The sequence below is a fragment of the Cnephaeus nilssonii genome (genome assembly GCF_951640355.1).
Source record: "Cnephaeus nilssonii genome assembly, chromosome: 5".
Taxonomy (NCBI): Eukaryota; Metazoa; Chordata; class Mammalia; order Chiroptera; family Vespertilionidae; genus Cnephaeus; species Cnephaeus nilssonii.
The window spans coordinates 10,260,221-10,331,765 of record NC_137076.1 but is presented as its reverse complement, the minus strand read 5'-3'; the positions used below and the strand labels follow the sequence as shown (position 1 = coordinate 10,331,765).

The following is a 71,545-nucleotide window of genomic DNA, read 5'->3' as shown; positions in this document are numbered from 1 at the left end:
TTTGGTTACTATTTGCATAGAATATCTTTTCCTGCCAGGGGAGGGGAGGGGAGGGGAGCAGGGGATGGGTAGAGGTAGGCAAAAGTGGCGGGGGGAGGGTGGAATGGAGGACATCTGTAATAGTGTCAACAATAAAAAATAAAAAAGAAGATATTCTTTTCCCACTCTTTTGTTTTCAAACTTTTTGGATCTAAAATGAGTCCCTTTTAGACCTGGAGAGTATCATGCTAAGTGAAATAAGTCAATCAGAGAAAGACAAGTATCACATGATCTCATTCATATATGGAATCTAAGTAATAAAATAAACTGATGAATGGAGTCTATCCGGAGACTTGGAAGCATGGAACAGAGTGCGGAATCTTGGAGGAAATGCAGGGGAGGATGGGTGAGTGGGAAGTAATCAACCAAAGACCTTGTATGCATATATGCATAACCCATGGACAAAGACAATAGGGTGCTGAAGGCCTGGGGTGGGGGTTAGGGGTGAGCTGAAGGGGGTCAATGGGGGAAAAAAGGGAACATATGTAATACTTTCAACAATAAAGAATTATAGCCCTAACCGGTTTGGCTCAGTGGATAGAGCGTCAGCCTGCAGACTGAAAGGTCCTAGGTTCGATTCTGGTCAATGGCATGTACCTTGGTTGTGGGCACATCCCCAGTAGGAGGTGTATAGGAGGCAGCTGATCGATGTCTCTTTCTCATCGATGTTTCTAATTCTCTATCCCTCTCCTTTCCTCTCTGTAAAAAAATCAATATTTTTTTAAAAACAATAAAGAATTGTTAATAAATAAAATGAGTCCCTTTTAGACAGCATATAGTTGTCACATTTTTTACCCATTCTGTCAGTATCCACTTTAAACTGATTTGGAGAGTTAATCCTTTTACATTTAAAGTAATTATGATAAGGAAAAACTTCTTACTACTTGTTTTAAAGGAACGTCTTATACCTTTATTGTTCCTCAATTTGTCCACTACCACCTTCGTGTTTGTTTGTTTTTAAAATGTTTTTATTGATTTTAGAGAGAGGAAGGGAGAAGGATAGAGAGATAGAAACATCGATGAGAGAGAAACATCTATGGGCTGCCTCCTGCACATCCCCTACTAGGGATTGAGCTCGCAACCCGGGCATGTGCCCTGACTGGGAATCGAACCAGCAACCTCTTGGTTCATGGGTTGATGTTCAACTGCTGAGCCACACTGGCTGGGCCATTTAATTTTTTAGTGTACCATTTGATCCCCTTATTGTTTCCTTTTCTGTATATTTTTAGTTATTTTCTTACTGGTTACCTGGGGATTACAGTTAATATCTTCAATTTGTAACAATCTAGTTTGAATTAATACCTACTTAACTTCAATAGTATATAAACTCTGCTCATATACAGTTTCATTCCTTCTCTTTTGTGTTATTATCACAAATTACATCTTTATATGTTGTATTCCCATTAAAATAGCTTTATAATTATTGTTCCATGCCTTGTCTTTTAAATCATATAGGAAAAAAAGAGGAGTTACAATACAACAATACTGTCTTTTATACTTACTTAGTTACCTTTACCAGTGTTCTTTATTTCTTCATATGGCTTTGAGTTGCTATCTAGTATCCTTACATTTCTCCTAAAAGAAGAAAGACACCTTTTGGCATTTCTTGTATGGCAGGTCTACTAGCCACAAACTCTCTTAACTTTTGTTTATCTGGGAATATCTAAGCTTCATTTTTGCACGTCTGTTTTACCAGATACAGAACTCCTGGTTGACTTTTTTTCTTTTAGCACTTTAAATATCATTCACTGTTTGCTGGCCTCCACGATATCTGATAAAAAAAAAAAATTGGCTGTTAATCTTTTTGGAGATCTCTTGTATGTGATGAGTTATTTCTCTCTTGCTGCTTTTAAGATTCTCTTTGTCTTTATCTTACAATCTGATTATAATGTTTCTTTGAGTTATCCTGCTTAGAGTCTGTTGAGCTTCTTGGATGTATAGACCCATGACTGTTATCTAGGAAGTTTTCAGCCATTATTTTTTCAAATAGTCTTACTCTTTGCCTCTTATTCCTCTGGGACTCCCATTACCTGTATGTTTTACACTTGATAGTATCCCAAAGGAGTCTCATGTTCTGCCATGTATCTTCATTGTTTTTCTTTTGACTTCTCAAATTGGATAATTTTAATTGACTTTACTGCAAGGTAAGCATATTTGAAATTGGCTAGTGTGAATAATTTTAGCAGGCTCTGGGGCACAGGTGCTGTCCCTAATTGCCTGAAACCTGGCCCTGGAGTGATTAGGGCAGGGGGATATTGCCTCCTGGAGTGTGAGAGCCTAATAAAGTAGGTGGTTGGATGTCAGTTCTAGAGTGTGAGCTCTGGATTGGTTGTTTGAAAAGCCCACTCCCAGGAGAATCATTTGCTATCTTTAGGAATTAACTAGCCTTGTGAGGGGCAGTCAGGCCCAGATCAGCAAGGCCTCAAGATGTCAAAAACATAAAATACTGAAAATAAAAAACATAGGAGAAACCAAGATGGCGGCATAGGTGAACACCTATACTGCTGCCTCGCACAACAATTTCAAAACTACAACTAAAAGACAAAGCAGACATCATCCAGAACCACCGGAAAGCCGGCTGAGTGGAAATTCTACCACTAGAAAGAAAAAGAAAAGGACACTGAGATGCAGGAGCGGCAGAGGGCATAGAGGTGTGTGCAGCCATAGCCGCGGGGCACTGAGACCCAGGGGAACTGCGGAAGACAGAGGTGCGGAGATGCGCGAGTGGAGAGGGCTCGGGCAGTTGAACGTGTGGCTGCCTTTCTCCTTCCGGAGGAAAACAAAGCCTCCCGACTACACGTACTCCAGTTCCGGGTGAGACTTTGGGTACCCACACTCATTCTGGGAGAAACTGGACTGTCTGGCAGTGGGCAAAACTCAAGAGCAGCTTTCTCTCAGAGGTGCGTGCAGCCATTGCTGCAGGACACTGAGACCCAAGCCTCTTAGGGCGGGGCTGATGGAAAACCAAGGCTGCCTGCTCCGCCCTGAGACCCCGCCCCATCCAAACTGAGCACAGAAGCTCTCCCAGTGTAGACACAGCTGATCCTCATAGCCAATTGGCCTGGAGGTCAACTCCGCCCAGTGATACCAACAATAATCAAGGCTTAACTACAACAAGACTGTGCAGCCCATAAAGGGGTGCACCAAGAGTGTCCACCTCAGGTAACTGGGGAGGCTGAGCCACTGGGCCCAAAGGACACCTTGCACACAAAGCCACTCCATCAACTCAGAGAAGCAGCTAAAATGCAGAGACAAAGAGGCAGATCACAACTGAAAGAAATGGAAGAAAGCAGAAGACTGGACATAGAGTTCAAAACCACATTTACAAGGTTATTCAACAATCTTCTAAAAACCTCTGAGGAGCTTAGTGAGACCTTTAAAGATCTTAATGAGAATGCCAAAAAAAATGGAAAAGGACCAGTCAGAAATTAAGCATACACTGTCTGAAATAAAGAATATACAGAAATTCAACAGTAGATCAAATGACGCCAAGAATCAAACCAAAGATTTGAAACATGAGGAAACAAAAACACCCAACCAGAAAAAGAAAAAGAAAAAAGAATAAAAAAAATATGAAGATAGTATAAGGAGCCTATGGGACAACTTTAAGCATACCAACATCCGAATTATTGGGGTGCCAGAAGAAGAGAGAGAGCAAAATATTGAAAACCTATTAGAAGAAATAATGACAGAAAACTTTCCCTACCTGGTGAAAGAAATAGACTTACAAGTCCAGGAAGCGCACAGAACCCCAAACAAAAGGAATCCAAAGAGGACCACACCAAGACACAACCTAATTAAAATGCCAAGAGCAAAAGACAAAGAGAGAATCTTGAAAGCAGCAAGAGAAAAACAGTTATTTACCTACAAGGGAGTACCCATACGACTGTCAGCTGATTTCTCAACAGAAACTATGCAGGCCAGAAGGGAGTGGCAAGAAATATTCAAAGTGATGAACAGCAAGAACCTACAACCAAGATTACTCTACCCAGCAAAGCTATCATTTAGAATTGAAGGTCAGATAAAGAGCTTCACAGACAAGAAAAAACTAAAGGAGTTCATCAACACCAAACCAGTATTATATGAAATGCTGAAAGGTATTCTTTAAGAAGAGGAAGAAGAAGAAAAAGGTAAAGATAAAAATTATGAACAACAAATACATGTCTATCAACAAGTGAATCTAAAAATCAAGTGAATAAAAAATCTGATGAACAGAATAAACTGGTGAATATAATAGAATCAGGGGCATAGAAAGGGAGTGGACTGACAATTCTCAGGTGGAAGGGGGTGTGAGGGGTTCGGGAAGAGATTGGACAAAAATCTTACACCTATGGATGAAGGCAGTGGCGGGGGGTAAGGGCATAGGGTGGGGTGGGGAATCAGGTGGAGGGGAGCTATGGGGGGAAAAGGAGGAACATATGTAATAATCTGAACAATAAAGATTTATTAAGAAAAAAAAAGACTGAATCCCCCCCCCAAAAAAAAAAAAAGAAAAGAAAAAACATGATTGAGCAGCTGAGTCAAGATGGACCAACGTCAGAGTGATGGTCATGGTCTTCGAGGTAGCAAGAAAGATGACAGGACAAGAAAAACAAACATGAACCTCCTTCCCTGGCTGGTGTGGCTCAGTTGGTTGGAGCATTGTCCTGTATACCAAAAAGTTGTAGATTTGATCCCCAGTTGGGGCACATATGGAAATCAACCAATTGATGTCCTCTCTCACATTGATGTTTCTGTCTCTCTCTCTCTGTCTCTCTCTCTCTCCTTTCCCCTCTCTCTAAAATCAATAAGCATATATTTCAGTGAAGATTAAAAAAATAATAACCTCCCGTACCAACTAGTAGGGTAAAAGAAGGAAACAAAGGGACCAGATGCTGCCAGCAAACTGCCACTGGTGATACCGCACATTCAGTGCTGGTTAAAATTATTTCAGTAGAATTAAACACTATCTTCTCATGGAGGAAGAATTCATTAGAAATCAAGAACAAAGGAAGTATTTAGAAGAAAAGCAAGAGGAGGAAAGAGCAAAGATAGGTGATCTGAGGGGGACCCCAATGTCAGTTGGAACCTTAGAAGAAATCATTGATGACAATCACACAATACTGTCTACATCTGTGGGCTCAGAACACTACGTTAACATTCTTCCATTTGTAGACAAGGATCTGCTGAAACCGGGCTGCTCTGTCCTGTTTAACCACCAGTGCCTGCCATGATAGGGGTGCTGATGGATCACACAGATCCCTTGGTTAGTGGTGAAGGTGGAAAAGGCCCTTATGATGACATTTGGTTGGACAACCAAATCCAGGAAATTAAGAAATCTGGAGTTTCCTTTCACTCACCCTGAATATTATGAAGACTTGGGTTTAAAGCCCCCTTCGGGGGTCATTCTCTATGGTCCACCTGGCACGGGCAAAACCTTATTAGCCAAAGCAGTAGCAAACCAAATCTCAGCCACTTTCTTGAGTGTGGTTGGCTCTGAACTTATTCAGAAGTACGTAGGCAATGGGCCTAAACTCATTTCGAAATTGTTTCGAGCTGCTGAATGCATCATCCACCGTGTTTATTGATGAAATTGATGCCATTGGGACAAAAAGCTATGACTCAAATTCTAGTGGTGAGAGAAAAATTCAGCGTACAGTGTTGGAATAGTTGGAACTGTTGGAGAGTTGGGTGGACTTGATTTAAGGGGAGATGTAAAAGTTTTCATGGCCATAAACCAAATAGAAACTTTTGATCCAGCACTTATCAGACCTGGCCATGTTGACAGGAAGATCGAGTTCCCCTGCCCAGTTGAAAGAACAATAAGCGCATCTTTGCCCTAACCCATTTGGCTCAGTTGATAGAGCGTTTGCCTGCGGACTGAAAGGTCCCAGGTTCGATTCCGGTCAAGGGCATGTACCTTGGTTGTGGGCATATCCCCAGTAGGAGGTGTGCAGGAGGAAGCTGATGGGTGTTTCTCTCATCAATGTTTCTAACTCTCTATCCCTCTCCCTTCCTTTCTGTAAAAAATCAATTAAAATATTTTATTTTAAAAAAAGAAGTGCATCTTTTAGATTTGGACAGGCAGAATGATGCTGGCTGGTGACGTAACACTGGACAACTTGATCATGGCTAAAGATAACTTCTCTGGTGCTGACATCAAGGCAATCTGTACAAAAGCTGGTTGATGGCCTTGAAAGACATAGAATAAAAGTAACAAATGAAGACTTCAAAAAAATCTAAAGAAAATGTTCTGTATAAAAAACAAGAAGGCATCCCTGAGGGGCTATATCTCTAACAAACCGCAGTTGCCTTCAAGGAAACGGTTGGGAGTGCTTTGACCCCTTGGAGGTTGGAGAATAAGGTTGGGGAAGTTGCCCAGAGGAAGCTACATTACTGTTGAGCATTAGCAAAATGTCCTGTATACTATGTGCCTTTCTCAGCATGATGTGTAGAATGCCCATCATGCAGTGCTCTCTTCCCATTAAAGTGTGCTCTTTCTAAAAAAAAATAAAAAATACAAAGACACAAACATGATTAATATGCTTATCAGCACTCTTCTCTCACCATGTATCTCTTTTCCCTGTTTTAACAGCCACCCCTTTTGGCAATGGATAAATGCCAAGAACAGCTCTCAAGTCTCCCCTACCCCAAGAAACCCAGCATCTCTGATCCCTTCTTGCCTTACTCCCCGTCTCCTCTTTCCCTGTCACCTCCCACTCCTGAACTCCTGCACTGGCTCCAGATTGAAACCTAATAGCTGCCCGTCACCCTCAGTCTCCCTAGCCATTCCTTCCATTAGGCTCTCTCCTCCACTGCTTCAGAGACACAGCCCCTTTGTGCCCTGTTCCCCCTACACACACACTTTTCATCATTTGTGAGACAAGGACATTTTGTCAAGGTTCTGTTCCTGATCCCTTTCGCTGGGATCAGGCAGGGACCATACGAAACCTCCTTTGGTATTTTAGCTACCAGTGAAAGGTTTGGAGATGCTTCATATATTGTGTCCATTTGACAGTGAATTTCTGCAACAAAAAAACTCATTTTCCCTTTAACGTTGGCTATAAAAATCAAAGATATCTTCTCTTGGGGGAGAGGGGTAATTGGCCCAGGGCGTGTTGAATGTGGGAAGCTTCAAAGTCATCTATGTGAAGCAACAATTGGGGCTTTTTGGTCTTTATAAGCATAACTTTAAAAAATTGCTTCTCTTTCTAAGCCTAGGAAGTCTGGGTCCACTCAAGTCCGGCCCCCAACCTTTTTTGTACATTGAGTTCTCCCCACCTAGTGGGAGACAGACAGCACCACTGTGCACCATAGCTCATGCCAAGAGAGGCAAATGCCATCCTGACCACCCAGCAGCTCTCCCTGACTCGGAGTTTCAGAGCCTGTATGAATTCCCTGCATTTGCTGTAACAAATTACCACAACTTTAGTAGCTTAAAACATCACAAACTTATTATCTTACAGTCCCGGAGGGCAGAAGTCCTATAATTGAGGCACTGGCAGTGCTATCTTCCTTCTGGAGGCTCTAAGGGGCAATCCATGTCCATGCTTTTTCCGGCTTCTAGAGGCCATCAGCATGCCTTGGCTCACAGCCTTTTTCTCCATCTTCAAAGTCAGAAGTGTAACATCTTCTAACTTCTTTCTCTGATTCTGCTTCCATCCTCACATCTCCTCTAACCTGAACCCTCCTGCCTCCATCTCATAAAGACCCTGAACCCACCTAGATAATCCAGGAAAATCTCCCCATCTCCACTGCCTTAATTTAACCACACCTGCAAGGTCATATTCCCAAGTTCTGGGGATCAGACATGGACATCTTGTGTCGGGGGACATGCATTATTCAGCCTGCCACAGCATCAATGGGGCCACATTCCTAATATGGGACCCATGGACCACCCTTTGGGAGAAGCAATGTGTGGGCTTGGTTCTGGAAGATGGCAGGTGGGGCTTTGGGTTAGGGCAGTGGTCGGCAAACTGCGGCTTGTGAGCCGCAGTTTGCCGACCACTGGGTTAGGGGACAGAAAATGAATACCTGAATGGATGTGACCTGAAGGCTATTAACCTCAGCACAAGGACAGCACAAGGGAGAGCCTGCTCTTTCCAGGCTCGGTTCTGCAAAGTGGGGGTTCTCCCATGGGTCACTTTCGCCCCCAGGGGACACCTGGCAAAGTGTGAACATGTATTTGGCTGTCATAGCTGGGGAGGGGTGGCCAGAGATGCTGCTAAATAACCTACAATGCATAATATTGTCCTCACCACAAAGAATCCTCCTGCCCAAAGGTCAGTGGCATTGAGAGTGAGAAGTCCTGCTTAGTCACTTTCTGGCTGTCTCTCCAGATCCAGAGGGACTTCCCCACTTCTTCATGGAGGGTTTCTGCTCAGTAACCTTTAGCCTTTCTGCCCCCATCCTGCCTTTCTTGGCAAAAGCTGTTTCTAGTGACCCTTGGCCTGCCTTTGTGGAGGTTGATAGCTCCTACCTCTGGAGTGTGAAGGCTGGGCCTGACATGGGCTCCATGAAGATGGATCTAAGAACAGTGTTTCCTCCCCACCACCCCTGCTCTGGGTCTGACCTGCTCTGACCTCTGGGTCCCTGCACTGGGCAGGTGAGTGAGGCAGATGGTATGCTGACACCTGTTGAGACTGTGCCATTCACTGGGTGGGGAATAAATTTGGCGAACTCAAATCCATTGGGCAGCAGGTGACAGGGCCCCTGACAGCAGGAGGACGTGATTGGGTTGGGGCATTCCCTTTCAGCTCATTCCCACAGTGCTCCTGTCAGTGGTGTCTCTGGAGTTAGACATGTTCTCCTTGGGCCAGGGCAGGAGTGGGGTGCCCACCTCACCCACAATGGAAGGTACCCTAGCCTGGGTGGCCTGACCCAGTGTGTGTAGGGGGGAACAGGGTAGGCTCTGCCAGGATGTGATAAATCCCGGCTAGTGTCTTACTGCTGTTGGTCCCTGCAAGAAGGTTCTGCTGCTTGTCCACTTGGTCAGCAAACTATTGACGCCTATAGGCTGGGGATGCAAAGATGGACAGGACCCAGCTGTCCCCTCTAGGAACTCTCTGCGATTGGGGAAAGCAGGGCTCATGCTGGCTGACTGCTTAACCAAGAACCAGGCCCTGTATTGGGTGTGCCTCATCTCTCAGTGGGAGCAGAACAGCTACATTTCTGGAGGAAGGGATGGGGGTAAGGGACGGAAAGAGGGCAGCAGGGATATGGGTAGGGAAAGCCCTGATACAACAACTCAGAGGGGAGGAGGAAGGTGAGCATGTGTCCACTGGGACTTCCCTGGGCGTAAGCCCAGGAAAAACCCTGCTCCTGGGAGTGGGAGGGCTGGTCTGGGGAGATGGCCTATCCCCACTACTCCAGGCTCCTGAGTTTCTCCCTCACTGCCCCTGTGCTGGTGTAGCTGCCTGGCCAGCCTCTGTGCATTTCCATGTAGCCCCTCACTAAGTCCAAGCCCTTGGTGTATGGTACTGTCCTCCTGTTGGGGTCCAATGTCAGCCCTAGCTGCCAGAGAACGGGGTGTCCAAACCTCAGAATCCTGGCTCCTTGACCTGTGGAAGACCAGGCAGTACCCTCAGGTGACCAGGGTCACCTGAGCTCCTCTACCCACCCCTGCTGACACCCAGGGGGCTGTAGCGGAATCACATGTTCCCCCCGTGTTATGTATGGGCTGCACTGTGTCCTCCCTAAATTTGTATGTTGAAGTCCTAAACTCCAGGACCTCAGAACATGACTGTATTTAGAAATTGGGCCTTTAAGAGGTAGTCAACTTAAAATTAGGTCATTAGGGTGGGCCCTGATCCAACCTGACCGGTGTTCTTATAAAAAGGGGAAATTAGGACACAGACACAGGGAAGATCATGTGAGGACACAGAAAAGATGGCCATTACATGCCAAGGAAGGAGGCCACAGAAGGAACCAACCCGCCAACATCTTGATCTTGGACTTCTCACCTCCAACTAAATTTCTGTTGTCCATAAGCCACCCAGTCTATGTTTTGCTACGGCAGCCCTAGTGAATTCATACACCCAGGATACAACTGAGTAAGACGGCAGCACATCTGGAAGTGGGAAGGTACAAAGATGAAGGCAAACCTTTCTCCACAGCCTTCGTATTTTCTCTCCCCCATGTGGATCTGAAGCCATCACTTTATCTGCACTACTGAGGCATCCCCTTGCCTCAAACTCAAGCATCTTAAGCCACTGGGCCATGGTTAGGTGGGGGAGTGGAAGTAACACCCACAGATGCCACCACAGACAAAAGACTCCCACCTGGCTGTGCCTTCCTTCCGAGTGGTCCATGTAAACCCCCCTCCCTCTCCCACCAACCACTCTTCTCTCCCAGGCCCCCACCACCTCTTATCAGAATCCTGCTTAGTCCTTTCTCCTGCCCATTGGCCCTGGGGCTGGGCCTCCCTCAGTGCTGGCTGGCCCATCTCTTCAATTTCTCTGTCCCCCCCACACCCTCCACACCCATCCAGCCAAAGGTGGAAGACCCTCAGAGGATAGGTACAACTCTGTACCTGCACTTATCTCTTAAATCATGAGAACTTTAGCATCAAGGTTCCATGCATGAGTTCTGAGCTCCATTGATCCTGGCCCTTGGCCCCCTTCTGCTCCTCTTCCAGGAGTGTGTGACCTTGGGCCCACTTGATGCTTCTATAAAATGAGGCTAATAGAACCCAACTCACAGGCTCATCATGAAGATTAAACTGCATCCCCAGAGCTCAGCCTAGGGAGCTACTCTTACTGTATGTGGTTGGGGGCCTCCTACTGTCATTTTTAATGCATGAACAATTCACCAAGCCAGCTTCATCGCTGGGTGTTTAGACTGTTGCCAACCCAAGGGTACCTCATTAAAAACTGTAAGAAATGTCTTACTTTGGATAGACCTTCCCTGGGTGGTGCAGGATAATTTTCAGTGGTATAACCACAAGGTCAGACTATGAGCCCTCTCATATGCTGGCAAGTATCTTCCATAGGGTCTTTCAGATTAACATGACCACCACCCCTGAGGAAAGCTGATGTTGGGGTCCTGGCAGCACTACAATAATCTTCACCTTGACCAGCCCCTGCCCATGGCCCCACTGTTACAACTCTGTGCAGACACTGATGTTTGTGGACTCTCTTCCCCATCCTGTGAAGTGTCTATTTCTGATCTTTGCCCCTTTGGTTCTCATCAATTTGTGTGAGCTTTTAGTAGACTGATAACACCTGACCTGTTCATCTCAGGACACTCACGGAACATGACCAGAGTTTAGTATGCCTGGAGGCTCTGAGTAATGCTGCTGAGTGTGATTTTGGATCTTCGGTCTGGGAGGCTGGGAGATGTGAGGGTTTTGTAATACACAGGGAGTTATGGGAGTTGCCAGGATCAGGCAGAAGCTGGGAATGGGAACACCCATCCTCGGTGCTCCTGTCCTAGCACATGGGGGGCAAGTGAGAGGCACCTCACAGGGAGAGCTGGCAAATCTGTGGGTCTCTGGCCTGTTTCCCATGGGATGCTGGACCAGGTGCAAGGATGGAGAATTGTCACAGCAAATTGACCACCTGCCTTCAATAAGCATGAAGCCTCTATCTCATTTATAAAGAAAAAATTGGGGGGGGGGGGGACAGTGATCAGCTATACTCAGTGAAAGAAGCCAGAAACAAAGGGCCACATATTGTATGATCCCACTTATATAAAGTAATCAGAAGAAGCATATCCATGGAGTCAGAAAGATTCGCAATTCCCAGGGGCAAGCAGGTGACTACTTATGGGCACGGGGTTTATTTTAGGGGTGATGAGAATGTTCTGGAATGATACTGGAATGATACTAAATGTACTAGAAACCACTGAATTTCTGCTTTAAATTTTTTTGTTGTTGTTAGTTAATCCTCACCTGAGAACATTTTTTCCTTTGCTTTTCAGAGAGAGTGGAAAGGAGGGGTGAGGAGAGAGAGAAACATTGATGTGAGAAAGACGTCAATGTTGCCTCTGGCACATGCCCCGACTGGTGTTGGAGAGTGAACCTGCAGCCCAGGTACGTGCCCTTGACCAGGAATTGAACCCAAGACCCTTCAGTCCACAGGCTGACACTCTAACCACTGGGCAACCAGTTAGGGCTGAATTTCTGCTTTTAAAAAATTTTTAAGTATTGCAAAAAGCCCAACAAATACATGTAAAATATTTAGAGATAAAGCAGAAAAGAGAATGTGTATGGCATGAAAAAGAACAGTTGGATAAAAAAACAAATCTTTAAAAAAAAAAGTGATACTAGCTACTATGAGTCACTGGTAGGAATGAGGAGGGTGACAAAGTGACAGACAACACCTGGAAGGGAAAGTGGTCACCACCCATATTGCTCTGGGACAACAGGAGCAACCAGGTCACTCGGTGACCCTGGGAATCAGAGCTGTGAAGCCTCTTCTAATCTTTGACCCTATGGGAGATAAAATGCCCACTGCTGTCCTAGCCAGAAAGATATCGGAATCAAAGGGTAATGGGTCAGATCCAGGAGGATAATTCTGGAAAAGGAAACTTGCTAAACTCGTTCAGGCCAGTGCTCCATGTTATCTCACGAGGTGGTGTTCAGGAAGCCGTGATTCTAAGACAAGAAACAGAGCTCTCCCTGCTCTCCGGGGCATTAACCAGAGAACTTTCTTTATGGGCCTATTGATACAACGGTAGTCCTGATGTGTTAGATGTTCTGCTCAGTGCCCGCTTTACTCATGTTCCCAAGGCGGTAGTGCCACATGCCTTTTGCAAACAAGCAAAACTTCGCAGAGGTTCAGGAACGTTATTAGCACAGCAGTTCCTGAAGGCGGCCTTGCACTGCTGTGCCCCTCCAGGGCCAGGCTTTCTGGGTCAGAAATAGGAACCATACGTGACCCCTGCCCTGAAGGAGCCACTATTTTTATAGCTCCAATTCTGACCTAATCAGGGGCATGAATTCTAAACTGTTGCTAACCTGAAAAGAAAGTCAGCTGCGTAAGAAAAAATAAAGTTTCCTGGTTTTCTATATGACTGACATACTTGGCACTTGAGGTGGAATCAGACTGAAGTAGGGTCCCCCAAAATTTCGAGTGCCAGAAGATTCTTTTGGCTTGTTTGGGCCTGCCCAGCTTCTATTCTCAGAATGAGGGTTCCACTTTGATGTCTCAGTTCTGTTAGGGATTTAAACTAAGGTGACCAGAGGTCCCGCTTTTGGCGGGACAGTCCCGATTTTTAACAATTTGTCCCGCGTCCCGCGGCGTTTTAAAAAAGTCCCGATTTTTGGAAAGAATGCACGACAAGCTAGGGAACGGCGGGAGAACGGGAAGGGAATATACGGTTTTCGGCGGCCATGTGGCTATTTAGCCAGGATATGAGTTTTATATTATTTTTGTCAATTTTATAATGTTAAACTTTAATAATAACAAATAATTGTTGAGAACTGATTATCGAGAACTGCTTATCAAAGTTCGCATTGTTGATCAGTTGTTAGAATTCGACCACCATTGTTTGGACTTAATGAACAATGGCATTTTTGGGGATTGGCAACGACGAAAACATTTTGTAACTGTCTCTCAGACGGTACACATCGTACTGCGTGCTAGTAAGCTAGTTAAACAAGTGATGTCATTACAAATCAGCTATTCAGATAATTTAGGTAAGTAATTTATTTATTTATTTCATAATACATAAATTTTCTTCAATTTAGCAGACAGTACTCGTATTATTTATATTTTATAGTGGCGGCAAAAAGTCTAGCGCCGGCCTTAAAAGTGACACTTACGACTTACGTTACGGCAAATTCAGAGGAAAAATAATACAAGTTAGTATTGTTATCATTTAGAAAGAAATATAGGATTAAAATAATTTTTAAAATATAGTTACTTTATAACAATCAAATTAATTTAATTTATAAACTAACAATAAAATATGTTCATGTAATTATGTACCTACTTACTGTGTTTTTAAGCAATATGTATATAATAATTTATAATATAATTTTAAATTATTTTTTTTAGATTTTTAACATAATGAGTAAGAAAAGAGGATGCAAATTCAACGATGATCTAAGAAGTGAATTTCCTTTTATTAAAAAAACCAAAAGCGATTACAATATAGACCAAATTTTTAATCAAGAACACCCCCCCCCCCGGGCCGAAACCAGTTTGGCTCAGTGGATAGAGCGTCGACCTGCGGACTGAAGGGTCCCAGGTTCGATTCCAGTCACGGACATGTACCTTGGTTGCGGGCACATCCCCAGTAGGGGGTGTGCAAGAGGCAGCTGATCGATGTTTCTCTCATTGATGTTTCTAACTCTCTATCCCTCTCTCTTCCTCTCTGTAAAAAATCAATAAAATATATTTTTTTTAAAAAAAGCACCCCCCCTCCCCCCGGTCAATGGTGTCCCGCTTTACCAATGTTAAAATCTGGTCACCTTAATTTAAACCCATTTCTTATGTCCACAAAATAAACCCCACCCACATATGAAGCCCCATAAATGGTTCAGATATCATGGCTTTCCACCATATCAGAGGGTCAAAAGTCAGAAACTGGTCTTACTAGACTAAAGTCAAGGTGTCAGCAGGACTACAGTCCTTCTGGAGGTTCTAGGAGAGAATGTTTCCTTGCCTTTTCAAGCTTCTGGACACTGCCTGCCATCTGTGGCTGGTGGCCCTTTCCTCCATCGTCAACCCAGCAATGGCATCACTGACCTCTGCTTCCATTGTCACATCTTCTCTGACTCTGACCTTCCTGCCTTTGTCTTATAAAAGCCCTCGTGATAACACTGGCCTCATGCAGGTAATCCAGGATAATCTCCCCATCTCGATACTTAATGTAATCTGATCTGCAAAGTCCTTTTGCTAAGTAAGGTAACATAATCACAGGTTCCTAGAGATTGGGACATGGACATCTTTGGGGTACTGCTATTCTGCCTACCACAGGAGGACCAGCATACACTTTTTGAAAAGGGCTAGTCAGTGTGGAGCTGCCCTCTTAAACTGGTCCCCACAAGCTGTAACTTCCATGGGCGCAGATACCACAACTGGCATGGTCACTATTGTATCCACAGGGCTGAACACCTGTACTGGGTGTGTTGTGGGCAATTAAAAAGGATTGATGGCCTAAAAGGAACAACAAGCACTCCTAGTGCTCACATCTTAGTTTCTAACACCACTGTCTAATAAAAGGAACCAGTCTCACAGAAATGGCTGATTCTAAGGCTGGGGGAGGAAATACATGAGACGAGCCTGGTATCTTATAGTACCAGAGAAAAGGAAGTGCTCCAAAGAAAACAAAATGAAAAAAGCCAAAATACATTGATGGGGGGTGTCAAAGGGCCACAGGAGCCAACTAGAAGAGATCCCCATGGCTAATGTCCGAACAATTTGAGCAATAAAAGAAATAAAGTAGTATTAAGTTAAAACCCAGAATATAAAATATGCAGGAGGCCATACAGATATAATTAAATGATTGGATAGACTTATAAATGGGGGAGAAAAGAGAAATCTCCCATGCAGAATTCTAAATAATTTATGTAGTTATCCACCCTTAAGGAGGAGGAATATAACTCTCTGCTCTTCAAATGTGGGCACATAGTGACTTCCTTCCAAAGTATGGGGGGTGAGGGAGAAGTTAGAAACATCGATGTTTCTTACTCTCTATCCCTCTCCCTTCCTCTCAATGAAGCCTGACAGATACTCCACCAGCCAGGTGTTCAAGGCCAACATCAACAAGCATAGATAATGTGCCCTTGACAGGATGTGATGGGATGACCACTTTACCTCTGTGGTCTTCCTCCCCCAAACCCATCATCCCAGTCTTATCATGAGGAAAACATCAGACAAATTCCAATAGAGGGACATCCTACAAAATATCTGACCAGTTCTCAAAACCGCCAAGGTCATCAAAAACAGAAAGTCTGAGAATCTGCCACAACCAAGAGAAGCCTAAAGAGACAGGACAGCCCTAGCCGGTCCAGTCAAGGGCATAGACCTTGGTTGCAGGCTCCTCCCCAGCACGGGCCCTGGTTGGGGCTCGTGCAGGAGGCAACCAATCAATGTGTTTCTCTCACATCAATGTTTTTCTCTGTCTCTCTCTTCCACCCTTCCTAAAAATCAATGGGAAAATATCCTCGGGTGACGGGGGGGGGGGGGGGGGGGGGGGCGGGGGGGGGGGAGGGGGGAGAGGGAGAGAGAGAGAGAGAGAGAGAGAGAGAGAGAGAGAGAGAGAATAAGAGAATAGAATTTAGCCCTAACCGGTTTGGCTCAGTGGATAGAGTGTCGGACTGCAGGCTCAAGGGTCCCAGGTTCGATTCCGGTCAAGGGCATGTACCTTGGTTGCGGGCACATCCCCAGTGGGGAGTGTGCAGGAGGCAACTGAATCGATGTTTCTCTCTCATCGATGTTTCTAACTCTCTATTCCTCTCCCTTCCTCTCTGTAAAAAATCAATAAAATATATATTTTTTTAAAAAGAGAATAGAATTTAAAAGTTCTCATCACATGAGTGGATAAAAAAGCTGTGGTACATTTACACCATGGAATACTATGCAGCTGTAAAAAACTATATTACCCTTTGAGACAGCATGAAGGGACCTAGAGAGTATTATGCTAAGTGAAATAAGTTAGTCAGAGAAAGACAAGTATCACATGATCTCACTTATATGTGAAATCTAATGAACAAAATAAACTGACAAACAAAATAGATCCAAAATCATGGAAGCATGCAACAGACTAAGGATTCTCAGAGGGAAGGGGCAGGAAGAAGAGATCAACCAAAGAACTTATATGCATACTAGAGGCCCGGTGCATGAATTCGTGCACGGGTGGGGTCCGGCCGGTAGATCGGGGAAATTGGGGAGGGCGGGCCAGGGGGAGGGGATGCAAGGGGCGAGACGGCTGGGAAGAGGGGCCTCGGGCTGTTGGCCAACCCCACTCCCAATCCCAATCGGGGTGATAAACTCCTTTCGCTTTTTCTTGTCTGTGAAGCTCTTTATCTGGCCTTCAATTCTAAATGAGCTTTGCTGGGTAGAGAAGGGAGTGGCAAGAAATATTCAAAGTGCCGAAGAGCAAGGACCTGCAACCAGAGTGACCTTCCTTTTGAAAGGATGCAGCTGCTCCAGAGGCAAGGGTTCGATCTCCATGAAAACGGGGTCAGTCTTTGCATCGGGCGAGTGGAATCGCTGAGGCCTATTTGAGAGTCGCCAAGGCTGGGAGAGTGATCTCAGAGCAGTTAAAAACACATTTGTGAAGGGATGTTATGGGTTCTCTCTCACCAAAAAGCCCACAAGTATCTGTTCTACACCAACAGGGTTGCTTTAACACTGAAGCCTCCATCTGCAAGCCCACCCACCTTCAGGAGCTGGCGGGAGGTTGAAAGTGGATGCGTGGTGCCAGGCGACCTGGCAGGTGTCAGCGGCTTGGCCGTCTTAGCCCCAGGCGCGCGGGGAAACGAGCTCTGACATCACCATCGCACGGAGGATTTGACAGCAGCAGCAGCAGCTTCAGAGCTTGTTGCTATTTTGTCTTATTTTTTATCTCCTCTTCCCTTTAAACCTCTCCAGGTTGCATGCGTTCGAGAGAGGAGCAGCCTTTGCAGCCTCCTCAGCGGAGAGCACGCCTTCGATCTGGGTTCACACGCAGCCGGACAGAGTCCTGTTTACAAACACGTGTGGGTCTTGCAGTATTTGTGCTATTACTGATAAAGAGATTTTTAGATTCTGGCATGTAAATATGTTTCCTGCTTATCCACGAGGGCAGGAGGCCGAGCACAGCCACAGGTACAGCCACTGTTCTTCACTCCTTCCCAGGCCTCCGTCCAAGGGTGGCGATGCAGGTGCTTCACACACAGAGGGGCCCGGGGAGCAGGGTCGGGCAGCAAACGCAGAACACACCATCCATCCGCGGCCCTGCTTTTCCCAGGCCTTCTGTCTCAGTCCCGATCTTCCCATTCTGGGTCTGTAGCGTCTTCCTCTTAAGGCGGATTCAGGCGTCTGCAGGACATGATGTTTATCACACGCTGTTTCTCTGTGTGGGTGGTCAGGACGGGGGTCCTGAATCAGGCTTCCTCAGCATCGTGGTGGTGGTGGTGGGGACAGCATGAAGGTGCGAACACAACCCATGTGGATTCCTCGCTGAGCACCTTCTGTATACCTTCTGTATACCTGGCGGGCATCTCCCCTCAGAAGGGGTGCCGACAGCTCAGTCACATGCTCCCTGTGTCCGCGATCAGCAGGTTGGGGGGGGCCTGATCGGGGGTGGGGCCAGCCAGCAGGAGGGGCCGCAGGAGGTTAGTGGGGGCCGATCGGGGCCGGATCAGGCTAGGTGGCTGCCGCAGTGTGCGTCATAGCCACCAGTGGTTCCGGTCGTTCTGGTCATTCTGCCTTAACGGTCACTGGGCTTTTATATATATAGACTAGAGGCCTGGTGCACAAAATTCCTGCACTGGGAGGGGGTCCCCAGTCTGGCCTGCGTCCTCTAACAGTCCGGGACCCCTCACTCCTTACCACCCTCCTGTTCGCTGCTCCTTAGCACTGCTGTGGGAGCAGGAAAGGCTCCTGCCACCGCCGCTGCGCTCGCCAGCCGAGAGCCCGCTTCTGGTTGAGCAGCGCTCCCCCTGTGGGAGCACACTGACTACCAGGGTGCAGCTCCTGCGTTGAGTGTCTGCCCCCTGGTGGTTATTGTGCATCACAGTGACCGGTCATTCTACTCGTTCTGCTGTAACAGTCGCTTAGGCTTTTATTATATAGACTAGAGGCCCAGCGCACCAAATCGTGCGGATAGGGTCCCTAAGGCCTAGCCTCTTGCAATCAGGGCCATCTTCTGCCCATTCACCAGTCCCCAGGCCAAACGCTGCCTCTGCCGCAGGACTGTCAGGCTGTTGGGATCACCAGCTCACCCCCGGCTACTCAGGGGCTCAGGCCTGTGGGAAAGCAGGTGCCGACGACTTCACCTCCATGCGCATGCGCCAGGCCGGCCACTGATGGAACGCACTGCCCGCTTGGGGCTGCTCACGTGGGCGCCGCTGCTGCTGCTGCGGCTTGAGGTGCTGACGGAAGCTGCGGGGCGCACCCGTGACCTACCCGCCCCAGTGTGGCAGCGTGTTCCATCAGCGGCCGGCCCAGGGCACACGCATGGAGGTGAAGTCGCCAGCGCCTGCTTTCCCACAGGCCTGAGCCCCCAAGCAGCCGGGGATGAGCTGGTGATCCCAACGGCCTGACAGCCAGCCTGGTCCTCTTGCCACCCACCCCGATTCCCCCATTCACCATCGCTGATCCATCGGAGCCTGTGGGCCAGGGGCAGGGACCAAGAGGTCAGCCATTCAGCCCGCTTGCCTGTCCCCAGTCCCACCCCACTCGCGGGCAGAGGGTGGAAAGGGACCGAGAGGTGCTCAATGCACCTCATGATGACTGGTTGTTTGGTCGTCACAGACACTGGCTTTTTATATATATACTAGAGGCCCGTTGCACAAAGATTCGTGCAATAGGCCTTCCTTCCCCTGGCTGCCGGCACTGGTTTTCCTCTGGCACCCAGGACCCAGGCCTTTGCTCCGGCCGCAGCGAAGAAGCCAAGCCTCTTCAGTCTTCAGTCTTCGGTCTTCAGTCTTCAGCCTTCAGTCTTCGCTCCACGCCTGTGTATGCAAATTAACCCGCCATCTTTGTTGGGTTGGTTTGCATACTCACTCCCAATTGGCTGGTGGGGTGTCGCGGATGTGTGGTCAAATTGCATACTTCTCTTTTATTAGTGTAGATATATGCATAACACATGAAACAGACAATAGTAGGGTAAAGGCCTGGGGAGGGGATGGAAATGGGAAAGAACGGGGGGGGGGGGAGGGGTCAATGGGGAAAAAATGGGACATCTGTAATACTTTAAATAATAAAGATAAAAATTTTAAAAATTCTCATCACAAGAACAAAAAAATTATAACTAGGTGTGGTGATGGATGTTAGTTAAACTCATTGTGGTGACTATTTTGCAATATATACATATATTAAATCATTATGTTGCACAGCTAAAACTAATATAATGTTATACCAGTATGTCAAGTATTTTTTAAAAAAAGAGAAAGATTGGAAGAGAAAAAGAACATTATGTAAAAACAAAGGAAATTAAATTAACCATGAACTTTGGTTGATAATGCTGTATCAATTTTGGTTCGTTAGTTATAACAAATGTATCATACTACTGAAAGATGTAACTAATAGGGGAAACTGGGTGTGGGGAAAATGGTAGCTCTGTACCTTCTTTGCAATATTTCCGTAAATCTAAAACTGTTCTAAAAGATAGTCTATTAATGCCAACAATAAAGTATAGATGACTAAATGAAGGACTTCATTCTTCATGGTGACAATGATCATTGCTCCCTTCTCACACAGATGCATCAAGAATTACACAGGAGAACCTGCAAAAGCATTTAGCACACAGTACATGCTCAATTCAGAGCACTTGCCACCATTCTCGTAAAGCTATGTCATCTGCTATGGAAGCCACTGGCCCTATTGTGATTATGTAAACTTCAATTAAGTAAAAATTAAATATATTAAAAATTCAGTTCTTTAGTGTAACCAGCTACATGTCAAGTGCCCTAAAACCACATGGAGCTAGTAGCTACTAATTTCGTGCTGATAAAACGCATGCCCATCAGCACAGAAAGTTCTACTGGACCAACAATGCACTAAACAATGAATACTGTAATTCTTTGTTCAGTCTTTTCAACTCCTTCCAGTCCTTGTGCAAATGCCATCTTCTCAACCATCCTGACCACTATCTTTCAAATTGCTACCCCCACATTTCCCCTGCCCTTTCCCAATTTATTTTCTTTTTACCACTTTTCACCACTTGATGTGGAAACCCCTTGATTTCTTTTCTGCCTCGCCTATACAGCACTGCAAGGTCAAACGCAGTAGCACTGGCAACATGTGGCTGTTGAGCCCTTGAAATGTAGCCAATCCAACTGTAGATGGGCTGTGAGTGTTCAAAGAATGTGTGAAGAAAAAAAAAAAAGATCTCGCCTTAACCGGTTTGGCTCACTGGATAGAGCGTTGGCCTGCGGACTGAAAGGTCCCAGGTTCGATTCCGGTCAAGGGCATGTACCTTGGTTGCAGGCACATCCCCAGTAGGAGGTGTGCAGGAGGCAGCTGATCGATGTTTCTCTCTCATCGATGTTTCTAACTCTCTCTCCCTCTCACTTCCTCTCTGTAAAAAATCAATAAAACACATTTAAAAAAAATGATCTCATAACCATTTTCTTTAATCCTTACCTGAGAATATTTTTCCCATTAATTTTTAGAGAGAGGAGAAGGGAAGGAGAGAAAGGGAAGGAGAGAAAGAAATATCAATGGGAGAGAAGACACACATTGATTGGTGGCCTCCTGCATGCGCCTCGACTGAGGCTGGGGATCGAACCTGCAACCCAGGTACGTGCCCTTGACCGGGAATCGAACCCGAGATCCTTTGGTGGGTAGGCTGACGCTCTAACCACTGAACCACAGTGGCCAGGGCATCATAACTTTTTATATTGGTTACACGTCAAAATAACATTTTGGACATAAATTGGGTTAAATAAAACACATTATTAAAATTAACATCACTTGTTTCATTTTACTTTTTCCCTTTAACATGGCTACTAGAAAATTTAAATTATGCATGTGGCCAACACTTGTAGCTTTGCTTACATTTATTTCTACTGGACAGCGCTGGTCTAAAATGTGAGCCCAGTAAGGGTAGATATTTTTGTCTGTTCGCTGCTCATTCAATGCCTGGCACAAAGTAGATGCTCAATAACATTTTAATGAATGAATGTTGGGCTGAGCTTTGGGAACCCAAGAGCTATAATAGTCAACACTGTTGAAATGCTGACACGTCCCCTGTCCCGCCTTCACACCACACCAGATAAGGAAACTGAGGCCCAACGAGATGACGTCAGGCCCTGTCCAATCGCACGTAGAGCGGAAACGTCGGGGCCAGGATTCGAACCCGGGTTCTGTCCCCATAGCCCAGACGCGCGGACCGTTCCTACCTCATAGGGCGGTGGACGCCGGGGACAGGACAGACAGCGGTGGGAACACAACATGCGCTCCACAAGGTGCGTGGCTCTTCCACCACCGCCTTCCGTTGGCCTCCGCGGTCCGGACACCATCTGGACCTTACCGCAGCCATCGCTGGCCACCCGGGTCTCACCTGCCATCTACCCCTTCGTAGGCAGCGCCAGACGGAAATCCCTCCTCCACCGCGCGCCCCAGGGCGCCGCGACAGCCACGCTGGCCAATGAGAAGCGCGCCGTGGCGAACGCCGGCCAATGGGTGCGCGCGCCGAGGGGGCGTGTCCGGGCCGCGGGCCGGAGCGAGTCGTGCGCGCCGAGGAGGAGCTGCCGCCGCCTCCGTCGCCGTAGCCGCTGCTGCTGCCGCCGCCACCGCTAGCGAGGCCGAGCGGAGCCGTTAGCGCCGCGCCGCCGCCCCTCGCCCACCTCGGAGCAGCCCTGGGCCCGCCCGCCCGTGTCCAGGTGAGGCTGGGGCCTTCGGTGGTGCTGGACTGGGTAGGCCGCGGCAGGCCAGAGCTCGCCTCGCCGGGCCGCGGGCGTCCGCGGGCCTGCACCGGCCGAGGCCCAGGCCGCGCAGAGCCGGTCGGAGACGCGCGCGTCCGCGGCTGGCGGGCGGGTGCTGGCCGGTGAGGGCGCGGGCGACAGGCCCCGGACCGGATTCCTCGGCCGCCTCGAGGAGCGGGCGAGGGGGACCCAGCGTGGGCACGCGCCTGCCGGGCGGGCTCCACGACTCGGGCCTGGGCAGTCTTGGAAGCCGGGGATCCGGGGGCAGGAGATCGAAGCCAGAGGCGCGGTAGTGGGGTAAGCGCCTTCGGCACCCAGAGGTTACGGCCCACGGGCTCGGTCCCCTGGAAATCCCGCAGATTCTTTTGTGGTCGTTGTCAGGTGACCGCGGCTAACCTGAGGTCCTTTGAGAAGTGTGCAACCCCTTCGGTACGAATGGGAGTCCTAGAAAAGTATATGTTTTTTGAACGCCATCCCTAACAAGGCTCTTTAGGGGGCGGGGGACATTTGAATTTGTAAAGTCTGTGTGTGTGTGTGTGTGTGTGTGTGTGTGTGTGTGTTGAAAAGACAAACTGCAGGCAGTTGAACAATGGGGGATGGATACTCTTCCTTTCTTTTTTGGAGTCCTCTGCTGCTAGGCTCATTAAAACGGGTTTTAAAACCTACTGTGTGCAGAGCAGGTGAGGAAGAACTTCTGCTTGCGCTGCCTCTGGGGGGAGAGTAGAACCCCTTTACCCAAAGTGTTCATGTGGGATCCAGATGGCCAGTGCTCCAGAAGTGGGAAGATGGGGAGGATGATTACACCGGAGAAGGGTTTCTCAGCCTTGGCATTACTGACATTTTGGGTCTGATCATTCTTAGGTTTTGGCTGTCCTGTGCATTGTAGAATGTTGAATAGCATTCCTGGCCTCTACCCACTATATGCGGACCCCTCTCCCCCGCCCCCGCCCCCCCCCCCCCGAATATAAAAAAATGTCTTCACATTGCCAAAAGTCTGTCTTTCTGTCTGTCTCTCTCACACATACACACACATTCACTCAGTCACGTGTGAGAGCCTCCACTGGACTAAATAATCTTCCACTAAAGGTTCCTCCAGTCCTATCTCTGACACCTTGAGAACTAAGGCCCCAAAGACCTTCAACAAACTCATCTGTGGGGGGGCCTTAGATTTTCTTATCCGTAAACTAGGATTGACAGCAATATTGCTGTGCAGATTTAAGAGTGTGGGAAGTCCCTAGCATTGTGAATGGCCGGCACTGAATAAATGATGTTATAAAGTGTCAACAGTTTTTATTAAGGATTTATTTTATGCTTGACACTTAACAGACATTTATCTCTAGCCCTTGTGGTAGGTACTGTTACAGTGTTCGTTTTATTTTATTTATTTATTTGTTTGTTTGTTGTTGTTGTTTTAAAATATATTTTATTGATTTTTTACAGAGAGGAAGGGAGAAGGATAGAGAGTTAGAAACATCTATCAGCTGCCTCCTGCACAACCCCACTGGGGATGTGCCCGCAACCAAGGTACATGCCCTTGAACGGAATCGAACCCGGGTCCTTTCAGTCCACAGGCCAACGCTCTATCCACTGAGCCAAACCGGTTTCGGCTGTTTGTTTGTTTTATTATTATTTTTTTAGTCCTCGCCTGAGGATATTTTTCCATTGATTTTTACAGAGTGGAAGAGAGAGGGAAAGACAGAGAAATATCTATGTGAGAGAAACACACTGATTGGTTGCCTCCCGAACGTGCCCCAATTAGGGCCCCGGCAGGGGAGGAGCCTGCAACCGAGGTACATGCCCTTGACGGGAATAGAATCCGGGACCCTTTGATCCACAGGCCGATGTTCTATCCATTGAGCCAAACTGGCTAGGGCTACAGTGTTAATTTTAGGGACAAAGAAACTGAGGCTTGGATGGGTAACTTGATATGACCAGCATCATACCATAAAGTGGCTTGTGCAGGATTTGAACTCAGACCCTCTTACTCAGAGTCCTTATTGCTCTTTTTTTAAAAAATATATATTTTATTGACTTTTTACAGAGAGAAAGGGAGAGAGAGTTAGAAACATCAACGAGAGAGAAACATCAACCAGCTGCCTCCTGCACACCCCCTACTGGGGATGTTCCCGCAACCAAGGTACATGCCCTTGACCGGAATCGAACCTGGGACCCTTGAGTTCGCAGGCCGACGCTCTATCCACTGAGCCAAACCAGTTAGGGTTAGTCCTTATTGCTCTTAACCATAGGGTTCTACTGCTCTTATCATCACAAAAGTCCAGGAGACCCCAGAGGAATTCCATTCAGTTGCCATTGAGCATCTCTGTATACAAAGCCCTATGCTGGTATCCATTATAAAACTCTGCAACTTCAAGTTCCTGAAATATATGAACATCTCAAAATGTGGACATAAATGTTTATGTTGAAACACTGGTTTTGAGGGGGCAGAATTTCAGTTTGGATGTGTTGAATCTGAAGTCATGAGGCAGCAAAAGGAGAATTATGAAAAAGCATCTTTCTAATGCTTGCTTTGTTGCTTCCCTTACTCCCTGCCTCCCATTTTGTTTGTTTGTTTGTTAATCCTCACCCAAGGATATTTTTTCCATTGATTTTTAGAGAGTGGAAGGAGGGAGAGAGAAAAACAGAAACATCGATGTGAAAGAGACACATGGATTAGTTGCCTCCAGCACGTGTCCCAACTGGGACCAGGGATCGAACCTGCAACCCAGGTATATGCCCTTGATTGGGAATCAAACCCGAGACCCTTTGGCACTCAGATTGATGCTCTAACCACTGAGCCATGCCGGCCAGGGCTGCCTCCCATTTTTTATCCTTTTTCCTCACTCTAGCAAGAGTTGTCATAAACAGCCCTAGTCGGTTTGGCTCAGTGGATAGAGCATCGGCCTATGGACCAAAGGGTCCTGGGTTCAATTCTGGTCAAGGGCACATACCTGTTGCAGGCTTCTCCCCGGCCCAGGCCCTGGTCAGGGCTTGTGCAGGAGACAACCAATCGATGTGTTTTTCTTTCCCTTTCTCTTCCACTCTCTCTAAAAATCAATGGAAAAATATCCTTGGGTGAGGATTTTTTTTAAACACAGATCTGATCATGTCACTCCTAATTTAAAGTCTTTGGGCAGATAAAAAAACAAATTAATTTTTTAAACCTCTTTAGGTGGCTTAAAAGCTCAAGTTTGGGATTCCAGATCTTGCATATTCTAACCCTTCCTTTGTGATTTCACCTGCACAAACTCCAACCCTCTCTCTGCCTGTTGCCCCCACTGCCTGGAATGCTGTTCTCTTGCTGTGTGGCCCAGACCAGAGCTCATTCACCACTTGAAGCCTCTGACTGCCTGCCAGAATCAACTGTTCCTCGTTTGTGTCCTCCCCATCCATTCAATATATTGAATCAAATTACAGTAAATGGTGAATGGTGAGAGGTGCAGTTGCTGTCTTCTCCCCTAGGTGGCAGTATGAGGCAGCCAGGCCGACCTCTGGCTTTGGGTCAGGGAAAGATGGGAGGAAGCCAGCCTAGGAAGGGAATTGAGGCTTGCTTCCCTCCTTTAACCAACCCTCCCTGCTGTGTCCCAGGCCCTGAGCAAAGGCTCTGGGGAAGCAGTGGTGGTTATATCCTATGCATAGATCGTTTTGGCCCACTCTGGTTAGTGCATTGATGGTTGTAAATGGTTGCTGTGAAAGCACCAAAAAGGACACTGTAACCAATGACGGTGCTTCCTGAAGGAGGTAAATTTGTGCTGGGGAGGAATTATCCAGGTAAATATCCTGGGGAAGGTCTTTGCAGGATGCAGGAACAGTACTGGCAAGGGTACAGAGGTGGAAACATTTAGGCTTGTTCAGGGAACTACATGGGGTCTGGTACTTCAGGGGCAAGAAAGGTGAAGTGAGTAGTGGCCAAAGAACTCATGTGGCTGGTTTGCAGAGGGTTTGGGTGTTGTCCTGTAGGCCACACCAGGGTGGCTCTTAGGCAGTTTTAGTCTGCAAAGTGAAGGAGTCAGATCTGTACAGAAGAGGAAGAGTTGGAGGGAGATAATGCTGAAGGTCAAACCAGTTAGAAAGTGATTCCTTTCTTTCAATAAGGAAAATTGGGAATATGACCCTGGAATGTAGTAATAGGGGAAAAGAGGGGGTGGGTTTGAGATGTAGTTAAGAGCTAAAAGATACAGAACTCAGTGGGTATTTAGATGTGGGACATGAGCAAGAGATGAATGGTTCCCGGTCTCTGCCTGAGTGACCGGCAGATGAAGAGAGGAAAATAGAGAAAGTGAGAGTAGCTGTTTAGAATGTGGACATCAAAGGGAAAGCACATCACTCAGGTAGAATGCGTGTGCATGGGTGTACAGTGAAACAAAGGTGGCAGAAAGCAGTGTCCATGTTCCTACGTGTTGGAGGGATTCACTTATATGATCATTGCCCATCCCCACTCAACCTAGAGAGCCTCCATGTACTGGTATATTGGCCAACTTCATGATCACACTTTTATAAAGCATAACTGTCTATCCAATGTCACAGGGAATGGGGAGAAGTGGAAGAATTGGCCTCCTCAAGAAACTTACAACCTGCCCTAGCCGGTTTGGCTCAGTGGTTAGAGCGTCAGCCTGTGGACTGAAGGGTCCAGGTTCAATTCCAGTCAAGGGCACATGCCCAGGTTGTGGGTTCAATCCCCAGAAGGGTGTGTGTGCAGGAGGCAGCCAATCAATAATTCTCTCTCATCGATGTTCCTATCTCTCCTCCCTCACTCTGAAATAAATAAAAATATATTTAAACACACACACACACACACACACACACACACACACACACACACACAACAAAAACTTAACCTGAGCTAGGGAAAGTAGAGTGTGTGCGATTCAACAACGAAAAGTTGAAGCAGCAGGTCAGACAGTATTGAGAGACTGTGGAAAGAAATGATTGCCCGTTTTTTGCTTTTAGGTTTTGATGAAAGCATAAACTGTGTCTTGTGATTAGAGAGGTGTAGGCAGGAGTTTCCACGTGCAGCCAGAGGCCCGAGTGAATAAGAAAGGAGAGCACAAGGAGGTTCAGAAGCCCAAGTGGACTGGTTTGGGCAGGCAGAGGTTCAGAAGGTGAGCTTGGAGATAAATCTGGAAAAACATGCCAAGGTCTGGTGATAGAGGCACAGTCAAAAGGTGATCTTGGAATATTGCTTTTCTAGGTAAGAGATAAGGATGGATTGACTGATCAAGAGGCTTTTGCAGTACTGAAGTTGCCTGGTAATGGCCTGAACTTGAAGGTTAGCATTGCACCTGATCTGCTTATGTCCCAGGCGTCTCAGCCTGGCAGATACAGATTTGCCATGACAGCGGGAGCCACCCCAGCCAAGCGACTTTCCCCTCTATGAGCTGTGGGAAGGGGAGAGTAAGAAAACATGTACTGTGTCCACTTGAGCCTTCATCTCTCACACCAGTTTTAATTGGGTCAGGAGATACAGTCAGGGTTTTTTGGTGTGTTTTTTTCCTTTTCTGGCACCAGAGACTTGTACCCTGAAGAACTCCGAATTTTACATCTGGAATAATTGATTCCAGGCCTTTCCACATGATATATGAAGTCTCAAGATTGAGCCTGCAGATACATTTGATTGTTCTAGTTTTCTTCTTTCTCAAGTAACTTAGAAAGTCTGCTCTGTAACCATAAAATGAGACAGATTCTAAGGGATACCCAATGGAAACCAGTCTTGCTGCTTTATGTATGTACTACCTATGTGTGTATATATATATATATATATATATATATATTTTTTTTTTTTTTTTTTAATTTCTTTATTGATTAAGGTGTCACATATTTGTCCTCATCCCCCCATTCCCCTCCCACACCCCTCCCCATGGATGCCCCAACCCCCTGTTGAACTTAACCATTGGTTAGGCTCATATGCGTGCACACAAGACCTTTGGTTGATCTCTCCCTCCTCCTACCTATGTATATTTTAATGTCATTTCTATACCTATCTCTCCCTTATACATGCAGTAGGTATACTACTGATGTGAACAACATTGCTGAAGTCACACAGACAACCAAGACTGTTTAAAATATTCAGTGGGGCTGAAAACCCTCAGATCATCCCAAGAGGACTTCTTGATACATTCAGTTTATGGAAGTGTTTTTAAATCAGCAGAAGTCATTTTGATAAACTCAAAATTTGTCTTTTTGTTCCTTGCAATTGACTTTGATGCTGTGGGATAGGACGGTACTTATTGATAATCCTAAAAAAGATACTGAATGTGTTAACAAGCTGTCAGGACAATTGCCAGTTGCCCTTTAATATAAAAGAATACACCAGCCCTAACCGGTTTGGTTCAGTGGATAGAGCGTCGGCCTGCGGACTGAAAGGTCCCAGGTTCGATTCTGGTCAAAGGCATGTACCTTGGTTGCAGGCACATCCCCAGTAGGGGGTGTGCAGGAGGCAGCTGATCGATGTTTCTCTCCCATCGATGTTTCTGATTCTCTATTCCTCTCCTTTCCTCTCTGTGGGAAGTCAATAAAATATATTTTAAAAAATAAAAGAATGCACCAAATATACATGATTCCTGGGCGAGTTGAGACCCAGTGTCTGTCCCACCTCTGCTACTGTGTGTACCTGTGTGATGCACCTATAGTTTGCTAAGTACCCTGGGTTTGCCTGGCTATCCTTAGATGATAATGATGTGGTCCTGGCCACCAAGGCTTCCACCAATGATATAGGTGAAAAAACAAATAATTATGAGTCAGAGTGATTCATGCAGTATTCCCCCTGTGTAGTCAACTCTTCCTCTGCTTTCCGCCTCTGGCAACCACTGATCTAACACTCTGGTTTTGCCTTTTCCAGAATGAAATCATGTACGTATCTCAAAATCATTTTCCCACTCAGCAAAATGTTTTTGAGATACATACAAGTTGTGTGAATTAGTAGTACCTTTTTATTGCTGAGCAGTATTCCATTGTGTGGTAGTTTATCCACTAACAGCTTAAAGGACATTTGGGTTCCAGTTTTTGGTGGTTATGAGTAAAGCTGCTATAAACATTTGTGTATACATTTTTATATGAACAGTAGACACCCAATGCACGAATTCATGCACGGGTGGGGTCTGGCCAGCCCGGCCCCAATTGGGGCAGATCAGGGCCAGGCCTGTCAGGAGGAGGAGATGGCGGGAGGTTGGCTGGCGGGCCCCACCCCCAATTGGAGTCGGGGGGGTAATTTGGGGGAGGGGGGCCATGGGGAGGGGCTGTGGGTGGTGGGCTGGCCAGTCCTGCCCCTGATTGGAGTGGGGGGGCCGATCGGGGGCGGCGCTGGCTAGGGGGAGGGGCCGCAGGCTGATAGGGTGATGGGGGCCCATTGAGGGTGGGGCCAGACGGGGGGAGGGGCTGCAGGAGGTTGGTTGGCTGGCCCCGCACCCTATTAGGGTAGGGAGGACAATCAGGGGTGGGGCCGGCCAGGGAGGGACCGTGGGAGGTTGGCCAGCAGCCCCAACCCTCGATCCTGCCGGTTCGCTGGCTGCAGTGGGCATCATAGCGACTGACTGGTCGTTCTGGTCATTCCGGCATTCTGGTCGCTGGCTTTTTATATATAGACTAGAGGCCTGGTGCACGAATTCGTGCACGGGGGGAGGTCCCTCAGCCCAGCCTGCACCCTCTCCAATCTGGGACCCCTCGAGGGATGTCCAACTGCCCGGGTTCGGGCCTAAACGGGCAGTCGGACATCCCTGTCACAATCCAGGACTGCTGACTCCCAACTGCTCGCCTGCCTGCCAGCCTGATCACCCCCTAACCACTCCCCTGCCAGCCTGATTGATGCCTAACTGCCCTCCCCTGCAGGCCTGGTCACTCCTAACTGCCCTCCCCTGCCAGCCTGGTCACCCCTAACTGCTCTCCCCTACAGGCTTGATCACCCCCAACTGCCCTCCCTTGCAGGCCTGATCCCTCCCAACTGCCCTCCCCTGCTGGCCATCTTGTGGCAGCCATCTTGTGTCCACATGGGGGCAGCCATCTTTGATCACATGGGGGCAGCCATCTTGTGTATTGGAGTGACAGTCAATTTGCATATTACTCTTTTATTAGATAGGATAGGATGACTTTCATTTCTTTTGTATGAAAACTAGGAATAGGAACTGCTAGTCTGTTTTCCAAAGTGGCTGTAGCATTTTTACATGTCTACCAGCAATGTATGAAAGTTTTGGTTTCTCCACATCCTCACCAGAACTTGATATTATCTGTTTTGTTGTTGTTTGCTTGCTTTTGTGTGTGTGTGTTTTGTTAAAATACTAGTGACCCGTCGCGCGAAATTGTGCAAGACCTGGGCGCGCACACACACACACACACACACACACACACACACACCCTGCGCCATGGGACTGCCATGAGTCCCAGAGTCCCACCCCGCGTGGCCGGTGGGCCACGGGACAGCCCCAAGTCCTGGAGTGCTGCCCAATGCCCCGCCTCCAGGCCAAGCAGAGCAGTGTGCACATGGGGCCTTGGAAACCCCAGCAGCCACTTGTGACGGCGTTATGGCGGGAGGTTTAATTTGCATATCACCTCTTTATTATATAGGATAGTTGACATACAATATTATATTAGTTTCAGGGATAGTTTGCTTTTGTTTTATTTTGTTTTAGCCTTTCTAAATGGGTAATAGTATCTCGATTCTCACCCTAAATGGGGAGAGGTTTTAATTTGCATTAATTAATGACATTGAGCATCTTTTCACATGTTTATTTGCCATCCATATATCTTCTTTGATGCAGTGTCTGTTCACATCTTTTGCCATTTTTTAAATTGGGTTGTTATTGTTAACCTTTTGCACTCGGATGTTGAGTGTGACTCGACATGGTTAGCATCAGTAGCAGCTCTTTTTATACTCTTTGAATGTATCAATAATTTGAAATACAAAAAAATCCAAATAAATAAGTTTGTATGAAAAGAAACTCCAGTTTTTTATTCTACTGCCGCGCTTTGTAAAATCTGGGGTATTTAAAAAATTAAATCCCGAGTAGAATAAAGGAATCGAGAAAAAAGCAAGTGAGTGCAAAGGGTTAAGTTTGGACAGTTTAAAAAAGTATAGGTTCTAGATACAAGTACTTTCTTTTGCAGATATGTGATTTGCAAATATTTTCTTCCAGCCTATGGATTGTAATTTTCCTAGCAGTGTCTTTTCACAGAGCAAAAGTTTTAACATTTGATGGTATCCAGTTTCAATTTCCAGTTTATCAGTTTCCAGTTTCAATCCAGTTTATCCGTTTCTTTTACATGGATTGGGCTTTTGGTGTGGTGTCTAAGAAATCTTTGCCTTGTCTAATGTCACAAAGATTTTCTCCTAGAAATGTTCTGTTTTTACATTTTAGAACAGAGGTCAGCACACTTTTTCTGTAAAGAGCCAGATGGTAAATATTTTCAGCTTTGTCACAATTACTCAACTTCGTAGCTATAGGGCAAAAGCAGCCCAGACAATACATAAATAAATTAGAGTAGCTGTGTGCCAATAAAACTTTATTTATAAAAACAGGTAGTGGGTCAAATTTGGCCCCCAGGCCATAGTTTGCAGACCACTGTTTTAGAAAGTTAACTTTTACCAGGAGTAGAAAATATACCACACCTCTCTGGATAAATGAGAATGCGGTAATTATTGTTTATCCATGAAGGCAGGCTGAAGGAGAAGGCAGAAGAGTAGATGCCTAACACAGAACAAGAGTGAAGAGAGGGAGTGATAAAGAAAAAAGAGGAAAGAAGAAGAAAAATGTTAGAATCCCATTTGGAGCAAACTTCAGTGTGCATTTATTTTTTTACTTAAAAAAATTTTTTTTTCAGTGTGCATTTTAATTTCTTAGAGTTTACCCTTGCACTTTGGTTCAGGTTTCAGCAGATGTTTTTGTTTGCTTTTGAGCTAATGATCTCAAAGTCTCCTGGTCACAGACAGTTTAACAGGTTTATGGAGTTTTTCATAATTAAACCTGTTAATGTTGATTGTCCTGTGCTTTCTACTGAACCATTCCCCATTAATGCATATTTAGATTTATTCAGTGTTTTACTTTTACCAGCCAGGGGGTTATGTGTTCTTATGCATGTTCCCCTGCACATGTGTGTTTATTTCACTAGAACAGACTCCTATAGTTCTGAGTTGGAGGGTAGTATTCACATAAAAAATCTTGGTTTGCACTACCAAGTTATCCTTTAAAAAGGTGGTACCATGTCACACTCATATCAACAGTCTATAAGGGTATTTCCCCTTTATCTTTAAACTGGATTTATTCCATCTAACAAGCAGAAAGTAGCATCTATTATTTCACATTTCCTTCATTATTCGCAAACTTGAGCTTCTTTCCATAGTTTCCTAGTCATTTGAATTGCTGGCATCTATTAGTTGCAGTTAATATCCTTTGACCACTTGTCTGTTAGTGATATATATATATATATACAGTGTGTGTATACATATATATATATTTTTTTTTAATTAATTTGTAGATGCTCTAAATGGACTTTTCTCAGTCACGGCAGTATTGACATTTTTGGACTGGATAGATCTTGGTAAGGGCTGTCCTGTGCCTTGTGGAATGTTTAGCAGCATCCCTGGCCTCTACCCACTAAATGCCAGCGGCACGTGCACACACAACCCCCACACCCCATTTGTGATAATCTGAATTGTCTCCAGGCATTGCCCAGTATCCCCTGGGGGCAGAATCACCCAGGGTGAGAACCACCAATCTAAGTAATGTAATAGGTAGCAAGTACAGTTGACCCTTAAACAACACAGGTATTAAAGGTGCTGATACCTATGTAGTCAAAAATCCACCTTATAAAAATGCAGTTGACCTATGAACAACATGGATTTGAACTCTGTGGGTCCACTAAAGGCATTCCAAAGCCTGCATGCTTTCAATTCTGTGTTAAGGTCAACTGTATTTCCTCCCAGTCTGCTGCTTGTCTGTTTCTGATGCCTTTTGGCATGCAAAGTTTTGAACCTTATGAAGCCTAACTTTCTAATCTCTTTTTTTGGCCTTTGATGCCAAACTACTTTATAAAGAGCAGGGAACAGAACATTTGCAAATAAGTAAAAGAAATGCTGGGAGATTGGACTAATGTTGCACATCATATATGGAACTTAAATGATGGTGCTGAAATTATATGTGTCTTTTTTGAAGCCCTCTTAGTAAGTGGAAACGGTTGAACTTGGAATTGTTTTGTTTTGTTTTAAAAGACTTTTTTTTTAATTTTACTTTTTTAAAAATATATTTTACTGATTTTTCACAGAGAGGAAGCGAGAGGGATAGAGTTAGAAACATCAATCAGCTGCCTCCTGCACACCCCCCACGGGGATGTGCCCGCAACCAAGGTACATGCCCTTGACCGGAATCGAACCCGGGACCCCTCAGTCTGCAGGCCGACACTCTATCCACTGAGCCAAACTGGTTTCGGCTTAACAGACTTTTTTAGAGTAGTTTTAGGTTTATGAAAAGATTGCTAAGAAAGTACAAAGTGAGTTTCCATACACCTCTCCTCGAACACGAAGTTCCCCCCATTATTAGCATCTCACATTAGTATGAACCATTACTGATACATATTAACTGAAGCCCATAGTTGCTTTAGGGTTCCCTCTTGGTGGTGTACATTCCATGGGTTTGGACAAATGTAGAAAGACATGTATCCACCATTATAGTATCAAATAGAATAGCTTCACGGCCCTAAAAATCCTCTGTGCTCCAAATAGTCATCCCTCTCCCAAAATTCCAGCAACCTCTCATCTTTTTATTGTCTCCATTGTTTTACCTTTTCCACAGTGTTGTATAATTGAAATCATATAATATGTAGCCTTTCAAGCTGTTTTCTTTCATTTAGCGGTGCGCATTTAAGGTTCCTCCATGTCTTATGGCTTCATAGCTCATTTCTTTTTATTCCTGAATAATACTCACTTGTGTAGATGTTTTATTTCTCCATTCACCTACTGAAGGACATCGTGATTTCTCCCAGTTTGGGGGCAATTGTACATAAAGCTGTTGTTAACATCCATGTGCAGGTTTTTGTGTGGACATATGTTGAAGAGAAAACTAAGTGCTAATTCAGTCATTAGTTTTGTTTCACATTCTGCAATATGAACATTAGGAATTTACTTGATTTTTTTCCCCTGCAGATTTTTTAAAAATACAATGTCTAATGGTTATGAAGACCACATGGCCGAAGACTGCAGGGATGACATCGGGAGAACAAATTTAATAGTCAACTACCTCCCTCAGAACATGACCCAGGATGAGTTGCGAAGTCTATTCAGCAGTATTGGTGAAGTCGAGTCTGCAAAACTTATTCGGGATAAAGTTGCAGGTAAAGAAACCAAGACGTTTTTGTAGAGGGAGTGCTTGTGGCTGTCCTGCTAAGCACTGTCTTTTTTACCTGTGACTGCAGCATTCCTCAGTGTAGAAGAGCTGCAGCCTTGCAGTGATACTTTTATCTCAGACTCTACTTCGCCACCACCGTGGTATAAGATTAGATGTAGGTTCCCAAAAGAGGTAAAAATCAACATTAGACAGAGAGCATGTCCAAAATAAGATGGTGGGAGGGGAGGAAAACTGAGACACCAGAAACTGGGTCTGCTCTTGAGAGCTGGAAGGGGCCAAACAAGGACAGCCTAGTCTGGTGTGGGCCCATTTATGGAAGGGACTCTGGCCAGCGCCCTGCTCCAGGCAGGCCCATTCATCTTCCCAGGCTCCCACACATGGTCAGGCCCACTGAGCCCCCAATGAGTGGCCCCTCATTAGATTTGGGTGACCTTGACTGTTTGTTGTCACTCCATCAACCTGAACATCTGAAACACACTGAACTTGACCTCTGTGTGGGGGTGGGAGCATGGCAGTGGTCCAACAGGCTGAATGTGGGGTTGGTAGGCTTGTTTAAAGTCCTGCTCTCCACTCCCTTGCAGTATGACTTCTAAGCCTCAGTGTTTCCATCCATAGTGTGGGTGTGGTGGTGCCTACCTCCTGATGCTACCTACCTCATAAGGGTTTGGGGAAGGCCCAGTAGTACCTGGTAAGGTTGTCATTCTGAGAGCATGGTTTCAAGGACTCTGGAGAAAAATAAGGAAAGATCAGGTACTAGGATTCTTTTCTCCCCAGGGAGGAACACTTTTTTAGAGAGCCCTCTCCCTCTTTGTCCCCCTCCCCCTCTTCCTTCCCTTCTCTCTCCTTCCTATTCTCCTCCTCTTCTTCCTTCTCCTCCTCATCCCCCACATCTTCCTCCCCTGCCTTTTCCTCTCTGCCTCCTTTCCCCTCTCCATCCTTCTTCTCCTCCCCCTCCCCTTCCTCCTCTCTGCTCTGGTGAGCTGAGGAATGGACAGTCTTCCCAGGATGGCTTTGGCTGCCGCATGGGTTGTGGGACTGTTTATGATTCCCCTCACTGAAATTAATTTTAAAGTAAAACAGCCCTGGCCAGTGTGGTTCAGTTGATTGGGCATCGTCCCGTGCACCAAAAGGATGCTGGTTCAATACCTAGGTTGTGGGCTCAATCCCCAATGTGGGGTGTACAGGAGGCAGCTGATTGATGTTCCACTCTCACATCAATGTTTCTCTTTCTCTTTTTCTCTCTCTAAATTTTAATAAAAAAACATTTCTTAAAGTAAAACAGTATTTTTATTACAGAAATACAATACTATTTAAATTTACATAACAGTAGCCTAGCCAGAGTGGCTCAGTTGGTTGACCGTCCTCCTGTGCACCAAAAGGTTGCCAGTTTGATTCTTAGGGCACATACTTGGGTTGCAAGTTCAATCTCCCCAAAGGGGGCATTTATGGAAGGCAACCAATCGATGTATTCTCTCATACATCAATGTTTCTCCCCCTCCCCCTCCCCCTCTTCCCCTTCCCCTTCCTTTCTCTAAGCATGTCCTTGGGTGAGGACTTAAAAAAATTTTTTTTTCATAACAGTAGAGTAAAATATTGAATCACATGTACCCATTGTCAACTCTCAGCATTTGCCAGAGATGGGACGATGCCCATGCCTGGATAACTCCTGGAGAGGCTGGCTGACCCCGTATAAGGAATTGGTTCGTTGGATGAGGGCTTGGAACTCAAAGTATTTTTAATTTATTTATTTATTTTTAAAATATATTTTTATTGATTTCAGAGAGGACGAGAGAGGGAGAGAGAGATGGAAACATCAGTGAGAGAGAATCATTGATCGCCTGCCCTCCTGTACTCCCCCTACTGGGGATCGAGCCCGCAACCCAGGCATGTGCCCTAACCGGGAATAGAACCGTGATCTGGTTCATGGGTTGACGCTCAGTAGGTTAGAACAGCAGTCACCACTGGTGGTCCATGAGATCCGAAAGGTTGGTGACTGCTGGTTTAAGGAAACCTTTGGAGCAGCGGTCGCCAACCAGTGGTCCGTAAGATCCGAAAGGTTGGCGACCGCTGGGTTAGAGTGTGTCCCATAAAAGGTCACAGATTCGATTCCCAGACAGTTCACATACCCAGGTTGCAGGTTTGATCCCTGGCTGGGGTGAATACGGAAAGCAACCAATCAATGTTTCCCTCACATCAATGTTTCTCTCCCCCTCTCCCTGCCTCTCTCTAGAATCAATGAAAACATATCCTTGGGTAAAGAGTAAAAAAAAAATCCTTGCTAAAATTCTCCAACTTCCTGTAGCTTAGGTTTTCTCAACTTGAGCACTATCACTATTTGGGACTGGTTAATTCTTGGGGTGGGGCATCCTATGTGTTGTAGAATGTTGAACAGCATCCCTGATCTTCACCCACTAGATACCAGTGGCACTTTCTGAATTGTGATAACCAAAAAAATGTCCCCAGACATTGCCAAATATTTCCGAGGGGACAGAATCACTCACAGTTGAAAACCACTGTTCTAGCTATTGTTCTCCTCCTGTTCACAGACACAGTGAATTACTGTCTCCTCTTCCTTCTAGAAGCTTCTGCCCTGCTCTCTGTTCTGGTGTTTGGTCCTTCTGCAGATGCCGTATGGCCCATGGGGGACCAGGAACCAGCCTCTATCCTTCTGGACTGTCTGTCATACTGGCCACTTGGTCTTCAGCCTCTGGTTCAGTTTTGCTCAGCTTCCGTCTCATTGCTGTGCACCTCTGGTCAGGATAAAGCCCTTAACCCTGCCTGCAGCTCACAAGTCTCCTGGAGACCTGTCCCCTCATCCCAGCCACTACACCCCACACACACTCTCCTCTGGGATTGGACTGAGCTACTTGTCATTCCCTAGACATGCCCACGATTGCACACTTGTGATTTCATGAAGACTGTTCCCTCCGCAGGAATGTTCACACCTGGTCAGCCTGATCACTTTTTTTTTTCCTTAATGCAAAATAACCTTTGTTCCTTATAGAAAAAGGTTTCATGTGAGATAAGAAAAGTTTAAATTACCCATAATCTCACAATTGTGGTTCAAGTCCTTCTAGACTTATTTCTTTATACAGTAGGTCCTCGGGTTACATTGGAGATCCGTTCCTACAGCATGACGTAATTAATGCGATTTTCGCCGTAAGTCGGAACCCACCTACATAAGCACCTACGTCACTCACATGGAACACATACACAGCAGTAATGAAGTGAAACAGTAAAAAAAATTTAAAAGAAAGATAACAATTCCTGACCTTGTGGTAAATACAGTAAATAATAAAAAACATAAAGCACATATGTACATACGTTGAAATGACAGAACTTTTTTTTTTTTATAAATAAATGGGAGATGGCAACATAACCCCGAGGACTGCCTGTATATTCCTTGCTGTAAGCAATTGTGTTCTTTTACAAAAATGGGCTTGCACCACCCTAACTATGTGGAAACTTTTCCTCTGGTGTTTGTGAACATTTTTCTCTGCCATTGAACATAGCTATCTCATCATCATAACGGTTACATAGTATTCTGCTGTATGGAGGTTATGAGTTTATACAACAGGTTACTGTAGCTGTTTTTCTATATTTATTAGCCTCACTGAGATAAATATCCTGGCATAAATCTTTGCTCACTGGTTATTTCCATAGTAAGTCTTCTTAGAAGTGAACCAACAAATGCGATAGTGTATATAGTCATCCCCCTTATCTGTGGTTTTGCTTTCCGTGGTTTCAGTTACCCATGGTCAACTGCTGTTCAAAAATATTAAATGAAAAATTCTGGAAATAAACAATTCATAAGTTTCAAATTGCACATTGCCCTGAGTAGCGTGATGAAATCTCTTAGCATCCTGCTCTGTCCCGCCGGAGATGTGACTCATCCTTTTGTCCAGCGTCTCCATGATATATATGCTCCTTGCCTGTTAGTCACTTAGTAGCCGTGTCGGTTATCAGATCAACTGTTGTGGTATCTCAGTGCTTGTGTTCAAGTGACCCTTATTTTACTTCATAATGGTCCTAAAGCATAAGAATAGTGATGCTGGCAGCTCAGACATGCCAAAGAGGAGCTGTAAATGCTTCCTTTAAGTGTAAGGTGTGTATGTATAAAAAGAAACATAATATATGTAGGGTTCAGTGCTGTGCTGGGTTTCCAGCATCCACTGGGGGTCTTGGAGGTAATACCCTGAGGATAAGGGGGGACTACTGTACTTTCTAAAACCCCTTGACCCCTATTGCCAGCTTGCCCTACAGTTTACACTCCCTTCCCCCACCAGCCCTTCCACCCCCTGGTGTGGCAGGGTTTCTCATCTTTGCCAGCCAGCCTAAGTGAAGAATGGCTTCTGATCCTGGTGGTAATTTGCATTTCTAGGAAAATTTATCTGTTTTCCTATACTTACTGGCTGTTTGTACTCTTATAAAATACCTTTATTGTCCTTTGACCACTTTCTTTCTTTGGGGGCATTTGTTGTTTCTTATTTATTGCCTGCTTAGTTCACTCATCCCCCCAAGAACCAGTCTCTCTCCTTCAGTGAAGTCTTCCCTTGAGCCCCCATGGAGGGCTAGGTGGCTCCTGCACTCTGATGTTGCAGGGGAGGCCTCGTCCATAAGGCACTCACCTACCTCAGCCATGGACTCCAGGTCAATTTGAGAAACACTAGGGGATTAAAATAGTAAATCTGGCTGCTCTTGTCTACAAATAGAAGATGAAATGCTGTGTAATTATCTATTAGTTTTAACCCTTGCCCAAAGAGAGAGGAAGTATGTTTGGAAATGGAAAAGCACTTGCCCAAGGTAGCCTGACAGGGCATGAGGAGGCAAGTAAGCTTGCTTTTCTCCAGACAGTGGCTCTTGGAGCGCTGGATCCTGACCAGCAGCAGAACATGGTGGCAAGGAAGAGGGGGCTGGACATGGACCCCAGTCTCTGGCCCCACCCAGATGCACTGAATCAGCCAGACTCGGTGTTTGAACATCTGACATTTAACCTTCCTGGAGGGAGGGCAATGCTAGGGCCTTGGCAAATCAGAAAACCAGAGCTGAGCCCTAGCTGGTTTGGCTCAGTGGTTAGAGTGTCAGGCCCGAGTACTGAAAGATCTTGGGTTTGATTCTAGTCAGGGGCACGTACCTGGATTGCAGGCTCATTCCCCAGCCTGGTCTAGGCTCGTGGGGAGGCAACTAATCGATGTGTCTCTCACATCAATTTTTCTCTCTTTCTCTCCCCGCTCCCTTCCACTGTCTCTGAAGGATCAATGGAAAAAAGTATCCTCTGGTGAGGATTAACAAACAAAAACAAAGAAAGCCAGAACTGAGAAGCACTAGGCCTGTGGCCAGAATGGTGGTGGTGGCCCTTTTCCTACAACATGGGAAGTGAGAGCTGGGAGGAGTGCTGAACTCTGGGACATCCTTTGACCTCAGACCCAAGGTTTATTTATGCTTTATCCCTGGCCCTTCTCCCTCTTCTGTTTCTTTCTCTCATTTTCTGCCCCCTCCCCTGTCCCCCACTGGTGGCCCTCATCCCCCAGGGCTCTGGTGGCCCTTATCCCCCAGCCCAGCCCAAAGTCCAGGCAGGCCCTGTTCTCCTCAAGCCCTAGCAGTCTGTGCAGGATCCTTACCCTACCCAAGCTCTGACACTGAGCATCCCTGCTCCTCTAGCCAGACCTCAGAATTCTCTCATTTGGGGCTGGTCTTCTATCATCCTGAAGGGCAGACAAATAGGCCTTGATGGCACTGAGTCTAGCAGGCTCACTGTCTCTAGGAGGAGGAGAATCATCTGTAAGGAGCTGAGAAGCATAGATTCCTATGCCTGCCTGACATCCTGGGTCCCCGGACTCTGAAGGATTCTAGGGAGTTGCATCATTACCTGCATGACTTGTGGACCCTATTAGAGAAACAGTAACAGAGACTGCTTTGGGAAGTGAGGGTCTTCCCCCAGGTGCCTGGGATTCCTCTGTATAACCATGAGAAATCCTGCTCTCTGGGGCTCCCCACCTGCACTTCAAGCATCAGCTCTCAACCTGTGCACGTTGGAATTATACTGAAACTACTGAAACCACCCCACTCCTGCTCCATTCAACTCCCACTCCAATTTCATTGCTCTGGGATATGGCTTGGGTAGTGGTCATTTTTTAGAAGCTTCCCTGGTGATTCTAATGGGAAGCCAAAGATGAAAGTGATTGGTTCATGGTGAAGGAAAGAGTGGAGGTTGGTGCTCAGCACTGTGTTAAGCACTTTGCTCTACAGCCGTGGTTGGCAAACTGCGGCTTGCGAGCCACATGCGGCTCTTTGGCCCCTTGAGTGTGGCTCTTCCATAAAATACCACGGCCTGGGCGAGTCTATTTTGAAGAAGTGGCGATAGAAGAAGTTCAAGTTTAAAAAATTTGGCTCTCAAAAGAAATTTCAATCGTTGTACTGTTGATATTTGTCTCTGTTGACTAATGAGTTTGCCGACCACTGCTCTACAGCATCATCAATTGGGTGAAAGTCAGGGACTCCCATTTGTTCCTCCGCCACCTTTCTTCTTGCTGCACACAGGTGCCCACCACAGAGGGTAGAACAGATTGAGGGGACAGAGCCAGCCCTGGGGGCAGGGGTATGCAGAGATCCCTCCCCTCCTGGCCCCAGAAGGCTCAGCCCGTTCCAGGAGTGCTGGCACTTTAGGCTCCTCTGAAGCTCTCCTGCATCAGCCCATCTGCAGGTCTTCTCTGTGGGTCTTCCTTCTGCTGCCTCCTCTCTGCTGCACACTGCCCTCATCTCACACCTGCTCAAGCTCACAGACTCCACAGGGTCCTGTCTAGCTTGACCTACTGAATCTGTTTTCCACCCAGCAGCAACCTCTGGTCCATTCCCCCATTTCCTGGAACATACTCATTGCCTCTACCTCAGAGACTTGGCACTTGCTCTTCTGTCTGGAATGCTTGCTCTCAGCTATCCAAAGGTCTTGCTTCAGATATCACCTCCTCAAAGGGTGCTCCTGTCCACCCTGTCTACTGAGGGCCCATCCTGTCAGCCTCTCACCACAAGAAAGATTCTCCTCCTAGCACCTATGCAGTGGTTTGTTCATTTCTTTCTTGCTGGTTTGTTGTCCAATTTGACCACTGGGATATGAGTTTTATAAAGGTAGAAGCTTCCTCCTTTGTGATCATCATCAAAACCCCTCCCCACCCCACCAACCTGGCCTGGAATCTGGCACATACTAGGTGCTCAGTTACTATTGGCGGACTCATTCAGGAAAACTGGAGTTGGTGTAAGAACAGGAAAGGGAGGCAGTGGCCATTTAAGGGTGTGCAACTTCCTAGGTGACATTAGAAGGTGCAGGCACACAGGTGGTCAGAGAGGTCACCCAGGAAGACTGATGGAGATAAAGGACCAAAGGCAGAGTCTTGGGGACCATCTTGATGAAATTGGCAGAGGAAGAACCTGAAGAGGGACAGCTGGGGAGAAAGAAAACTTGGCACTGTTGTCACATCCTGGAGGAGGTGGCACTTCAAGCTGAGAGCTCAGGAAGCTGGGTCCTAAAACCGTCCATGGGGCAGCACCCAGGGACCCTGGACAGCCTTGGTGAGTGTAGTGCTAGCAGTCAGCAGTGACCACTCTAGGGAGCCAGCCAGGGCCACCAAGCACTGAGCTGGGGCAAGGCCCATGTTTATATGCTGAGAGGAGCCAGCTGTAGCTGAAGACACAGGAACAGGGCCTGGGTGAGTCTTCATTGGTGTTTGGTTTCCCCAGCATTGCTTAGATCACCTGAGGCACCAGAAGGGAAGAAGACTGGTGGTACTGGGTGGAATTGGCCTTGTGGGAGGAGCAGAAAGACAAGGAGACCGGTGTGCAGGTGCTGCTGATCAGAGAGGAGTGGAGGAGCCTGTCCAAGGCTGGGCCAGGAAGGGCGGACTCTTGGCCTGGCTACAGTGAGAGATCGACAGAGTGAGGTTGAAGAGCAGGTATTTGGGTGTAAAAATCCCAGGCAGGCTGGAGTTTGGTTGGGAATCTATCACAGACCTCCTCTGCATCCTCAACTTTCACATTTGTGGTCTGGAATGTTTGCAAGGACCCTAAGTCCCTGACCTGGAGCTGATTGTAGTTTTCTGAGTTGCGCTATGACTCTCCTGCTAGATGGGCCTGGGCCCCACAGCCCTGCTCTCCAGGGTCCTCACTGTTCAGTCTCAGGAGCCGAGTCTCTGAGGTCCATGGGGTTTTGTTAAAAATATGGGTCTGGCCCTAAATGGTTTGGTTCAGTGGATAGAGCGTCAGCCTGCGGACTGAAGGGTCCCAGGTTCGATTCTGGTCAAGGGCATGTACTTTGGTTGTGGGCACATACCCAGTGGGGGGTGTGCGGGAGGCAGCTGATCGATGTTTCTCTCTCATCGATGTTTCTAACTCTCTATCCTTCTCCCTCTCTGTAAAAAATCAATAAAATAAAAATATATATATATATGGGTCTGGAGGGTCAGATTTTGTTTTTGTTTCTTTAAAAAAGAAAGCAGCTGTGTAAATAATTTATATAGCTACTCCGCCCTGAAGGAGGCAGACTGGAATTCCACAAGGTACTCCCTAAGTGTGGGCTGCGCCATGACTTCCTTCCAAAGCCTACAGTTTGGAATGGGGGAATGACCTTACAGTGGAGAAGAAACCTACCAAACGGACTGCCTCTGCCAGGAGATGAAGGTCAACATCATCTGTGACAAGTCACATTGACGTAATACACCCGCTGATGTCATGAGAAGGGCATTCATTGCACTATGTGATCTTCCTCCCCAAAACCCATCAGGCCAACCTAACCATGAGAAAAAGTATCTGACAAGCCCAGATTGAGAGGGATTCTACAGCATTCCTGACCAGCCCTCAAAACTGTCAAGGTCATCACAAGCAAGGAAGGTCTGAGAAATTGTCCCAGCCAAGGGGAGCCTAAGGAGACGTGATGACTAAATGTTACATGGGATTCCGAATGGCATCCTGGGACAGAAAAGAACATTAGGGGAAGACAAATACTATGCAAATCAAATGTGGATTGCAGTTAAAAATAATGTATCGCCTGGCCGGTTTGGCTCAGTGGATAGAGCATCGGCCTTCCAACTGAAGGGTCCCGGGTTTGATTCTGGTCAAGAGCACATGCCAGTGTTGCATGCTCAATCCCCAGTAGGGGGCATGCAGGAGGCAGCTGATCAATGATTCTCTCTCATCATTGATGGTTCTGTCTCTCTCTCCCTCTCCCTCCTACCTCTCTGAAATCAATACAAATATATTTTTTTAAAAATAATGTATCACTGCTGGTTTATTACTTGTAAACAAGTGTTCCATCATTCTAGTATAAGTTGTTACTAATGGGAAACTGGGTGTGGGGTATATGGGAATTCTGCATTATCATTGTAATTTTTCTTTACATTTAAAAAATAATTTTTTTCTAAGTGGCAAAACTGAGTTAAACTGTCCTATGGGTTCCAAGTCTCATTATCACAGAAATGGGCCTGGTTCCTCTGGCACTTCAGATTGAGCCAGCATAGCTACAGTGAGGACCTCCATCTCTATGTGGCTTGGGGCCTGGTTGTATTTTTTATTTATTTTTTAATCCTCGCCTGAGGACATGCTTAGAGGGAGAGAGGGAGGGAGGGAGGGAGGGAGGGAGGGAGGGAGGGAGGGAGGGAGGGAGGGAGGGGAAGAAAGAGAAACATCGATCAGTTGCCTTTTTTTTATTAATATATTTTTATTTATTTTAGAGAGGAAGGGAGAGAGCGAGAGAGACAGAAACATCAATGATGAGACAGAATCATTGATCGGCTGCCTCCTGCACGTTCCACGCTGGGGATTGAGTCCACAACCCGGGCATATGCCCTGACCGGGAATCAAACCGTGACCTCCTGGTTCATAGGTCGACGCTCAACCATTGAGCCATGCTGACCGGGTGATCAGTTGCCTTCTGTTTACTCCCCAACTGGGGATCAAACTCACAACCTAGGTATGTACCCTGAGCAGGAATCAAACCATAACCTTCTGGTACACAGGATGATGTTCAGCCAACTAAGCCACTCTGGCTGGTCGGATGCCCTGGTTGTATTTTTTACCTGCTCATTGTAACCCTCTGCCAACTGGAGGAATGGAACAAAACTCAATGAAGGTGGCCCTTGGTCTTACACACAGCTCTATTTCTGCACAGGGCAGTGCTTGTGTGTAGTGGGTGCCCCCTAATGTGGCATGTGCATGGGTCAGATGTGGGCACATTGGTGGTTCTCTTTGCACCTCCTCCTGCTCCCCCTGTAGTGAAGGTGTAAGGCTCCTTCCACCTCTGACCCTCAGCCTTTGCTCCTCTCGGGCTTCCCGGGAACCCACAGTGCCTTGCCTACTATGCTGAGTCCCTTGTGGGTATCCAGTTGGTGGTCACTCCCACTTCTAAAAGTTTCATAAAGAAGGGGCTGGTGCCCTAACTGGTTTGACTCAGTAGATAGAGCGGCCTGCGGACTGAAGAGTCCCAGGTTCGATTCCGGTCAAGGGCATGTACCTTGGTTGCGGGCACATCCCCTGTAGGGGTTGTGCAGGAGGCAGCTGGTCTATGTTTCTCTCTCATCGATGTTTCTAGCTCTCTATTCCTCTCCCTTCCTCTCTGTAAAAAATCAATTAAAAAAAATTTTTTTTAAGAAGAAGGGGCTGGAACAGGTTACCTGTAACTTGGCTCTCTTTGGGAAGAATTCAGGTTCTTGCATCCCGTATGACTCCCCCAGACTTCAGCTGGTAATGCTGTCACAGTGGAGGGCCACTACCAAGGGGGCCCTGCAAGCCTGGCCAAGGCTGTGAAGGTGGTACAGGAGCTGCCCGGCAGGGCTGGAACTTCTCTAAGTGCTGTCCTCTCCTTGTGCTCCCCACTGGGTTGCAGATTCAGGAAAGTAAGAGAACTGACACTGGGTGGCACCAGAGCCCAGCAAGCTTTCCCTGCTCTGGGGTAGGAAGTGGTGGAGAAATGTCTGTCTACCTAGCTGCCACCTGTAACCGTCCTTCTCCCCTTCCCAGACCCAGGCTCCCTCAGAACCCCACAGAGTAGCCATCACTAGTGGCACCAATCATTGTCGTTGCTTTAATGATGGGTTCCCCAGGATGTAGTCAGTAGCGCAGTTTTTCTTTTTCAATAACTTTTTTAAATTACAGAAGTAACATTTGTTCTTTACAGAAAATGTACAAGTTTGCCAAAAAAGTGTACCAAATAAACCATTAATATAGCCGGGCAGGCTAGCGTGGTTCAGTGGTTGAGCATCAACCTATGAACCAGGATGTCATGGTTCAATTCCTGGTCAGGACACATGCCTGGGTTGTGGGCTCCATCCCTGGTGGGGGTTGTGCAGGAAGCAGCCAATCAATGATTAGCTCTCATCATTGATGTTCTATCTGTCTCTCCCTCTCCCTTCCTCTCTGAAATCAATAAAGTATATATTAAAAAACAATAATAAATAAACCATTAATATACACTGAGTGGCCAGATTATTATGATCTCTGAACACATAATAATCTGGCCACTCAGTGTATATCCAATATAATAAAAGGCTAATATGTAAATTGTCCCCTCGACCAGGAGTTCAACCAGCAGGCAGGCGGGCCAACCGCCCATGTCCCCTCCCCCTGGCCAGGCTGGCTGGACCCCACCCATGCACAAATTCATGTACCGGGCCTCTAATACACACACACACACACATACACACTGAGTGGCCAGATTATTATGCGTTCAGAGATCGTAATAATCTAGCCACTCAGTGTAAATTATAAACTCATTTCCTGCAGACCCTGGCTCTTAAGGTTCCTGTGTTTTTTCTTTGTCTTTTCTCTGACCTTATCCTTTTCAGCCCAGCCAGACATGGGAAGGTATAGTCCTTTTCATCCTCTTGGTCTCTCTCAGTTGGTTTACCAATGTACACATGTTTTCCCACAGGACACAGCTTGGGCTATGGCTTTGTGAACTATGTGACTGCAAAGGACGCGGAGAAAGCAATAAACACGCTGAATGGCCTGCGGCTCCAGTCCAAAACCATTAAGGTAAAGAGTGGTGAGCACCACCTTATTCAATCCTGTCCTGGGCTGGGATCTCTGCCAAACCTGACCTACCTCATCATCACTGTCAAGGGCACCATTAGCATCTCAGAAACCCGGTTCTTCCAGGGCCTCTGGGGAGACCTGACTGCCCAAAATTGAGGTATTGCATCTCACATGTGTGTTGAGTGATGACCATTCCAGTCCTCATGCCGTGGCTCATGGCTTCCTCGCCCCACCAGTAAAAGGTTTCCCATGAAGGGCATGTAGAGAGGGGAGCCCCCTTCTCGGCCCAGGCCTCCCCTGCCTGTCTCATGTCTGGCTGTGACATTCCCATTCTTGTGCACTCCCATTTTCATGCCCTGCCTTCCCCGCTCCTGGCATACTGTAGTGGCACAGCAGTGTCACCCTTCCAGCCCCATCACAGCCACTTTATTCGACATTCACTTAGTACATGTTTATTGAACACCTACTATGTTGAACAAGTCAGACAAACTTCCTGCCCTTCCTAGCAGGACTGAGCGTTCCGGTAAGAACACACCTGTTGTCCATGCCCTCATGCTGCCCAGTGACATAAGAGTTTATACTTGCACCCTAACCAGTTTGGCTCAGTGGATAGAGCGTCAGCCTGTGGACTGAAGGGTCCCAGGTTCAGTTCCGGTCAAGGGCACATGCCCGGGTTGTGTGCAGGAGGCAACCAATTAATGATTCTCTCTCATCATTGATGTTACCATCTCTCTCTCCCTCACTCTCTGAAATCAATAAAGAAAAAAAAAAAAGAATGGATTTTATGATGAGTTATAGCTCTATAAAGCATTAAAATATCAAAATAGCTCATTGGTCGCATGTAAATTTTATAAAAAAGAGTTTATACTTGAAAAATAAAAGATTTCATCTTTGCTCCTGTGTTATGGTTTCAGGCTCCTCATCACATCAGTTTTGTGACCCTCAGAGAGAAAGTTCTGCAGTCCCCACCTTCTGGAGCACACGGTTCTCTTGTTTCCTCCCCTTCCGCCTCTGTTTCTCAGCCTCCTCACTGAGTTCTGACTGCGTTGGGTGTGACTGAGTCCCACTTCCCTAGATTGCCCCTTTGTGGGCAGAAGCCCTCCTCCCAGTGAGACCTTGGTCCCTCCTTGTGGCCTGCAGGGTCCACACAGCTGTCACTTTTTCTTCAGAGACCTTTTCTTTGAAGAAAGGTCCAAAGACCTTTTCTTACCATCAGCCCCTGCAGCCTCTCCTCACCACCTCTAGTACATACATGCCATTTTCTCTAAGCCACTACAAAAGTTCATGTTAGGCTTTCTTCAAGTTTGCAAAACATAAGCCTAAAAGGCCTAGAGTCATTTAATATTGAATAGTTGTGTGTGGAACTCAGGGCTCCCCTAGCACTCACTTCCCCATCTGGGCTCCTATGGCGAGCTTGCCTATTGGCAGGTGAATGTTGCATTCCCAGCAGCACCCAGCTTTCTTGCCCACCACTCCTCATAGGCAGGTCTTGTTCCCAGCCCAGCTCATCATCCAGAGAGGGATAACGCCTTGGTAAGTGCACAGGTAACAGGGTTCAGTCCCTGCTCTGCCACAAACAAACTGTGGACCTTCAGTTACTTTGTAAAACAGGAATAATGTTCCCTTCATTGAAATGTGAAAATGCTGCCAGCTATCAGCTCATTGCCTGGGGAGCTGCCTCAGGTGATGAGTGTTTGTGTGTTCTCCCACCATAGGTTGGCTTTTTCTCACCCCAAAATTTAACACCCTTCCCTGATGCTTTGGCCACACACCTGTCCTAACCCCCGAAAGCGGTTTTGTTTTCAAGGTGTCATATGCTCGCCCAAGCTCAGAGGTCATCAAAGACGCCAACTTGTACATCAGCGGGCTCCCCAGGACCATGACCCAGAAGGATGTGGAGGACATGTTCTCTCGATTCGGGCGAATCATCAACTCCCGAGTCCTTGTGGACCAGACGACAGGTACGGAGGTGGCCTGGGATGCACGGTGAGGTTTTCCTCTAGGCCAGGGGCTAGGTTTTCTAGGGAAGACAGATCATGTTTGATTTTAAATGTCATTAGTTGTTCCACCAATGACAACAGAATCAAAATGAGATGACATAGCCATTTGTTCTGTGAGACTGGAGAGAGAAAGTGGCATGAAAGAGCCCCTCAGTCAGGCTGGCATTTATGGTGAAAACACCAAGACATTGTGGCAACAAGACATACCTTCCCTTAGGCACCCAAATGTCCCAGCCTGGCCTGTGAATGGGTTACAAGGATTTGCTGCTGTTCTTATTGCAGGCATGCAATGTGTGATGTGACAGTCTTTACTCTTGGTCCAGGCCTTTTTGTCCCAAAGCTACAAGGGTGACTGTTTTGATTATTTAGATGCCCCACCCACAGAACTCAACAGTGGTGAACTTTACTCGCTGATTATCCCAGCCCCTCTCAGGTCATCTCAGTTCAGGACATTAGCCACTTGGGCTTTGCTGAATCAGCCTTGGGCAGACAGACTGGCAGGAAGCTGGGCTCTGGCCCTGACTGTGTGGCTCACATGCCCTGCTGGCCTGGGAACTGGGATTAGGATATCCTTTGCCAACTCCTATGCATGCCTCTAGCTGGGGAGCAGAGAGCTTGGGCCATGCCCTCTTTTGGACTCCTCAGAACTGTTCCTGCCAGGAGCGGGGATCTGCTGACAAACTAGAAAGGAAGCTTCTTGCCTCCGGAGCTCAGAGAAGCCGGTAGAATTGTCTGCATTTGATTTTTATGTTCTTCCTACACAGAGTATTCACCACCCCCTTGGCTGTGGTATTAAAACTAATATTGGGTAATTAGGGCACAGGAAGGCATAGCTCTGAGATGACCTCCCCTTTGCAGAGCAGACCCTGGAGAGCAGGTAGGTGGGGTCACACACATTTTTTCACGTTCCCCCCAAGCTGAGTGCTTTGGGGCATCTGGCCTTGTCCCCTGCTCTCCTTTCTCTAGCCCCAACTGTGGAAGCTGAGATTGGTGCCTGCTGGAGCCTGGCCTTGAGAGGAGTGGGCAGCTTGATTGCCCCCGGGGCCTGAGGAGGAGGAGTGGCTTGTGGAGTATAGTCCACAGGCTCAGGTCACTGGCGTTTCATGGGAGCTCTGGGTATACCCCTAGTCTGGCACAGACACCAGGTTATGCTGGAGTGACATGAGTTCCACCCCATGCATATTGCCTCCCACATTCTGACCCTTTGCTGGAGGATAGGGGGTGGGCATAGGTTGAGGATACCATTTATTTGGGATAAACCCCCTGGCCTGCACCAGATTAGTTTCCTAAAGCCCCCATTGAGAGATAACAAATGCAGTCAGCTGGTCAGTGCATGTATTTATTTATTCCCAGCTCCACCTGCATAGGAGTGCCTGAATGGGCTGCCTGGGGACCCACCTTCCTGCTTCCATGGCCCTGCTTTTCTAGATCGCACAGTACTCCTTTGCCTCTGCTGATCTCTGTCCAGCACTGCCCAATGGGGCCTTGCTCTCTAGAGCCCAGCGACCTTGAGAACATACCCCTGGCCATGTAGCTTTTGTTTCACTTCTGTAGATAGCTCCCTCAGCCATTTGCTGGGGATTTGGTGGCCTCCTTTCCGTCTGCAAGGCTTTTATCTCCTAGTGTTGGGGGCACCTCAGGGTTGCCCCCAGGCTCAGCTGTGACCTTAGGGTGGTGTACCGGATCCTCACTCTCCCTCAGGCCTCCCTGCCAGCCTCTGCTACAAGGAAGGAACTGGGACCCCCCACTCCCCACCCCATCCCTTTTCTGTTATGGTGTCCTTGCAAGAGGACAGGAGGGAAGGGAGAGATGAGGGACTCCTGGGCTCCCTCTCCCAGCCCTGCTTCCTGACCTGGGGCTAGAATTAGAGAGCAAAAATGTGAGTCTCCTGGGGCTGAGGGCTCCCTTCTTCCCCTTGCTCTAGAGGAGGCTACCCACCCAGGGCCCCTCTACTGGGACCCCATGGAGCCCACAAGGGAATGAGGCAGAGAACGGCATGGCAGACAGATTTGCCTTCATATGATATACTTTTTAGTGTTGAAGAAATGGGAAGTTCTCTTCAGAAACCTTTACATCCTGAGCTAATAGAACTTAATTTTTTAATTTTTCTTTATCCATTTTAATTGTGAACTTTATAGTTTACTCATTTGAAGATTGTGCCATTTATTGGTCTCTGCTCTTAATTCTAAAAAACACTAGCGAAAAAGAAGGATCTCTTATCCTTTGAGACAGCATGGAAGGACCTAGAGAGTATTATGCTAAGCGAAATAAACCAGTCAGAGAAAGACAAATATCACATGATCTCACTCATATGTGGGATATAATGAACAAAATAAACTGATGAACAAAATAGATCCAGAGACATAGCATAGAACAGACTGTGGAATCTCAGAGGGGGGCGGGGAATGATCAACCAAAGAACTTGCATGCATGTGTACATAACCCATGGACACAGACAATAGGGTGATAAAGGCCTGGGGCAGGGGTGGGAGCAGGTTAGAAGGGGCAGTGGAGGAAAAGGGACATATGAAGTACTTTCAACAACAAAGATTTAATTAAAATTTTAAAATCCTACATAATAAAATGGTAATATGTAAATTACCATCACTCTGCTACGCCCACGATTGGGCCAGCAGGAGGCGCAGGGGGTGGGACTCAGGGTGGCCGGGGTAGCTGATTGGGCCAGCAGGACGCTGAGCCGGAGGCTTTCGGAAGGCCTGGTGCACCGGCGGACAGCCGGCCAGCTCCCCGCGATCAAAAGCCAAAGCGGGGGAGCTGGCCGGCTGTCTGCTCCAGCACAAGGCCTTTCGAAAGCCTCCGCCTCGCCGGAGGCTTTCGGAAGGCCTGGTGCACCGGAGGACAGCCAGCCCGCTGGTGCACCAGGTGCATGATTAAATCATGCACTGGGCCTCTAGTAAATACATAAAATAAAAAACACTAGAGGGAAAAAACAGAGCTATCTTCAAATAAGTGTAGATTCATCACATTAGTGAATTAACATTTTCTTGCGTTAGATAACATTTTCTTTCTCTTTCTCGGGTTTTGTTCATTGCAGTTGGGAAGTTTTCATTTGAAAGTCATTTTACAAAATCAAACAGGGAAATCCCACTTGCACACACACTCTGTTTGATCTTAAGGTTTTATAAATAGAATAAAACCATCTCCCTGAAGGCAGCTTCCTGTAGGAGCCAGCCAGCTCCAACTTTCAGCATTATTTATCTAAAGTTAGATTTTGTACAGGTTTCCATCTGTCTAAGCTATTATTTGTGCCCTTTAAGAGTGAATAAAAACAGTACTTTCAGGTGTTCTTTTGAACTGAAATAAAAAAATAAGCTCAGGTTCTAGAATTTTCTGGGGCATACATGTGATTGCTAGGTCTGATCTCACTAATTCAGTGAGTGTCTCTGGCTGTGTGAATTTTAAAGAGTCATGGAGCCAACATGGGGGCAGCCTTCAGACTGCTAGGAGCTTCTGTATGATCTCCCAGGGCACTGTGCTGGGGGGAGGGGTAAGCTGGGTCAGGGAGCTTCCCAGTTGGAGTGTTGTGTGCTTTAAGACCCAACATGGGTTGTCCACAATATGTTACAGTGGTAAACAAAGAATCCTTGGCCTGAGGGTCCCTGACTATTCACTGTGTGCTTCAGTGGGGCCCACAGTATCACATCCAAGTCAGGCCCCAACATGGGATTCCAGGCCCAGAGAGGTGTCAACCATGCTTTGCAGTGACACTTGTCATCTGATGTGCCTGAGTCTCTCTATGCCCCTCCAGGGCCGCAGGACCAGCCAGGGAGACCCATGTCCCATGCGCATCATGGGGGAGGCAGTTGGTAGGAGGGACCCTGTGGGAAATGGTAAGGAAAGGTACTGGAACATGGGAGCTGAATGGGGGGACATCTGGTGTGCTCACTTAGCTGGTGGCCCTATAAATGGCAGGCAAATATGAGAGTGTCTAGCATAGGGCTATCGATCACAGCCATCCCACCAGTTACACCTGTGACTCCAGCCCAGCAATGTCACCCTCAGACTGGCCCTTGCTGTCACCTCTCCACTACATTTGAACCTTCACTGTGTGTGTGTGTTTTTTTTTTTTTGTTGTTTGTTTGTTTTGACCCCCTGTTTATTCTCAGGAGAAGGAGCCAGGCTCTTCTGGGACTCCAAATTCCCTCACCCCAGCCCCACCCCATTCCTTGAGTTCTTCAAGGGCCAAGATCTCATCATCATCCCCCCAGACCCAGAATGTGGATGGACAGGTTGTTGGGGGCAGCTGAACACTCTGCTACCTGGTTTGCTCAGGTCTCACACTCATGCCAACTGACCAGACACTGCCTATAGCAGTTGGGCCTTAGATCCCAGGCAGCCTGGTCCTGTATCGTGTTCCTGCTCTGTTGAGGGACTCAGCTTACCTACAGGTGCCTCAGTCTAGGTAGCAAGAGAAGGTACCTTCTCGAGACAGATGGAGGCCACGACAGGGGCCCTGGCCCTTCCCATGCAGGAACAAGACCAGGTATGGAGTAGGCCTAAGGCAGGGACTCTTAACCTGCCAGGCAGTCTATGGGGGACTGTCAGCACTGTTGTGTGTGCCTGGTCAGTTTAGGGCGGTGGTTGGCAAACCATGGCTCGCGAGCCACATGCAGCTCTTTGGCCCCTTGAGTGTGGCTCTTCCACATAATACCACGTGCAGGCGCGCACGTACAGTGCGATTGAAACTTCGTGGCCCATGCGCAGAAGTCGGTTTTTGGCCTGGGCGAGTCTATTTTGAAGAAGTGGCATTAGAACACTCAAGGGGCCAAGAGCCGCATGCGGCTCGCGAGCCGCGGTTTGCCGACCACTGGTTTAGGGGGAAAGAGTGAGTGACATCACTTGATTCTGAGGGCAGTTTGGGGCCCACAGGAGGTCCCAGGATTTTAAAATAGTGAATGAGCTGATGGCAGCAGGAAAGTGCTGTTTGGGTGAGGCTTGGTTACTGGGACCCCACGCCTTTCAAGGATGAAGGAGAAGGCTGAGCTGGGCACCTAATAACCAGGGATTCTGTTGGGCCCACTGGAAAGGCAGCAGGCTGCAAAAGCCTGTCCTGTCTATGAGGCCAGGTTGCTCCTTATTCACTACAGGCCCTCAGCGGCACCACTGCTCCTCAGGCACACTGGGAGGGCAAAGCAGGCATGGGGGTGTCCAGAACCCAGGGAGAATTCTCAGACCCAGCCCTGCCAATCCTGGTTGCCTTCCCAGCCCATCTGGCACCCACACCAGAGTGGGTACCTGGTGTCAAAATAGTGATGGGAGATGGGGGGTGTGATTGCTTCTAATGTGGCCGTCTGACACCAAATATCTTTTGGCACTGAGTAACTCAGAAGAAAGTCTGAAACCTTAATCTTTTATTAGTCATTGTTGGGGTTTTTTAATTCATTCTTTTTTTTTAGATAGTCATAGAACTATTTTTAATTGGATTATAAATGTCCCTTCATTCTTTTTTTAATCCTCACCCAAGGACATGCTTACAAAGAGGAAGGGAGGGGGAAAGCAAGGGAGGGACATCGATCAGCTGCTTTCCATATATATTTCGATGTGGGCTTGAACTCAAAACCCAGGTATGTGCCCTGACCAGGAATTGAACCAGCCACATTGCTGTGCACAGGACGATGCTCAACCAACTGAGCCACTCTGGCTGTGCTCTCCCTTTATTCTTAATTTAAACATGTTTAGCGTTTCCTAATTCACTTCACACAGAATAATGAAACCTTGACCCAGGTGGCTTGAACATATTTAGGTTTAATTTTTGTCTGTCTCATTAAGCATCCAATTTGAAGCACAGTAGACTGACTTGCTTGATTTTTGTTTTTCAGTTTTAAAAAATCCTTGCATTTTTTCCCCTAACTCCATTTTTGTTGGTTTGTTAAAAAGGTTTGTCCAGAGGGGTTGCGTTTATCCGGTTTGACAAACGGTCGGAAGCAGAAGAGGCAATTACCAGTTTCAATGGTCATAAACCCCCAGGTTCCTCTGAACCCATTACAGTGAAGTTCGCAGCCAATCCCAACCAGAACAAAAATGTGGCGCTGCTCTCCCAGCTGTACCACTCGCCAGCTAGACGGTTTGGAGGCCCCGTGCATCACCAGGCACAGAGATTCAGGTGGGTCAGGAGGGCAGTGCTCTCATCTACCTACCCAGTCTCTTCCCACCATGGCTGGCAGTGCTTTGAAGGCTGTTAGAGCCTCACTGGCTGGGTAACCACACACTGGGAAGCACTGGGCATGCCAGGCTGATCACATCAGAAGGTTGCACTCAGAATCATTTCATGTCTCCCTGTCCCCACCTCCATTATAAAAGTGTCCATATGAAAGCCATCTCTTTCCAAGTGAGTGTTGTCTTCAATTAGAATATAAAAGATGATGCAGCTCCAACCTGAGAGAGCGGGTGATGGCACTCCAGCATATAGTTTCTAGAGAGATGAGAGTATAGCCATGAGTTTAAAAGATCATTCCAAAAAAAATGTATACATAACACATAGACACAGACAATTGTGTGGTAATAGCCAGAGGGAAAGGCGGGTGGGGGCTAGGTATAGGTGGGCAAAGGGGGAAATGAGGAAGGAAAGAGACATTGCTTGGGACGATGGGCGCATGGATGCAATGTGTAGATGTTCTTTTATTGAGTTGTACACTTGAAACCTGCATGGTTTTGTGAACCAATGTCACCCCAATAAATTCAATTTTAAAAAAAAAACACTCTAAAAATATATGCATCATTCAACTCCATAAGAAAAAGGCTGCAGCTTTATGTATGTTAAGTGAGAGCTGTTCTCCTTCCTGAGTTTTTAAACAGGTTTTAGGCATTTGGTCATCAGGCCTAAGGCAACCCTTTCTCATACACCTTGTGGAGTTACTTTGATATCTAAATACTGTATGCCTTCTGTTTAAAAGCCCTACCAGAGTTCTCAACCATGTCAGGTTCTATAGCTGGCTCTCCTAGTTACTAGACAAAGGCAGGGGAAGTGCCTTCAGACAGAAGCAAGTATGGAAGTAAATCCAGTGTGGAAGTCAGATAACACAGATCACCTCACTACTGATTGGGATGAGTGGATGGCAGTGTTCATTGAATTATGGTACCTGGCAAACCAGGGACGGTTGGAGGAGGAGAAGGGGGCCTTTGTCACAGCAACGAGGAGTAGAAAAGAAAGGGGAGACCAGAGGAGCCAAACTGCTGGTTAGGCAAGGAAGGGATCATGACGGCAGAGGAACAACGCAAAAGGAGAGGGGAGGAAGCAGTGAGTGGGAGAGGCAGGAGGGAAGATTTACCACCGGAAGGCAGACTAAGATAAGAATAAGAGAAAGACCCGGAAGAGAAGAAAGTGCCTCTGTTGTTATCACATTGGGGAAAGAGGGGTCAGCTCTCCTTTTCTGCCATGGAGAAGGGAGTTAGGGGTGGGTTTCCTGAGTGTCAGGATGAAGGAAATCAGCTCCAATTAGCAAGAGAAAAACCTTAACAATAACTCATAAGAATGAGAATCATGTCAATAAAAGGCAATAAAATATTTTCTCAGATTATTTGTAGTATAATAGCTACATAAGGAGGTTAACTATAATAAGTCATGTCCATATTGGGTACCTATAAAACTTGGACAAAAGTAGGTCCTTTTAAGGGGTCCTTTTAAAAGTGTGTATTCCTTTCCAGTTCTCATTGAGAACCAGCTGGGTGCCTTTTCTCACCCCCATTTCAATGCTGTTGTGGTCTCACTGTCATCCCAACAGACTCAAGATCACTGACAAGCCACAAGTCATGTAGCCAACTCAGGCATTCTGATGCAGGCTGTTTAAAATTATTCTCGAGAAGTCAAAGCCATGGCCAATAATGTGTCTGGATTCTTCCATACCTGTGTTGAATACAATCCTTGGATCAGTGGCCTATACCTCAGGGGCTGGTCACTCTGCCTGGGGTCATGTCTGTCGAGAAAGTGAATATGTTTAATGGCCCCTTGAAGGCACCCACCTACCTCTATGTCAGCCCCACAGCTCGAAGCCCGGTTTTATTTTGGAGAGGTAGTACTTCTCCATTTGCATGGTGTGGCTTCACGGATACTGTATCACAGTCAAATCTTTTTAAATTGACCTGAAACCATGACTTTTTAATTTGTGAACCATTTAGAGGGCCACATGGCTTCAGTAACAGTTTTATTATCTCCCTTAATCCTTATTGCAATGGCTACACATTGGTAGAAGGCTTAGTTTTGATGTAATTAAAAAAGTGTCACTTTTAATTACATCAAAATGTTCCACATTTTTGGTACAGTTCAGTGACCCTGCAGTATGGCCCCTGGCTCTTCTGGGATGTTACGAGCCAGCAACTGAAGGTTCCCAGAGCTTTGGGAAGGAGTTCCCTTATGCTGGCAGTAGCCCTTCACCGGAGCATGTGTAACCCGGACACCGCTTGGCTGTGAACCCTTAGAGATGGCAGGTCATGACCAGGGAAAGGTACAAAATTTGGAAAAAGAAGAAAAAAGTACAGGCCTCCCCAAAAGACATACATGCAGTATGAGGAAAGCATTTCCTCCAGGGCAATTTGAGGGTGTAAGAGCACCTCAGAGGATGTGGAGAGGCTCCCATCATTTAAAATGTGGGAAGCACAGAAATGGCAAACAGGAACCACACACACAGTGGGAAGAGTGGAGGAAGTGGTTGGTCAGCCACTAATAGGCCATCATTCTGAGTGAAATCAGTTGAGGCTCTGAACTTCCACAGGCACCAAGGATCTCAGAGGCGACTCCCTTCCTCTGCCACCATATTGAAGTCCTCTCAGTTTAAAAAAAAAAATCTTGCTTGTGACTGGTGGGGTGTGGCAGCCTTGAGAACACCCCTGGCTGATGGGAGAGGGAAGGGCCTGAGCCAATCCCGCCTGCTCCCCCAATAGTGTTGGCATGCTGGCCAACACTGACCTTGATCTTGACCTGAATGCTGTGCTCTCTGTTTGCTAGGTTCTCCCCTATGGGTGTAGATCACATGAGTGGGCTTTCTGGTGTCAATGTCCCAGGAAACGCGTCTTCAGGCTGGTGCATCTTCATCTACAACCTTGGTCAAGATGCCGATGAGGGAATCCTCTGGCAGATGTTTGGCCCCTTTGGCGCAGTCACCAATGTGAAAGTGATTCGCGACTTCAACACCAACAAGTGCAAAGGCTTTGGTTTTGTGACCATGACAAACTATGAAGAAGCCGCGATGGCCATAGCAAGTCTGAACGGCTACCGCCTGGGGGACAAAATCTTACAGGTTTCCTTCAAAACCAACAAGTCCCACAAATAACTCACTCATGCTTTTTTGTACGGAATAGGTAATTCAGAGTGAAGAAGTTGAAACTTTTTTGTTAGTGTACAACTCATTTTGCGCCAATTTTCACAAGTGTTTGTCTTAGTCTAAATGAGAAGTGAAAAGGTTTTTATACTCTGAGATGCAACCAACATGTTCAAATGTTTGAAATCCCACAATGTTAGACCAACTTTAAGTTTCTTAAGTTATTTTCTTTAAAATATATATTAAACAGAAATCTAAGTAGACTGCATTGACTAACCAGTCCCTCGGGATGGTGGTGAAACTGAAGCATGCTTTCACTTCTAAGACTGTCTAACACACACTTCATTCGGTGTCTCCACAAACTGGATAAAAAAGAAATGACCTTTTAATTTTCGTTTTTAAACTAAAGATGTTAGGCAGATGCTGAGTGTGCGTTTTCTCAACTGCTTCAACATTTTAAGCAATTTCTGCTTTGGTTGACATGAAATTGCTTTCCCAAGCAGGTCCCATTGCCACCTTCGGTCACTCAGTCCTGGGTTCTGCCGAGTGGTCCTGACAGTGGCCGAGGGCCACCACCGGGAATGGGGCCACAAGCTGGGCCAGGCCCTCTAAAGGAGGACACAATGTTTTCTAAGCCCAGACGTCAATGGGAACGGACCAAAGAGTTTCAGGGAAACTCCATATATTCCTGAATCAGATCTAAGCCCCAGGCACTCCTGAAGATGTGTTGCTACTCTGACATTCTGAGTTCCTGTCCACACATTGCATGCACAGTGCCCCACACATCAGATATTGTTGTTCACAGTCATTTCTCCAGTTTCCAAAAGCATTTAACATAGCTCGAATGCATAAGATAGCTCTATTTTTAATAACATGAACATTTGAGCATTGTATTTCTCATATCCCTTCTTGTGAGTGCTAGACTTTTTTCTACTTTAGTCGGATTTTGTTTTGAAACTTTGCTTTCATATGAACACTCAGCAGAAAAGTACTTACTTCTTGCCAATTATCTATTAACAACAAAAAAAACCCCTTTGATTTGTAGTTTTAAAGATTAACCCTCAAAAAAGTTCTCTTCATTATTGCTTTGACATTTTGGGTTGTTCTGTTCTGTTAATTTTCTTTTGCTTTTTTGTGTTTTTTGTTTGTTTTTACTTTTGCATTTAAGACCATTAAATTTGATTTTGTTTTGCTCAAATTTTGTTTTGTTTTTTATTTTACCTTTTCTTTCTTTTTGGCTAGGTGAGATACAGACGGCCTAGCATTCAGGGAGGATATATAAGAGCTTAAGGAACAAATACTTGCCTCAAGACAAAGCATTTACAAATCTGTTGTATAGGAATGTGCAGTCACAGATGGTGTGTTTTTAAAATGGGGAGCCAGTAGGGAGAATCTGACAGGGCCTGTGAAGTAGCCAGGGCTAGATCTCCGGGCAATTCCTACGGAGCATGATCCGATTTTTATAAATATCTAGTGTACAGTGAGAATAAAAAACAGAATAACTTAGTACCAGCAGTTTTTAACTTTGACACGAGACTAAAACGTAATAATAGGCTGTTTTTTAGTTATTGAGATCATGGAATTGCAGCATTATTTATCTGTTTGTCTGTCTGTCTATTTATTTATTTAAGTGGGGGGAAAGGCCGATAGGCACAGCCTTCTCCAGAAAAGATCAGTGTTCTGAGAAGCCCATAAAAAAAATTGAAGCTATTATTCTCATACTTTCTTGAGGGGCTACCAGCTGCTTGCATTATTCTCCCAAATTTAAGATGTTGCCATGTCCTTTTCCACACAAGGCCAAGTTCATACCTTGAGGCCTTGTCTCATAAGTTGCCATGGAGGGCCTCCTCCCTCCAGCAGAATTTCCCAGATCCTAAGTCAAAGCTGGCTTGCGTGCCTCCTAGAACCCAAAACATGGAGATTGTCCCCAGTATGTTGCCCCAGAGTGCTCTTCACCCTGGGACTGGCATGTTTTTTTTTTTGGAAAAATAAGCCTTTCAGGTGGTGCAACCTTGGGCCAACATTTTCTCAGAGATAAGATTCCCAATTCTGAAACCGACCCTTTAATCTCATTGACACACATTCCTGTCAGCCCTCGCTCGTGCCCATTGTCTTATAAGGATAATATAAATGCATATTGAGATGATGGTGGGCTTGCACCCAGCACCGCAACTTCTTTCCTCCCCTCTCTTTTATTTGAAGCGGATTGATTGTTCTGATGTTAGGTCAGATGAGGAGGAGATGTAAAGTACATATGAGCCTTTGAAAGTTGAGTTTCTCAGGTCATTAAAATTCTGTTACATGGTCACCTCACCACTCTTTGAAAAGCCTTCTAATTAAAAACCCCAATGTGTTTCTTTGGGGGTTTTGACTTACAGGTGTGTGGAACAATTCTGTTTTTGACATATTCCTTCTGAAAAGCAATTGTCACTCCCATCCAGGTACCAGATGCTGGCCCTGTGTCTATAAAGTTGATTACATCTCTAGGCTTGTTTGCAAAAGGAAGATTTATTTTTTAAAAGTCACAATCCAAAAGAAACCATTTTTCAAAATTTACATTTTTATTTACATTTGTATTTTGCAAAATGAGTGATCTGATGGAAAAATAAGAGTAGATAAAGTTAATTTATCACAAGTTTGGTTTGGTACATAAATACCAAAGAAGCCTTGGTTGAATTCTCTTTTGTCCTGAAACTGCCCTAACAGTTGTTTGCTAAACAGCTCCCAACTTGTGGACCTGGTTCCAGTTGAGTTCTCTTGTTTTTAACCGTTGGCTTCTGGAGCTTTTCAGTGGAATATGCTAGGCCATGATCTTCTGCACGGCTGTGCCTCTTACCAGCAGGTGGGGCTGGATTGGCTCTGCCATCTTTGTTTAGAAGGTGAGTCTTTCTCTTGCCAAAGGCAGCTGACTTAACTTTGGAGAGTCTGCACTTGGTGTTAATGCTAGAAACCCAGCATCCAGGGTCTGCACCAGTCTGCTGCAGGAGTTGGTGCCTCTGAGCTGACAGCTGAGAGGTCCCTACTGGATCAGACAAGTAGAAGAATCCTATGAAAGTTACTGGCAATAACTTATTCTGATTGGCCTCCAAATTAAGGCCATTGACTGAGTCCACTGTTGGGCTTGAAAATCAAAGTTAGCATCACCCAGCTAGCTGTTCCATTTTACATCTGATGCAGCCTGATTTTTCTCTCTCTACCTTTTGCAGCTTTCCTGTGTTGGATAAAAAAAGAATAAGAATAAGCTGCCCCCCAGCCCCCACCCCAATCCTCCACCAGAAATTCTTCCCATCTTCCCAGGACCTAAGGCACCTACCTCCCTCCCATTTATCAGATTCCCAGGCCAGCCACCAACTAAGGTTGCAAGTGCTTTGTGTTGAGTGGCATTGCTAATTGACCCTTTCTTACAATAGCAGTAGAACTTGGATCCCAGATCTTCAGCAGGGTTCAAGGTTCTAAACCTTTTGATTTGCCTCTGACTTCTAATGATTGTATTGTATATTTTCCCACAACCTTTTGGTGACATAGTTCAGTTTTCTGCTTGGTCATTTTAAAAAAAAGGAAAATTTACCTGTAAGTCACCACCAGGACCTATGTTAGGCTAACCAGTGGTCTGAGCAGTGATTCTGAGAGGACTGTATTTCACTCCCCCAAACCCCAGAAGAGAAAGCTTGTCCATTGGTTGGGACCACCTCGTTACCATGTAATGTTCTGTTTATAGTGACTTGCTCTGGGGGAGGGGGACTTTCCTGACTGGTCCCCATGTTGTACAGTAGATGAGTAGACATTTTGTATATTAGTGTTTTAAGTTACTGATTTGTTTTATATGAAATAATTTATTTTTCAGATACCATTTTTCATTTTAACTTTGTTTTTACATGGGTTTGTTTTCAATAAAGTATGACACTGCTGTCCAAAGTCAACAATAAAATGAATCCCATTGTGTTATTTTGAGGATGCTTATGTAACTAGCTTTTTTTATTATTATTATTAATTTTCAGGGGGAAAAAAAGCCCTCAGTTTTCCATCTTCCTATTTCCCTTTTTATCCTTGTGAATAAATGTTCTTTAGTGTTTTAAGAGGAAAAAGCAAACCTAGATTTTGATAATACAGAAGATTTCAGATTAATAAAGAAGCTTTGAAAGAAGACCATTTTTCAAAATTTTAGTGAAGTACGAATATTTTTTGTCAATGGCTTTCTCAAAGAGAATGAAACTTTTGCACCATTTTCAGAGTTTTTATAGAGATGCCAAATTGATATATTTACATGTAATGGAAACATGAAAAAGTTTTATTAAACAATTGTTCATAGCTGTGTAGACATTTTAATTCAGTTTCCAAAGCTCTCAAAGCGTATTTTTGGAGTACGGAGTGATAACAGTTTGGGATATGATTCCAAACATTCGATTGTCCAAATACTTAGTTCTTTCCACAGGTATCAGGTTTGTGTTAAACACTGTATGTGAACTATGACTGGAATTCTGTGATATTTTGGTAATAAATGAAGTGGGATCATTGAGACGTGGTGGTATAGGGTGATGGTGTGTAACTTATAAGCAGCGAACACTGCCAAAGCGCCAGCTGGGGTTACAGGTGACTTCCTCCTAGTTATACTTGGGCTGCCCTCTGCCAGGCTCTCCCTGTATGTCAGGTATGGCCTTGACCCATGTGAAGAGGTAGGGGACCCTTGGACAGCCCAGCTTGGGGTATTGAGGGAAAGGCACCAGAATGTGCTCTGTGACCAGATCTCCCACAACCCTCTGCTACACAGATTTTGCCCCCTCCCCTGGACACACAAGCCAGTTCCCTCCCCTCAGAGGCTCAGAGGCCCCTCTTCTCCAGGTTCAAATGATCTTGGGCTTCCTTCGTTGTCCCTGAGAGTTTCCTGTCCATCTGCTCCTCACTCCTGAGCCCTGTGGCCATTCTAAGTGTCCTGACACTAATCTCCTTGGTGATAGGAAAGTAAATTCTGACTGAGAGGCAGGATGGAGCACAAGGATCTTGGGTTTGAATCCTGGCTTGGCCCTCTTCCCAGTGTGCATTGGGGGCAAGACACTGACTTTCCAAGCCTCAATGTCCCCATGTGTGAAATGGGATCCATAACACCCACCCCATAGGATTCTTAGAAAAGAAAAATAGATCAAGTAGGTACTGCACTTACCACAGCTGTTCTGAATCCAAGAAGCATCAGAAGCGAGGTTGGGGTCAGCAGAGAGGAGCAAGCCCTCACGCTGCCCGACAGCCAGTGGGCTCCACTGAAACCTATAGATGGGCCTCTTCTAAAGTCTCTGTTTTTTCGTGTGTGTGTGTGTGTGTGTGTGTGTGTGTGTGTGTGTGTGTGTGTGAACCTATAGATGGGCCTCTTCTAAAGTCTCTGGTTTTTCGTGTGTGTGTGTGTGTGTGTGTGTGTGTGTGTGTGTGTGTGTGTCTTGTAGTTCTGTGTTCATTTTCCTCTTTCTAGATGTGGCTAAACAGTCCTGTGACTTCTGGGAATACCTCAGAATATCCAGCCCCTGTCTGCCATAGGGGAATCTGGGGAAGGAGCATACTCCAGCAGGAGGTGGTTCAGGGTGTCCCCTGCATGCTCAGACCAGAGGCCAGAGTAGGGCCTCCAGCAGAGGCTCCTTGGATGGACGGAGTTCAAGGTGTCTGCACCTATGCACTGAGGAGAAGGGACCTCAGTGTCAGCCCTTCCCAGTGCATCAGAGAGCAGGGCTTCTTGGCCTGGAGTGCATCCTCCTTCCCCAGGGGCCCTGTTGAAAAGCATATTTACCATCAGCAGGTGTGGGGTAAGCCTGAGATTGTGCATTCCTAACAAGCCCAGGCGATGCTCTAGGAACCCATTTTTTGAGAAGCAAGAGATTTAAGAAGGTGCCTTAAGTGGGGGTATGTTTTAACAAAACCTTGCTGGCCCCATCTCCACTCTGGTGCCAGGACAGCTTCTGATTCCCTCTCACCCAGAATTCAGAGCCCTGTGAGGCCGAACCCATGTGCAAGGCAGGAGAGTTCTTGCCACCAGACTGCCCAGCACAGGCTGTTTTCATGTTCAAGGCTCTGACGGCCTAACATCTACATCCCTGTGTCCTTAGGGTTTTTTATTGGTTTAACTTCAATAACTTCTTAGCACAATTTAAGAGGATTTCAGGAAGAACAGGGAGAAAATCATAGTCACCAGTGTTGTCCCAGAGAACCTCAGTTTGTGTTTAGTAAGCAGGACCAAGTTGCGATGTGAGTGTTTACTGGGGTGGTGGAGAGGGAAGGGGCACAGTGAATATACCCCTTGTCCTCTTAGCCTGGTGCCCCCAACGAGCAGGACAGTGGTGGTGGTTACCATCCTCTGACAAGTGGAAGCCTGGACTTCCCACCCCATCAGCTCCAGGAAGCCACACAGAAGTCCTGCAGCAGAACTGAAGCTAGCCAGGGAGCATCTGTTCCAAGTTAGGAGCTGCTTTGCCCACCTGCCTCACCTGGTGATGGTGAGTACATTTTATCCCACACGGTCCAAAGGAACAGACCAAAGATCCCTCACCCCATGTGTGGGTAGTGCTGAGTAGGGGATGGGACAGCAGGGTGTCCCAGGGGCTGGTATTGTCAGGATTTAACAGGAGAGACTGAAAGGAGCTAGAGATAGTGGTGGAAAAGATGCTGTTAGCTGTGAGCTGTGCTTTGCACTATACAAAGTACTTTTCTCACATTACAGCTGTGTCAGCCCCATGAGGAAGGTGTCACTGTTACTGTTGTTCATATACGCACTTTACAGATGATATGCCAAAGCTTAGCCCGCTGGAAAATGGGCTATTTAGTGCTGTTGATTTCCCCCCCAGGTATAGAACATCCTGGGTTTGGGCTCCCTTTTAGTTTTGTGCCTCTGAACTACACATTTTGGGATTCAGTTTGGGATGGAAAGTTTGGATGCAGAGGTATGGTGGTTCCTGCAGGCATGACCAAACAGAGATGAGAAGGGGCTCAGGTGTCTGCAGGCACATGCCATGGGCCTGGAGCTGACCCCAAGTTCTCCCCAGGTCTTTAGGCCACCCCAGAGCAATTGAGGCCACCTCTTGAGTAGCCAGCCAGCTCCTTCCCGCTGAGACCTCCTGGGACAGTGTCCTCTGAAGGCTTCTCATAACCTGCCAGCAGAACTGTCACAGAAGGTGCAGGGCCTCTTTGTTCAGAAAGCATTAAGAATGCCATGGCCAGTGTGGCTCAGTGGTTGATGTCGACCTATGAATCAAGAGGTTACTGCTCGATTTATTGAAAGTCTAGGGAGAAACCAAGATGGCGGCATAGGTAAGCACCTAAACTGCTGCCTCGCACAACAATTTCAAAACTACAACTAAAAGATAGAACGGACATCCAGAACCACAGGAAAGCTGGCTGAGTGGAAATTCTACAACTAGAAGGAAAGAGAAAAGCTCACAGAGAATCAGAGGAGCTGCAAAGGGCTGAGGTACGGAGACACGCGCAGAGAGGAAGGGCGGCTGAGTGCCTGGCTGGCTTTCTTTGGCGGGAGGGGGAAGGAAGCCCCCGAATGCACCGAACCCCAGCTCCGACTGGACTGAACCCCAGTTCCAGGCGAAACCCCGTGGGCCCAGGCTCATACAGGGGGAATCTGGACTGTCAGGTAGAGGGAAAGGCACACAGAGACTCGGGGGAGCCATGGCAGGCAGGGGTCTGGAGGTGTGCGTAGAAAAGACTGCGGAAGTTGCCGCTGGTTCTCCCTAGCGGAAGGGAGTCGGAAGCTCCTGACTGCACTGAATCCCAGTTCTGGGCGAGCCCCTAGGGACCCATGCTCTTACGGGGGGAATCTGGACTGTCAGGCAGAAACTCAGGGGAGCTGCGGAAGGCAGAGGTCTGGAGGCGTGTGCGCAAGGGCAGGGCTGACGGGAAGCCAAGACGGTCTGCTCAGCCCTGAGACTCCGCCCCATCCAAGCTGAGCACAGAGGCTTTTGCAATTTTGCAAGTCTGGTCCTATAAGGCTGTCTCCAGCATAGAAGGTCTCCCGGCATAGATACAGCTGATATTCACAGCCAATTGGCCTGGAGGTCAATTCCTCCCAGTGATACCAACAACAATCAAGACTTAACTACAACAAGGCTGTACACACAGTCCACAAAGGGGTGCACCAAGAGTGTCCACCTCAGGTAGCTGGGGAGGCTGACCCACTGGGCCATATAGGAAACCTAGCACACAGAGCTACCTACCAACTCAGGGAAGCAGTGAAAATGCAGAGACAAAGAAACAGATCACAAACGAAAGAAATGGAGGAAAACAAATGACTGGATATAGAATTCAAAACCACAGTTATAAGGTTTTTCAAGAATTTCCTAGAAAAGGCCGATAAATTTAGCAAGACCCTGAAGGATATGAAAAAGGACCAACTAGAAATTAAACATACACTGACTGAAATAAAAAATATTTTATAGAGACCCAACAGCAGACTAGAGGAACGCAAGAATCAAGTCAAAGATTTGAAATACAAAGAATCAAAAAACACTCAACGGAAAAAGCAAAAAGAATCCAAAAAGTTGAAGATAGTGTAAGAAGCCTCTGGGACAACTTCTGGGGGTGCCAGAAGAAGAGAGAGAGCAAGATACTGAAAACCTATTTGAAGAAATAAAGACTGAAAGCTTCCCCCACCTGGTGAAAGAAATAGACTTACAAGTCCAGGAAGCGCACAGAACCCCAAACAAAAGGAATCCAAAGAGGACCACACCAAGACACATCATAATTAAAATGCCAAGAGCAAAAGACAGAGAATATTAAAAGCAGCAAGAGAAAAACAGTTAATTACCTACAAGGGAGCACCCATATGATTGTCAGCTGATTTCTCAACAGAAACTATGCAGGCCAGACAGGAGTGGCAAGAAATATTCAAAGTGATGAATAGCAAGAACCTACAACCAAGATTACTCTACTCAGCAAAGTTATCATTCAGAATGGAAGGTCAGATAAAGAGCTTCACAGACAAGAAAAAGCTAAAGGAGTTCATCACCACCAAACCAGTATTATATGAAATGCTGAAAGGTATTCTTTAACCCTTTGCACTCACTTGCTTTTTTCTCGATTCCTTTATTCTAATGCTAACCGTGTCGAGTCACACTCAACATCTGAGTGCAAAAGGTTAAGAAGAGGAAGAAGAAAAAAGTAAAGATAAAAATTATAAACAAAAAATACATATCGATCAACAAGTGAACCTAAAAAATCAAGTGAACTAAAAATCTGAGGAACAGAATAAATTGGTGAATATAATAGAATCAGGGGCATAGAAAGGGAGTGGACTGATAATTCTCAGGGGAAAGGGGGTATGGGGTGTGCAGAAGAGACTGGACAAAAATTGTACACCTATGGATGAGGACAGTGGGGGGGAGGTAAGGGCAGAGGGTGGGGTGGGAACTGGGTGGAGGGGAGCTATGGGGGAAAAAAGGAGAAACAATTGTAATCTGAACAATAAAGATTTATTAAATTTTAAAAAAAAAAGATTACTGCTCGATTCCTGGTCAGGGCGCATGTCAGGGTTGGCAGGCTCCATCCCCAGTACAGGGCGTGCAGGAGGCAGCCAGTCAGTGATTCTCTCTCATCATTGATGTTTCTATCTCCCTCTCCCTTTCTCTCTAAAATCAGTAAAAATATTAAAAGTAAAAAAAAAAGAAGAAGAAGAAGAATGCCCTGGACAGTGTGGCTCAGTTGGTTGAGTGTTGTTCCATGCACCAAAAGGTCATCAGTTCAGTTGCCTATTAGGGCACATGCCTGGGTTGGGGACTCAACCCCCAGTACAGAGTGTGCAGGAAGCAGCCCATTGATGTTTCTCTCCCTTCCTCTCTCTCTTAAAAAAAAAAAAAGAAATCAATAAAAACATTTTAAATATATATCTACACTAATAAAAGAGAAACATGCAAATTGACCCTCACTCCACTACACCCACCAGCCAATCAGGAGCAAATATGCAAATTGACCCAACTAAGATGGCGGTGGCCATGGAGCTGGAGTGAGCAGGAGGCTTGGGTTGCCCCTGGCAATGAAGGAAGCCAAGCTTCCAGCCTGCCCTGGCCGGCCCTGGCCTCCACTCAAGGCTACAAAGTTTCAATAATAGAAGATAAATAAATCCCAGATACCTGCTTCCAGCTGGCCCTGACCTCCGCTCAAGGAGGCACTGAAGAAAAACAAAAAAAAAGAAAAGAAAAAGAGGAGGAGCTGGGAGCTTGGGTTGCAGGGGGGTGTGGCCAGCCTGCAAACAGCCATCAGCCCCTCACCCAGGCTGGCCAGGCACCCCAGCGGGACCCCAACCTGGATCCAGGACACCCTTCAGGGCAAACCAGCTGGCCCCCACCCGTGCACCAGGCTTCTATCTATACTAATAAAAGGTTAATATGTTAATTAGACTGGGAGACCTTCCAGGAGACCTTCCGGATGTTCTTCTGGACAAAGCCATGGTGGCGGGGCTGAGGTAGAGGCGGTTAGAGGCCAAGAGGGGAGGGCAGTTGTGGGTGATCAGGCTGGTGGGGGGCGGGGCCGTTGGGGGTAAGCAGACCAGCAGGAGGGCCAGTTGGGGGCGAGCAGTCTGTCAGTGGGGGTCAGTTGGAGGTGATCAGGAGAGCGGGGGAGGGCAGTTTCGAGTGAGCAGGCCAGCAGGGGGGCGGTTGGGGTCGAGCAGGCCAGTGGGGAGGGAAGGTGGGGGTGAGCAGGCCAACGGGGGGGGCAGTTGGGGGCCAGCACACTGGCACGGGGGGCAGTTGGGGGTGATCAGGCTGGCGGGGGGGTGGCATTTGGGGGCAAGCAGGCTGGCGGCGGAGGGCAGTTGGGGGCGAGCAGGCCGGCAGGCAGAGGGGTTAGGGGCAATCAGGCAGGCAGGCAGGCAGGAGAGTGGTTAGGAGCCAGCAGTCCTGGATTGCGAAAGGGATGTCCGACTGCCGGTTTAGGCCCAATCCCTGTAAACCGGCAGTAAGACATCGTTCGAGGGGTCCCATATTGGAGAGGGTGCAGGCCAGGCTGAGGGACACCCCCATCCCCATGCACAAATTTCGTGCACCGGGCCTCTAGTATATACATATAGGTATACGTATACATATACGTATACGAATACGTATACATACATATATATATATATATATATATATATATATATATATATATATATGCTTTAAAGAAAAGCATTAAGAATTTCAAAACAGCAACGCCAGAACATTAAGCTGAGCACAGGGCCCTCTTAGTGTGGGATCTGTGTGCCTGTGTGGGTAGCATGCCCACAACACCAGCCCTGCCTGCCACCTGTCTCTGTTCATAAGTTTTCAAGTTGTCTTGGGGCTTCTTGGAGACTATGGAATTTTTAAATTTGCCTTTTACCTTTATTCCAAGGACTACATTCTGTCCAGTTGGTTTTCTCAAGTTGAAGGCGTTGGTGCAGGGCCTAAAAACTCCGCGTGGCAACATCTGGGGCCTGGGTGTCAAAGGAAACTGCACCCTAGAGAGCCACTGCTGGGGGGGGGGGGGGCGCCGGGCTGGGGTAGACCGCAGAAAGGTCCTTTCCAGTTGGAGGGATCCAGAACAAGAGATGGGGGTGGGGACAGGGCTGGAGATGGGGTGGGGACAGAACAGCAGGGAGCTGTTCTGGTGGCACAGGCATGAGGACCCTTTTCTCTGTCAAGTGAAGCCTCAAGGAGAGGCCTTGCTGGGCAACAGTGTAAAACACCCACCCCAGGCCTACACCAAAGAGATGGCCACTGGAAAGAGCATAGGGTATGGGGAGAGTGAGGCCCCAGAAACAGTCGGGGCAGGGACTGGAGCCCCAGAACCACCAGAGGCCCCTCAGGAGAGACTTTGGAGTTGAGGGGTGGAGTCCAGAACATACAGCCCCAGCTAAAGCAGTTGTTTTTGAGATATCAAGGAATCCCAGCCTTGTTCTTTTTTTTTTTTTTTTTTTTTTTTGAGAGAGAGAGAGAGAAACATCTATTTGTTGTTCTGCTTATTTGTGCATTCATTGGTTGATTCTTGTATGTGCCCTGACTGGGGATCAAACCCACAACCTTGGGGTATCTAGATGACGCTCTCACCCACTGAACTACCTGGCCAGGGCCCAAGCCAGTTTTTACTTACAAATAAGTGTAAGTTTTCTCCTGCATGCAAGTAAATAAAATGGCTGCATCCCAGGAAAACCGGAACATGGAGTGATGGGGATGGTCTGCCTTGACACAGAATGTGTGGCAACCAAAAAATTCACATGGGGACCCCTCAGAGAGTCAGAGGGCCTACATGCAGGCCACAGGCTTTCTAAGGGGAGCCATGGTGCAGATGCTCTGAAGGCAGGTGTAGACGTGTAGGCCTTTCCCAGGGAGGGAGGCAGCGGAAAATGTGTCTCTCAAAGGTGTACAAATCCCCCCAACAGGCTGGGCTGAGGAAGGCAGTGGGGGCCTTGAATGCCAAGGTCACACTAGAGGTGAAGGGGAACTGGTCTTCATTTCCTTGGATGCCGGACCCTTGTCAGTACTGTTGTCCCTGCTGGAAGTGGCCTTGCATCTTGATCATTCCCTCTGCTTAAATTTCACCCGCTGGGCTGCCATCTCTCATTGGTTGTGTGGACTGGGCTGGGGCCAGGAGCGGGGCAATGACATTTAAAGGTTTTTACAGGGCATCTGGTAATGATATGCGTCCTGCTGGAGAAGGCAGGGGTGGGGGTGATGAGCAAATTGACAACAGTACAACTATTTAAAGTTGAAAATGAAAAGTGAATAAATAAGGGAAACTTAGAAAGGGATGTGTCAAAGATGGAGGTAGCAAGGTCTGAGCATTGCACGGAGAGTGAAGATAAAATAAGGAGGAAGATAATTGGCTGTGAAGGCACCTGGGGCCCAGACCCACAGAAAAACAAGCACAAACCTTACATGTGCTTTGTAAATAGGCTTTCTGATTTTATTTTGGTATATTTTAAAATCCTAAAATATTTCATTCATCTGTTTCTGTGACTGAGGAAACAAAAGTGCAGTGTTTTGCAAGTTATTTTTAAACTTAAGTAGAAGGATATCTGTAGACACTGCTTGATTTAGTGTGACAGAAGCCAGCAGGTCAGGCTGCATACTTTGTGAGGCCCGGTGCAAAGATAAAATGTTCAAAATTAAGAATTTCAGATAAGCAAAATGTGATCCATTCATACAATGGAATATTATTCAGCCTTAGAAAAGAAGGAAATTCTGACAGTGCTACAACTGGATGAACCTTAAGGACATTATGCTCAGTGAAATAGCAGTTACAAAAGGATAAATATTGTATGATTCCACTTACATGAGGTCCCTAGAGGAGTCAGATCCATAGAAACATAAAGGAGATGGTGGGTGCCAGGGGCTGGGGGAGGGGGAAGAGGAGTAAGTGTTTAATGGGGACAGAGTTTCAGTTTGG

The 71,545-nt window shown here is 46.6% G+C and overlaps 1 protein-coding gene and 1 pseudogene across 2 annotated transcripts; both read left to right on the top strand.

The window, feature by feature from the left end:
- Nucleotides 1-4,465: 4,465 nt before the first annotated feature.
- LOC307100320 (26S proteasome regulatory subunit 4-like) lies at nt 4,466-6,641 on the top strand (annotated as a pseudogene). The gene is made up of 3 exons: nt 4,466-4,635; nt 4,895-5,874; nt 6,107-6,641. The product of its transcript is annotated as a 26S proteasome regulatory subunit 4-like (transcript).
- A 15,694-nt stretch (nt 6,642-22,335) lies between these two features.
- ELAVL1 (ELAV like RNA binding protein 1) lies at nt 22,336-63,367 on the top strand. The gene is made up of 6 exons (XM_079771280.1): nt 22,336-22,501; nt 34,668-34,855; nt 46,784-46,887; nt 48,695-48,848; nt 54,786-55,011; nt 57,850-63,367. The coding sequence occupies exons 2-6, from the start codon at nt 34,684-34,686 to the stop codon at nt 58,172-58,174; spliced, it is 981 nt and encodes a 326-aa protein (XP_079627406.1). The 5' UTR covers nt 22,336-22,501; nt 34,668-34,683; the 3' UTR covers nt 58,175-63,367.
- The last annotated feature ends 8,178 nt before the right edge of the window (nt 63,368-71,545 follow it).

Coding starts and splice junctions, on each gene's coding strand:
- ELAVL1 (XM_079771280.1), top strand. CDS start 34,684: ATGTCTAATGGTTATGAAGACCACATGGCCGAAGACTGCAGGGATGAC. Junction 34,856..46,783: donor TATTCGGGATAAAGTTGCAG/GTAAAGAAACCA, acceptor GTTTTCCCACAG/GACACAGCTTGGGCTATGGC. Junction 48,849..54,785: donor CCTTGTGGACCAGACGACAG/GTACGGAGGTGG, acceptor TTTGTTAAAAAG/GTTTGTCCAGAGGGGTTGCG.